Here is a 71,936-nt window from a genome sequence, read left to right as displayed (position 1 = left end):
TCAAATACTTTATAGATGGTTGGCTACTAGATCTCAACAACCGTCACGAGGATTGTATGTTGTTAGAAAAGCATCAGTGGCAGGGGATGCGGTTAAATCATCTGTTGCAAGATGTTTACTGGAAGACTCTTGGCTGAGCTGTAAAATCAAGCCCCTGACAACTTTCATGAGCCGGTCGGTGGTGGTTGTTCTCTTCCCCCCGCCCCCCTGTGATTGAGGGTGTGAATTCCAAAGTCTTTACAAAATTAAAATTCCACTTCCGGTAATTGCATTCTGCCTCCCTAAATCTTGCCCTGCAGGTTTAGTTGGATGTGGTATTCTTCATGTTTTGTCATGACCTGCTTTGAAGTGTTGCTGTGCACTGTTAAAGGGTTGTGTTTCACCCTGGAGGTGGCTGCATTTCAACAGTGGGTAAAGCAAATGATTTCTGTGTTTGTAAATCATGTTGGGATCGTTTGGGGGAAGGATTTTTTTTTTTTTTTTAGACAAGAAATGTTAAATACAACTGATAGCTGAGCTATTGAAAAGGTTCTTTCCAGTGACGCAACAGATGAGTCATATTGATACCTAACGCATTTCTGAATCTTATGCAGGTATTCTCCTCTAATATCCTATGGCAGTGAGTTCCACCTGTTAATTACACATCTGAAATGTGTTGCATTTAAACTTCACCAAGATCTGCCCTATTGTTTTAATGTTAGGGGATGGCATAGAGAGAGATGTCACATGACTCTTTTCCATACAGATCAATAGTTTATGTACCTCTCTCAGGTGGAGAAGTCGGCAGCCTCTTCCATTCTGTGCTCCAGGAATAGTGCATGAGGTGCTGATGTGGTGACCAGATGTCCTGATTTTATAGGGACAGTCCCAATATTTGGGGCTTTTTCTTATATAGGCTCCTATTACCCCCCACCCTCTGTCCCAGTTTTTCACACTTGCTGTCTGGTCAGCCTCGGTGCTGATCAATCTCTCTTGAAATCTTCGGGTTGGATTCAGCAAACTTGAATGTGACTGCTTCACTTTCCCATCTGAACCACTCACTCAGGGCAGGTCTATGCTACAAATTTACATCGGTGCTGGTGCAGCTGCAGCCATCTGGTGAAGATGTTCTAAGCTGATAGGAGAGAGCTCTCCTGTAGGCTTAATAACTCCACCTCCATGAGAGGATCTCCTGCTGACATAGCGCTGTCTACACGGAGGGTGAAGGTCGGTATAACTATGTCGCTCAGGGATATGGATTTTTCATGTAGTTATACCAAAGTAAGTATGTAGTGTAGAGCAAGCCATAGCCTTACTTTAAAATACTACCTGCCAAGTGGAGTCTTCAGCTAAATTCAGTGGGCCATAAAATGCTTCAGATGTGCATATGTCGCTTTCATTTATTTCAGTGGGAGTTGGATGCTTGCATGCACAGCTAGAGTATATCCCAACAGATGTTAACGTTTGGGTTGTTTTTAATACGATGAAATGAGAAATTATAACTCTGTGGTTACTGTCTTGGTAATAACAAAAATATTGTAAGTTCCAACTGTGCTAACAAGCACCCTGAAATCTTAACAAACTTCCAGCACCAGAAGTCTAAGTAATACTTCTTACGACATGTCCTCTGCTATTACAGTTCAATTATGGAGTAACACTATCAGAACTCCTAGGGACAACTGGATATGAGTGGATAGGACAGGAGCTCAGAAACAGTTGCCATATGTCTGCGCTATTAAAATGACAGAAAATGCAGAACTCGGGGGGCTTGTCACATAATTCTTGGCAGGAAATCATTTGTGACATGATCATTTGCAGAGTCACATTTGGGCTGAAATATCTGAAAAGAAACTGCAGGTCTCTATGGATATATGCAAATCACACTGGTTTCTATGTAAGACGAAATTCATATAAAAGCTAATGCCAGAATAAATGTGCCAGATTTCAAGGCAAGGATGGTGGCCTGTTATGATGTTTGGAAAGCAAGAACAACACTGTGGGCACTATCCAAGAAAAACAAATGTATTATTATTACTAGGCGAAAGCCCGTGCTGTCACACTGGTGTCATTCGAAAAGTTGTGTGTATTAAAAAAAGCAAAAAACGTCCGAGAACTTAAAAAGTGGATTGTAACAGACCACAGATCCAGGGATTCTTGAACCTGGTGATATTCTAAACAAAAGGAGCGCTCAACCATGCTTGTAGCTGTTTCCATCATTTCACATTGACTCAACAGACATTCTAGGTGTCAGAGAGTCCTGGAAACGTATTATATAGATTGCCGTCCTTGTAGGGGGGACGGGGCTAAGTGATGGAGTGGGTGAGTGCATTAGCCTATTGCCTCTTGGGAGCTTTCAATTTAGACTAAACCCACGTCTCCAGTTTAGATAGTAAGTTCTTCTAGGCAAGGACCATGGACTCAGTCCTCAAGTGATCTGAGCTTACACTCTGCGCAGCTGAGGAATAGGACATGCTTCTGCTCCCTCCAATCCTGCTTAGATTCCCAGTTTAAATCCACTTTTCCATGTCCCCCCTCCCAGGCTGTTGGGGAGGCAAAATAGCTCCTGGTGTAACTTACAGCAGCCAAAGGACCGTTTTTAAATTATACCAGCTCTAGTGGTCCCATAGGACCATGACCCCTATATCCAGGGCTGTCCTTAGGGGGGTGCAGGGCCTGGGACATAGGCGCCGAGTTTCTAATCTGCCGGGGGGTGCTTCCCCCCAGCTCTGCCCAGGCCCTGCCCCACTCCACTCTTTCCCCCAAGGGCCCACCCCACCCTGCCTCTTCCCACCCCCATCCCACCTCTTCCCTGCTCAGTTCCATCCCCTCCCCCGAGCGCGCTGCGCCCTCTCGCTCCTCTCCCCTCCCCCCCCAGCACCTCTTGGCGCTGCAAAACATTTGATCCACAGCAGGCGGTGGGCGCTGAGCAGGACAGGGAGGCGCTGATCAGCAAGGCCCGCTGGTGGGCAGGAGGTGCTGGGGGGAGGGGGAGATTCTGGTAGGGGGGGCTCTTCCTTGCCGCCTGCCTGCCACTTGCCTCTTCACCCTGCTCACCCTCCCCTCCCTGCCTGCCTCCTCATGATTTTATCGAAGCGGGGGCCTGGGGCAGTCACCCCGATTCGCTGTACCCGAGGGACGGCTCTGCCTATACCCTCCCACCCCTGACCTGCCACCAACACATGCCCTATGTAAATCAGAAGACTTCCCTGTATCAGAGGAAGTCTTTGGCTGCCCCTTTATGGCTCAGGGCTGAGAATTTGACATTATGCCATCACTCTTCTGTAAAGAACCACACTTGCCTATGTTACTATATACAAAAGTTTATTAGTAATAACAAATCCCAGCTTATGTCAGAAATTAACTTGCTGGTTGTAGTCAGATCCCCGTATGCATATTACAAAACTACCACAGAGCCCAGTATGATTAGCAGTCTCCCTGTTCTTAGGTGGCTTAGGGCTTGTTGCAGGTTAGGAATGAAGTATGTTGACAGGACTACATGGTAGAAGCTGGCCCTGCTCCTGTTTCTACCCAGAGCTATTGGTTCCTCCCCACTATATGGACAGCTGGCATAGCAGGGCCTGATAGCTGAGTCACAGTTTAATCACACAACACTCTGGGCATCTGCAATCTCCTCTCATCCATCAGCTTCTCTGATCCAGACCTCTCCATTGTTCTCTCTTTCTGACCATATCAGACATCATTCCTCTATTCACCCTCTCCATCTGAAATCTCTCCCTACCAACCCAAGCAGTTTTCACTGTCTTCACCTAAAATACCAAGCTTGGCCAAATATTTCTCAGGTAGAGGCCAAAGTTTGACTTATTTCATCTGTAGAGTCTCTGACACTATTGCTGCCCTCATTTTAGAGGAAGGTTGAGAGATTGTTTTCAGTCCCATGAGCCAGTTGGAAATGGAGACATGTTCTAAAAATACAAACGTGCATTTTTAGGTCAGTTACAATTTGAACCTATCCCTTGTGATGGTACCTCTTTAAAACATCAAAGAGAACTTTGCCTGTAGCAACTTGTTTTGATTTTCAGGGTTTAGCATTTAACGGTGAGCTAAAAGTCTTGTCCAGGTTTTCATCATCTTGATTAGTGCAACATCCTTTTCTCTGACCTGGACAAATGCTTGCTGTCCTTACTGACATCCATTCAGAGTGCTGCTGCAAAGCATAGGTGCCGACTCCCTGGGTGCTCCGGGGCTGGAGCACCCACGAGGAAAAATTAGCGGGTGCTCTGCACCCACTGACAGCCAAGCTCCCCCCTCCTCACCTTCTTCTCTTCCCCCCCCCGTGTGACACGTCCCTGCTCCTCCCCCTCTCTTCCAGCACTTCCTGCCCCCCTGCCGCCTAACAGCTGTTTGGCAGCGCTTAGGACTTTCTGAGAGGGAGCGGGGATGCGGTGCGCTCAGGGGAGGAGGCGGAGAAGAGGTAGGGCAGGGGCAGGGACTTGGGGGAAGGGGGTGGAATGTAAAGGTCGACTCCCACCTCGGATCAATCCGTGATGCCAGCCTCCATCGCCCACATGTTAAATTTTCAAACGAGCACCTCTGTGCTTTCTCTCATGCTGCCCCTTACTTGAGAAGAGCTCCCCATAAACATCTGCAAAACTAACTCACCTTCAAATCCCTCCTTAAAATTTCTCTTTTTAAAAAACAACTTAGCAATAGTTAAGCTGCTGGTGTGCAGAGACCACTGCCCATCATGCTGACCAATATTGTGTCATTGTTTCCATGTACTCACCCATCATTCTGTCAGTGTCCATCTGTTGTCTCTTGTCTTACAATCTAAGTGTAAGTTCTTTGGGTCAGGGACCAACTTTTCATTCTGTGGTTTTACAGCACCTAGCACAGTGGGGTCTAGGTCCATGATTGGGGCTCCTAGGCATTATGAAAATACAAATTAATAATAAATTCACAGAAATAATCACATCTGCATTCAGAGGAGGGACAGATGCCTCAGATTCCATATTAATACACTTCAAGACAAGGTGAGTGAGGTAATATCCTTTATTGGACCAGCTTCTGTTGGTGAGAGACAAACTTTTGAGCTTACGCAGAGCTGCTTCTTGTTTTGATCAGCTACTGTACTGTGGATGAACATATTATATTCACATCCCAAGGTACTCTGAAAGGTTCAGAATGACTGTCATTTAATCTCACCACAGAGATCAGAGGAGGTAAACACCACACTCATTCACTTTAATAAAGTGTTCCGAGCCTGAAAAACAAAATTATAACCTGCTCAAGCATTGGGTTTGCGTTTCTACAATTAAGAAGAGGCAGTAAACAAATCAAAAGGATTGTACTGTTTGTGAATAAGGCTCTGTCCTGAGAGCATAAAGGGAAATGGTTTGGATTTGTTCCTGAAGTAGTTTGCCCATCTTCACTGGCATTGTGTGCTGTCGCTGAGTCTATGCTCCTGTGGGGAGAAGCCAACTAGGACAGTCATGTTCCTCTATGATTGACCAATATCCTCTTTGCCATGGCCTGGGGGACATTGTTCCTTCCCTCTCTATTTATATATTCACTGATAAGACTGCAAGGAAGCATACCTGTAACTTAACCCTCCCTATTCATGGTGCTGTTGCCCTTAGCTATTTTGAATATCCATTTCTTCATTAATTCCTGCTGCGCTCTCTGATTATTAGCTAAAAGGGCAATTATTTTTCTTCAGTACTTGATTTTGTGGGGTCATTACTTTAGCACTCAGGAACCTGATGGTATAATAGAATGTGGACTGGTGCTGGTAGGGTGACCAGATGTCCCGATTTTATAGGGACAGTCCCGATTTTGGGGTCTTTTTCTTATTAGGCTCCTATTACTCCCCACCCCCTGTCCCGATTTTTCACATATGTTGTCTGGTCACCCTACGTGCTGGGCAGACGTCTTGTGTTTCAGCATAAGAGGCCCTGGGACTTTTAACGAAGATAAAAACATTCTTCTTTTTGATGGAAACATTTGGGGTATGAAATAGCAGGGCAGCCGGGAGCTACTGTTACACTTGATAAATGTAAATGCTAATGCAAAGTGAACAGGGAGAAACACAACACTGCCGCCTAGCAACTCCACCCTACATCAAAAGGGTTCAAAGAAAAAAGCCCCTTGACTCTTTGTTTTCTTTCCTCATGTAATTAACCTTCAATGTTTGTGCTTGGTTGAGCATAGTGGCTAACAGGAAGCTAGATTTACAAGGAGCAGTCCACAAACAAGAGTTTCCAACCTACAAAACCATTAATCCTGATGCAAGCTTTAATTCCTCTTACACCAGCTCCTGCTCTTCTCCACTCACTCCTTGCTCCATAGCCCTGAACAGCATCCGCTCATGTTAGTGGGCCCTGGTGGACGAGGATTCCCTAGGATTGACCCCAGCGGCTTCATTGTTAGATGGCATGTCATAGCTCTGGTTCATTCATTTCTGCTGCTGGCATCATTTAGGCCCCAGTCCTACAAACACTCATGCACATGCTTATCTTTACTACTGTGAATGTCTTACTGCCAGAGAGGGTTTCTTGCAGTCCCCACCCCCCTCTTGCTACCTTTTTCTCTCTTAGCCTCACTCAACTATTCCATATAAGATTTTTCAAAAACACTCACCCTTAGCCTTAGGGTTGCCAGGCATCTGGTTTTCGACTGGAACACCTGGTTGAAAAGGGACCCTGGAGGCTCCGGTCGGCACTGCCAACCGGGCCGTTAAAAGTCCGGTTGGCGGCGCAGTGGGGGCCCAGGACTAAGGCAGGCTCCCTGCATGCCATAGCTCCGCATGGATCCCAGAAGTGGCCGCCAGATCCTTGCAGCCCCTAGGCACATGGGTGTCCAGGGAGGCTCCGCACTCTGCCCCTGCGCCTGTGTCGGCTCTGCAGCTCCCATTGGCCAGGAACTGTGGCCAATGGGAGTTGCAGGGGCAGCACCTGCGGGCAGGAGGGCAGCACACGGAGCCTCCCTGGCCACCCATGCGCCTAAGGGCTGTAAGGACCTGATGGCCACTTCCTGGGAGCCGCGATAAGCACGTCCGGGACCCCGCACCCCAACCCCCTGCCCCAGCCTGGAGTCCCCTCCCACACCCAAACTTCCTCCTGGAGCCTGCACCCCAACCCCCTGCCCCAGCCCTGAGCCCCCTCCTGCACCCCAAACCTCTCATCCCCGGCCCCACCTCAGAGCTCGCACCCTGAGCTCGCTCCTGCACTCCAAACCCCTCAGCCCCTGACCGGACCCCCCCTCCTGCATCCCCACTCCCAGCCCAGAGCCCAGTCCCCTGCCCCAGCCTGGAGCCCTCTCCCGCACTCCAACCCCTTCACCCCGGCCCCACCCCAGAGCCCACACCCCCAGTCGGATCCCTCACCCCACTCATGCACCCCAACCCCCCTGCCCCAGCCTGGTGAAAGTGAGTGAGGGTGGGGGAGAGCGAGGGAGGGTGGATGGAGTGAGCGGGGGCAGGGCTGCAGGGAAGGGGTGTTCAATTTTGTGCCATTAGAAAGTTGGCAACCCTACTTGGCCTATTCTGCCATTGAAGTCCATTTCTAAAAGCGCACAGAACTGTCCCGACTCTGCTCCCATTGGAGTTAACAGGAGTTTTACCCTTGTTTGCAATGGAAGTAGAGTCAGACCAATACTGAATGTTTTGAAAATCCTATCCTTTAAGAACTTTAAGGTTCTTTGCAAAATTATCCATTAAAATATTATAAATATAATCGTACTCGTACACAAAAATTCAGTTATGGGTCTGCATGAACATCATTAACGGATAGTTTTTTAAGTATTAAATTATAAAATAAACTAACTCTTAAAAATTGAACCTTGGCTCATCAAACCTGTCTACGATACTTGCCACAACAGATGATGAGATCACGTAGCCAAGGCCAGCTCTGCGTTTGGAATGCTATGTCACTGCCTATGGAACGATAGACATTTAGTTAGTGCTTATTTTGACAGCCTATCGGGCAGGCTTCTATATATTTGTGAGACACGGACCATGTATCACTGCCACATTAGGACAGTTGATCAGTTCCATATGCGCTCTGTGGTTTGTTTGCAGGGTCATATGGTGGGACAAGATTCCCAGTGTCAAAATCCTTCATTGTTGTTGGCTTTCTGACATTCAAAGCATGCTCATAAAAGCTCAGCTGCATTGGTCTGGGCATCATATTTGTGTGTTCAACTTAAAAATACCCAATGCCATATTTTATGATCAGGCACCTGTTCTCATGGTGACCAGTACAAATGATACAAAGACCACAAGTCAGACTTGAAGGCATGTCAGCTTGACACCAGCAACTGGGAAGCAACAGCTCTTGACAGAGCAAGGTGGCAGCAGATGTGTCATGTAGCTCTTAACCGCTTTGAAACACGGCACATTAACACCTTATGTGAAAAATGTAACCGTGCAAAGTAAGGATACAACAACCTGCAATGCTCGTGGACCATCTTATCTGTCCCACATGTAATCGTGTTTGCAGTTCTTGCTTTGGTCTGACCTCACATACATGTTCACCTGTAGTGTTTGCTGTATCCTCATATGTTAACATCAACAAAAGAGTGCGTCTATCATCGTTTATGACATTTATAACCAACATATCACTGTAGTAGCTATGGCCCCAATCCATCAAAGCACTTAAGCGTGTGAGTAGTCCCACTGACTAAAACTCCTTTTCCCGCTTTGAATTGGGTCTCTGCAGAGGAGAATTGATATAAATATAGGTAGGGGGATTGGCTGTCCCTTTAGTGGGACTCCTCATATACTGAAAATTAAGCACATGCTTAAGTGCTTTGCTGGATCAGTTCCTGTGTGTATGAATGCAGATCTAGTAGTTCTCTTGCTATGGAGGTATGCTTGGATGTAGTCATACTTATGTGCTATTTAGTAATTAAATACAAAACAATAAAGGGGTGATAATCATAGATTTTTTTTGAGATTTTGATTGGTGAATTTGTACAGAGGATGTGTCAATTGCTCTGAATGGCCCTAATGCTGCAGTGTTTCATCCAGCAATGCTCATTTTGCCTTGGCAAGGTTGCAGAACTGGGTTTGTGGTTTAGAAATGAACGAATTAGTTTGCAGGAGAAAATGTTACTGAATATTTTCAAAAAAACCTCAATCATCTGCCATCAAGCAACACATAATATAGAAGTGTCAATGATACATATGGGGAAAGGGTGAATACCACATGGCAGAGAGAAACTAGGGACAATTTGTTTTCCAAACAGCAGAGATTAAGAGATGGATGTAAGGTTAATCATGGGAAGCAAAGCTGATATGAGTTCACAGGGTAATTCTGTAGCCAAACCAATTCACTTCTGGAATTGTCTATATAGAGCTCTCTCTCTTGCAGGTCAACAGAGGTTATATTGCCAGTTTAGATTGCTTTGGAGACACCACACCTGGAACACTAGTTTTAGTTTTAATAATACAAATATGAAAAGACAGAAATAGCTTAAGAAATAGTCACTAAAGTGATGTAAGCAAACTCTGAGTATATACTTTACGAGGAGAGACTTAATTATTATAGCCTAGAAAAACTACAAGTACAAGGTTAGGATGTGATACTGGTCCCTGGGTCCAGTTCTCCTCACACTAGCCTTAAGTGGTGTAACTTCATTGATTACTCACATCTGACTTACACCAGTGTAACTGTGAGAAGATAATCCAGCCCTGTCATTACTTTAGAACAATTGCTCTCAACCAGGGGGACGCGAGCAGGTTTCAAGGGGGCTGCCAAGCAAGGCCGGCATTAGACTTGCTGGGGCCAAGGGCAGAAAGCCAAAGCCCCATCACATGGGGCTGACGCCCAGGGCCCTGAGCCCCACCACCCAGGTCTGAAGTTGAAGCCTTCACGGGAACCCCTGTCTAAGCTCCCTCTAAGCTGCACGGCCGCGCAGCCACGGGGGCCTGGACTGGAGAGGAGAGAGGTAGGGGGGTTGCGGGGCTGCGGTGGGGAGAGGGGCCTCTCCCCTGGCCCCAGCCCCGGGGCTGCTGTGGTAGGGAGAGGGCTGGGGAGAGTCCTCTCTCTCTCCCTGCCACAGCTCCGGGACAGCCTGCACCCCAAACCGCTCATTCCCAGCCCCACCTAGGGTTCCAGGCATCCGGTTTTCTACCGGAATGGCCAGTTGAAAAGGGACCCTGGTGGCTCCGGTCAGCACCAGGCTGTTAAAAGTCTGGTCGGCGGTGCAGAAGGGGCCCAGGGCTAAGGCAGGGTCCCTGCCTGTCCTAGCTCCACACGGCTCCCGGAAGCGGCCGCCAGGTCCCTGCAGCCCCAAGGCACATGGGCGGCCAGGGAGGCTGCATGCACTGGCTCCGCTGCTCTCATTGGCCAAGAAATGCGACCAATAGGAGCGGTGGGGGCAGCGTCTGCAGGCACGAGGACAGCACACAGAGCCTCCCTGGCCGCCCATGCACCTAGGGGCCACAGGGATCTGGGGGCCGCTTCCTGCGAGCTGCGGTAAGCGCTGTTGGGACCCCACACCCCCTCCCACACTCCAGCCCCCTGCTCCAGCCCAGAGTCCCCCTCCTGCATCCAAACTCCCTCCTAGAGCCACCCCACACACACACACCACAGCCTCCTGCCCCGGCCCCACCCCAGAGCCCATACCGCCATCCGGAGCCCTCACTCCCCGCACCCCAACCCTCCTGCCCCAGCCCTGAGCCCCCTCCTGCACTCCAAACTCCTCATCCCAGAGCCCACACCCCCAGCCGGAGCCTGCACCCTCTCCCACACTCTGAACCAATGGGCCCCAGCCTGGAGCCCCCTCCTGCACCCCAAACCTCTCATCCTCAGCCCCACCCCAGAGCCCGCACCCCTAGCTGGCGCCCTCACCCCCTGCACCCCTGCCCCAGGCCAGAGCCCTCTCATGCACCCTGAACCCCTCATTTCTGGCCCCACCAGGAGCCCACAACTCCAGCCCAGAGCCTATTACCCGCCCCTGCACCCCAACCCCCTGCCCCAGCCTGGAGCCCTCATCCCCCCTTGCACACCCCAACCCCCTGGCCCAGCCTGGTGAAAGTGAGTGAGGGTGGGGGAGAGCGAGCAATGAAGGGAGGGGAGAATGGAGCGAGCGGGGGGCACGGCCTTGAAGAAGGGGTGGGGCAGGGGTGTTCAATTGTGTGCGATTAGGAAGTTGGCAACCCTGCACCCCCAGCCACAGCCCTCACTCCCTTGCACCTCAACCCTCTGCCCCAGCCCTGAGCCCCCTCCCGCACTCCGAACCCCTCAGCTCCACCCCCGCCACACACAACCTCCATATTGGTGCACATAGCAAAATTCATTCCACACATGGATGTAAAAAACTAGAGGGAACACTGCCCCCTGTGGCAAGGGGCCTGGGCAATTGCCCTGCTTGCTACCCCCTAACGCTGGGGTTATATGCAGATAAACAGTTGTGGCACAGGTGGGTCGTGGAGTTTTTATAGCATGTTGGAGAGGCCTCAGAAAGAAAAAGGTTGAGATCCCCTGCCCTAGAGTACTTAGAAGAGTTGGCCTTTATCCAGAAAGTGCTGCTCTCCTTTAAATATAGCCGTATAATACAGGTGCGTACACTGAGCCAGATGTGTTGTGAGTCTGAATTAATTAATGTTGGTACAATCTTTGTTTGCAAATCCTCAGATGGAAGTTAAATAATTAAATATTATTATTATAAAAATTGCCACACCTGCTGCCACAGTTATCTCCTGAAATATAGGAAGATTAAACTTTACTTCAATATTAGGTGAAGGTTCCATGTGACAGCCCTGGAGCCTGACATCCTCCTCTTCTTCACAGGCAAGGGTCACCTTCCTCAAACAGAAAAAGGGCAGTTCAATGTCCATGCAGATTATTCAGCTTCTGCTGGATCTGCTAACGAGGGCCAGTTGGGGGTGAACATAATTGTGCCTTTCACTAAGTGGGCAACAGAATGGAGCTGTGGCCATCAAATCATTTCCCATCCTCCAGACAAATGTGTTGTTTTCAATTATATTTGTAAATTTGGGCTAAAATATAAAAGAGGGTCCATCAAGTCTGGAACACAGTGAGGGTAATTGTGTGTGTGCATACAGGCTTCCTTTGCACAGGGAATGTGGACTGAACACACCCTACTCCTTTGGAGAGCTGGTCACACAAGCTGGCAAATACTTTCAGCTAGTGATTTGGGCAGCTTCTTCATTTCTGGCCACTCCACTCCCAGCACACCAGCCACAGTGAAGAATCTGGCTGTTAATGTGCAGTTAAATGCATTTAGAAATTAGACCAAGGAATCTTGCATTATAGTGCAGCCATGCACTCTAGGGTTTCTGCTCCATGCACACCTGTTCTGTACCAATTTCATTATTATTTTGCACCTGAAGAGACGTTCCCATCATCTAAGGCCTGGTCTACACTACGAGTTTAGGTCGACTTTAGCAGCATTAAATCGAATTAAGCCTGGACACGTTCACACGACGAAGCCCTTTCTTTCGACTTAAAGGGCCCTTTAAACCGGTTTCTTTACTCCACCTCCGACAAGGGGATTAGCGATAAAATCGGCCTTAGCGGGTCGGAATTGGGGTAGTGTGGACGGAATTCGACGTTATTGGCCTCCGGGAGCTATCCCACAGTGCTTCATTGTGACCGCTCTGGACAGCACTCTCAACTCAGATGCACTGACCAGGTAGACAGGAAAAGCCCCGCGAACGTTTGAATTTCATTTCCTGTTTGCTCAGCGTGGAGAGCACAGGTGACCACGCAGAGCTCATCAGCACAGGTAACCGTGATGGAGTCCCAGGATCGCAAAAGAGCTCCAGCATGGACCGAACGGGAGGTACGGGATCTGCTCGCCATATGGGGAGATGAATCAGTGCTAGCTGAACTCCATAGCAGTAAACGAAATGGCAAAATATTAGAAAAGGTCTCCAAGGCCATGAAGGACAGAGGCCATAACAGGGACGCACAGCAGTGACGCGTGAAAATTAAGGAGCTAAGGCAAGCCTACCACAAAGCCAGAGAAGCAAACGGAAGGTCCGGGGCTGAGCCGCAAACATGCCGCTTCTACGCGGAGCTGCATGCCATGCTGGGGGTGCAGCCACCACTACCCCAACCGTGTGCTATGACTCCCTCACTGGAGAAACACACAGGGAAGCGGGTTCGGGGTACGAGGAAGATGAGGATGAAGATAATGTAGATAGCTCACAGCAGCAAGGAAGCGGAGAAACCGGTTTCCCCAACAGCCAGGATATGTTTATCACCCTGTACTTGGAACCAGTAACCCCCGAACTCACCCAAGGCGTGCTCCCAGACCCTGAGGGCACACAGGGGACCTCTGGTGAGTGTACCTTTGTAAATATTACACATGGTTTAAAAGCAAGCGTGTTTAATGATTAATGATTAATTTGCCCTGGCAATCGTGGCCAGTACAGCTACTGGAAAAGTCTGTTAATGTGTATGGGGATGGAGCGGAAATCCTCCAGGGACATCTCCAGAAAGCTCTCCTTCATGTACTCCCAAAGCCTTTGCAAAAGGTTTGTGGGGAGGGCTGCCTTATCCCCTCCGCCATGGTAGGACACTTTACCACGCCAGGCCAGTAGCACGTAGTCTGGAAACATTGCATAACAAAGCATGGCAGCGTATGGTCCCGGTGTTTGCTGGCATGCAGACAACATCCATTCCTTATCGCTCTTTGTTATCCTCAGGAGAGTGATATCATTCACGGTCACCTGGTTGAAATGGGGCGATTTTATTAAGGGGACATTCAGAGGTGCCCCTTCCTGCTCTGCTGAACAGAAATGTTCCCCGCTGTTAGCCACGCGGGGGGGGGGGGGGGAGGGGTGAAGTGATCATCCCCGATAATTGGGTGTGGGGGGGGAGGGGGGTTAGTTGGGTTTGTGCTGCATGTTAACCCCGGAAACCGCAGCCCCTCCTTTTACATTGCAAACCCATTTTAAATGGCCAACCCAACGGGTGCTTGGTATGGGAAATGAGGGCGCTACTGTTTGAAACCATTCCCACATGTTAAGAAGGTTAAAAAAGCCAAAAGACTGTGGCTTACCATGGCTGCCTGCAAGCCGAAATCTGTTGCCTGGCACTGCGTGAGTGATCTCTCACACCAAACCGGCAGGACCTCAATATAAGAGGAAAAATGCGACCTTGTAACGAAAGCACATGTGCTGTGTAATGTGAACAGCAAAATTTAACGTGAAAGAGTGTACCCATTGTTCTCTAAAATGTGTCTTTTTTAACCACCTCTCCCTTCTCCTCCACCAGCTGCAAATGTTTCTCCTTCACAGAGGCTAGTGAAGATTAGAAGGAGAAAATGGCGGACGCGGGATGATATGTTCACGGAGCTCCAGATGTCCTCCCACGCTGACAGAGCACAGTAGAATGCGTGGAGGCAGTCAATGTCAGACTACAGAAAAGCACAGTATGAACGAGAGGAGAGGTGGCGGGCTGAATCGCGGGATGAACAGAGCAAGTAGCGGGCTGAAGAGGATAGGTGGCGTCAGCTTGCAGACAGAAGGCAAGAGTCGATGCTCCGGCTGCTGGAGCATCAAACTGATATGCTCCAGCGTATGGTTGAGCTGCAGGAAAGGCAGCAGGAGCAGAGACCGCCGCTACAGCCCCTGTGTAACCAACAGCCCTCCTCCCCAAGTTCCATAGCCTCCTCACCCAGACGCCCAAGAACACGGTGGGGGGGCCTCCGGCCACCCAGCCACTCCACCCCAGATGATTGCCCGAGCATCAGAAGGCTGGCCTTCAATAAGAGTTAAAGTTTTAAACTGCAGTGTGTCCTTTTCCTTCCCTCCTCCCCCACCCATCCCGGGCTACCTTGGCAATTATCCCCCTAGTTGTGTGATGAATTAATAAAGAATGCATGAATGTGAAGTAACAATGACTTTATTGCCTCTGCAAGCGGTGCTCGAAAGGGGGAGGGGAGGGTGGGGTGGTTGGTTTACAGGGAAGTAGAGTGAACCGGGGGGGGGAGGGGGAGGGTTCATCAGGGAGAAACAAACAGAAGTTTCACACCGTGGCCTGGCCAGTCACAAAACTCGTTTTCAAAGCTTCTCTGATGCGCACCGTGCCCTGCTGTGCTCTTCTAACCGCCCTGGTGTCTGGCTGCGCGTAATCAGTGGCCAGGTGATTTGCCTCAACCTCCCACCCCGCCATAAATGTCTCCCCCTTACTCTCACAGTTATTGTGGAGCGCACAGCAAGCGTCAATAACAATAGGGATATTCTTTTCGCTGAGGTCCGAGCGAGTCAGTAAGCTGCACCAGCGCGCTTTTAAACGTCCAAATGCACATTCCACCACCATTTGGCACTTGCTCAGCCTGTAGTTGAACAGGTCCTGACTACTGTCCAGGCTGCCTGTGTGCGGCTTCATGAGCCATGGCATTAAGGGGTAGGCTCGGTCCCCAAGGATCACGATAGGCATTTCAACATCCCCAACGGTTATTTTCTGGTCCGGGAAGAAAGTCCCTTCCTCCAGCTTTCGAAACAGACCAGAGTGCCTGAAGACGCGAGCATCATGTACCTTTCTCGGCCATCCCACGTTGATGTTGGTGAAACGTCCCTTGTGATCCACCAGGGCTTGCAGCAGCATTGAAAAGTACCCCTTGCGGTTTATGTACTCGGTGGCTTGGTGCTCCGGTGACAAGATAGGGATATGGGTTCCGTCTATCGCCCCACCACAGTTTGGGAATCCCATTGCAGCAAAGCCATCCACTATGGCCTGCACGTTTCCAAGAGTCACTACCCTTGATATCACCAGGTCTTTCATTGCCCTGGCAACTTGGAGCACAGCAGCCCCCACAGTAGATTTGCCCACTCCAAATTGATTCCCGACTGACTGGTAGCTGTCTGGCGTTGCAAGCTTCCACAGGGCTATCGCCACTCGCTTCTCAACTGTGAGGGCTGCTCTCATCCTGGTATTCTGGCGCTTCAGGGCAGGGGAAAGCAAGTCACAAAGTTCCATGAAAGTGCCCTTACGCATGCGAAAGTTTCGCAGCCACTGGGAATCGTCCCACACCTGCAGCACGATGCGGTCCCACCAGTCTGTGCTTGTTTCCTGGGCCCAGAATCGGCGTTCCACGGCATGAACCTGCCCCAGTAACACCATGATTTCCACATTGCTGGGGCCTGTGCCTTGTGAGAGGTCTATGTCCATGTCAATTTCCTCATCACTCTCGTCGCCGCGCTGCAATCGCCTCCTCGGCTGGTCCTGGTTTTGCTTTGGCAAGTCCTGGCTCTGCATATACTCCAGGACAATGCGCGTGGTGTTCATAGTGCTCATAATTGCCGTGGTGATCTGAGCGGTCTCCATGATCCCAGTGCTAGCTATGGCATCTGGTCTGAAAAAAGGCGCGAAACTAGTATGTGACGGACCAGGGGAGGGAGGGAGGGAGGGGCGAGTGACGACATGGCGTACGGGTACAGGGAATTAAAATCAACAAAGGTGGCTGTGCATCAGGGAGAAACACAAACAACTGTCACACAGAATGGCCCCCCCCCAAAGATTGAACTCAAAACCCTGGGTTTAGCAGGCTGTTGATTTCACGGAGGGAGGGGGAAGCAAATGAATACAGAACAAATCTATTTTTTACATCTTAAGCTGGCAGACGACGGTGCAGCATGACTGATAGCCCTCGGCATCTTCTGGGTGCTTGGCAGAAAATACTGGGCGCTTGGCAGAAAATAGCATACTACGACTGATAGCCATCATCATCAAGACAGTTCGATAGGACTGAGCATGTCTGCCCAGGTGCCCATGATTGACAGCCACTGCAGTACGATGACGACGGATACCAGTCGTAATATACCATCTTCTACCAAAAGGCAAGGGGCTGCTGCTGTGTGCAATGCAGCCCCACGTCTGCCAGCCCCACGTCTGCCAGCACCCAGATCGCCGATGAAGGCTACCAGTCATACAGCACCATCTACTGCCAAAAGGCAATTAGCTGCTGCTGTGTAGCAATGCAGTACCACATCTGCCGGCACCCAGAGGACATATGGTGACGGTGAGCTGAGCTGAGCGGGCTCCATGCTTGGCGTGGTATGTTGTCTGCACAGGTAACCCAGGTAAAAAGGTGCGAATCGATTGTCTGCCGTTGCTCTGACGGAGGGGGAGGTGCCTGACGACATGTACCCAGAACCCCCCGCGACACTGTTTTGCATCATTCAGGCATTGGGATCTCAACCCAGAATTCCAATGGGCGGCGGAGACTGCGGGAACTGTGGGATAGCTACCCATAGTGCAATGCTCCGGAAGTCGACGCTAGCCTCGGTACTGTGGACGCGGTCCGCCGACTTAATGCACTTAGAGCATTTTATGTGGGGACACACACAATCGGCTGTATACAACCGATTTCTATAAAACCGGCTTCTATAAATTCGACCTAATTTCATAGTGTAGACATACCCAAAGACTCTTGCTATCTGTCTCTGGTAAATATCCCCAGAACTCTCAGCAAAAACAGACTTTAGGATAATAGCTGGTGTCCTGGTCCAACATTCTTCTCCCTCAATAATGTTGTTTCTAAAGCCCAAGGTTCTGTGTGAGCCATTGTTGATAACAAAATGGCTCTGCCATTTGTCTATCCAAGCAATGCGTTTCAGGACTGTAACTCATTGCTTTATGAAGGGCACTGGCATCCCTACAATATGCAAGGTCCTATAGGAAACCCACTTCTCTTCTATACCAGTAGAGCGTGACAAAGGATTTACTTTGAGAAGGCAGGTTATATTAAAAAATAACCTCAGGACATTTTTGACATAAATAGTTTTGCAAGCTTCATAAAAAGCAATTATAGGAATCTGGATAGCATCTGCTGTGACTGGACTCACACTAGGTTTTGGGGGACCTCATGTGAAATAGCATGTGTGGGCCCCCAACCAATTCCCACCTCATATCCATATACCCCACTCTCCTCCTGCCTTTGACACATCCCTAGGCCATGACAGAACCGGATATACCTATTTGTGCAGCTCCTCAGCCACTGATGACCCTCCTTCACAGACTGGCAAATCAGGGAGTGGGGGTACGGCCCAACTTTCTGAGGCAGTAGATAGATGGGAAGGCCAGTTAAGAAACATAATTTCTATTGGTTTTACAGTTATATGGGGTCGTGGATGGGATTAGGGATAGAGCTTTGGCTGCGTGTCTGTGTGTGTGTGTGTATCTTGAGAACATTGGAAAAGCAGCACCCTATGTGCTCACGTAGGGATAAGTCTGCAGAAGCTTCTGAGGTTGGCAGATCTTATTGTATGATAAAAGCCCAGAAACTGAGGGAGAATGTCTGTCTGTTATAATCAACATGTATGTTGGCTTTATACTTCATAGTTTGTTACATGTGCCAATACAACATAATTGTGTGCCTCAGTACATACCAACTAAATTTTTCTGTGCCACCGGGCTGGTTACATTAGGCCTGTGTAATGATGACTTAGCTGGCCCAAGAATATAAACAATGTATTTCAACATGTCACACTCCCAAATGAAGAATTTAAATCAAAACAAAACATGGAGGTCTGTCCATCTTGGTGCAATTCCCTTGTTTGTAGTTGAAATTGTCTACAAGCACCATTCAGATAACTTGTGAATTGAGCCCTTGGCAGTTACTTTCTGCACTGAGTTTGAAGTCAGGTTGATCTATGCTCACAGCAGGAAGTATGTTCACCTGATCGATTAATGTGCTTCTGCTTTATAGACTATGGACTAGATTCTGCCCTCAGTTACACCATTAAAATCCAGAGCAATTCTCCTGAATTCACTGAAGTTACCCCAGATTTATATTGGTGTGTGAGAACAGCATATGGTCCATTTATTGTTGAACAATAATTGCTCCATTTCTTTGAGCTACTCAGAATGAGAGGGGCTGCAATCAAACGGATAAGCTGCATCACTAAGAGTATTTATCATGTAAAGAAAAATAATGCTGATAATCAGTTACATATCTGCCTTAAAAGAAAATTTCCCTATTTTGTATTTTTGGAGTATATTTTAACTTATGACTGTGTGAGCTTTTTACCACCTTCAGACCGGATAAACAAAAATGTTAATGGGATGCACCAGGACCTTAAAATTACATAAATGTAGAATGCTTTAGACCAGTACAATTAGAATAACTGGCCCCTGTGGTTGGGCACAGCTTCAGGTGGCTTGTCTATCTCACTTCAGCAGTACAAGAAACTGACTAGAATGGAATGGAAAAATCCTTTCAGGCCAGAAGTCTTAATTAATCATTCAGCTGACATAAAAGCAAATAAGTTTGAACATGCGGCTTTAATGAATCCTCCTGGTGTGCTCTGAAATATCCATAAACAATTGTGTAAATCGTTTGTTCTATACATTTCACTTATAAATGTATCATAATGAGCTATAAACTTTGACCCAAATTCTAACCTCCCTTACACCTTTGTAATCCATTTACTTCATTGGGGTCGCATGGGTGTCAGAGCATAATTTGGCCCTTTAAATCTAGAAAAAATCATTACCAAATCATCAGAAAACTAATTAACCTGCCTAACTCCCTTAGGCTCTTTTGAAAATTTTAGACCACAGCTCTAGATTTCAGTGAAAAAGTGGCGTATGAGAGAGAAAGAAAGAGAACCAGAAATCTCTGAGTTTTAATCCTGTCTCTGGAATTGATTTGCTCCTGTAGCCTTGAGTCAGTTAACCTCTGTGCCTCAATTTCCACTCCGTCTATAAATCAAGGTAATTACATTTATTTCCCTGCCTCCCAACCTACTGCTAAATCCACTTGCCTACAGCTGCTCCGCTGGTTGACAGGTGTTTGTTTCTGGGATATGGGAGGAAACAATACGGAGTATGTCATGAATTTTATATTCTATTTTGTTTCTTTTGCCCAGACACAGCAGACCTGGAGAAAGTGTATGAGTGTGTTTTTACTCTTGACATATATTTTCCGCAATCTGTTTTACAAACACCATCTAAAATGCACCTAGAGCTCTGAAAAGATGATGGAAAATAAAGGAAATTAAATGGGGATTTGATGATCAAGGAAAAGAGTTTGTCAGCAACATCCACCTGAACAGCTTTTATTTCAGCACTGAGAAGTAGATCAAATGATTGATAAATGGTGGGTGGCTGCAGGTGTTGCAAAGCAAATGATGCTAAGGTGTGAAAAGTCAATGTCCATCTGTGGTAAGCACATTGTGGCTGCCCCTTGAAGCCCGAAACCAAATCAAACACCCAGCTGAGGAGGCTGGAGAGAGAAGCAAGTTTATGAGAGGGTTGTTTGTTTTGACACTGAGAGCAATTAAGACAGTTCTGGGCAGTAGCTTCAAGAGATGCCAGTTTGTGACCTAAAAGCTGCATGAGTGTGCCCAAATGATGGGCTGGATGACTGAGTGCTGTGCAATTATTCACATCCCTTTCAGTCCTTCATAGAGTTCGGTTTATCATCATTCATGGCATCAAATGCATGGCACACCTCTGCTTTCTTGGAATGTGCGTATGTTGACAATTTATCAGGCAGGACATTTGACATTATGGGAAGATGTGAATTCTGAGGGGTTCATCACCTGATTCTGATGACTCTAAACCGTTTCTATTGGATGAAGAAGGCCAGTTATGATTATTCACTTCATAAGTAACTGGGCCAAGCCTCGTTTTCTTCTGAGACCAATATTCCAAGATTCACTGAATCTTTGAAAGACCCAGATGTGCTGTTGTCAAGGCAACTCACTTTTAAAACAAATACGCTGTAATTTATACATGGCTCACAACTTAGTAAAACCAGGCAATAAAGTTTGAGATCATAAATCATCTGAAGACAAATGTGATCAGGTCACATAAGCCAGCAGGGTTCATGGCAGATACATTCTGTCTGACAAATTTTGGTGGGGGTGCAGGGATTGAGGCAATAACATAGCAGTGCGGGTGACTCAGTGCTAACATATAGGCATTTCAGAAAAGCATTCAAATACTGCAATGCAGAGTACTCTAACACACAGGCGCTAACAAGAATGTCTCATAAGGCACTATCCTTTAATAAACAAGGAGCTGGCTAGGAGATGAAGGACCAATTGCAATGGTAAAATGGGTCAGGGAGGAGGAAGGTGATGAATGTGGTACCAAACCCTGCAGTGCTGAGTAAAGAGAGGCAAATTAGGGAAGGCTTTTGGCTTGATCAGGTTTGGTTTGGCCAAACCAAAACCAAGAGAGGTTTAGATCTGGGTTCCTTTTCATCTGAACATGCACAGTTCAGGGATTTCAGATAACGATTTGGTACCATCTAGATTAATGGGAAGAGCATCCGCATCACTTAAATCATAAGGTTACGAGAACTGGGTTAGAAATAGTCTGAGGGAAGAGAGCTTAAACATGCGCAATGAGGCCCTAGAAGTGAGGCAAGACAAGGACATCATGTTTAAGGCTAAGATTTAGTCATGGGCATTTTTAGTAAAAGTCATGGACAGGTCACAGGCAATAAAAAAAAAATTCACAGCCCTGTGGCCGGTCCATGACTTGTACTATATACAGGCAAATCTCATCTTATGCTGGGGTTACGTTCCGCTGTCAGCGCATAAAGCGAAAATCGCGTATAGTCAAAAGTACATTGAGTGTAATGGCGGGCAGAATCGCCCGCACTACAGGTACGGTATTTAAATTGTTGTTTTGTTTTTGTTTTGTTTTTGCCGACCGCGCAAAGCTGAATTTGCGCATGTTAAATGCGCGTAAGATGAGACTCGCCTGTACCTCTGACTAAATTTTTGGTGTTCTGGGGGACTCCGGGGGCGTAGCTGCTGCTCTGGAGAGGGGCGTCTGGGGCACCTGCTTGTGCTGGCGGGGGACAGCCCGGGACCGCCACTGCTGGTGGGGGGTGGTGGCTTGGGACTGCCTTTGTTCTGGGGAGGGGCTGATGCGGTTGGACCCAGGGCTGCCTGAGCAGCTCGGGCGGCCCTAGGATCTGTCGCACCTGCTGGCTGCAGAAGTCACAGAGGCCCCAGAAAGTCACGGAATCTGTGACAGACTCGCAGCCTTAATCATGTTTAATGACTTGCATGAAGAACAAGAACAGGGATGAGATGCTCTTTGTAAAGTTCCTCGGATGAGAACAGGCCCCAAGTGGGCTGTGTTTGCTGATCTCTCAACATCATGGGGTTTCAATGATAAAAATGGGGTTCTTCAGGCGAGGACAAACAGCTCTCTCCCCATTCCAAGGAAAATTATTCTCAGCCCTCAGAGGATAAAGGTGGATGAGTTGCATTCCAAGCATGTTCATTTCATGAGCTTGCGGCACTGGCATGGCCTAACACCTGCTAGAACTGGCACTCTGCATCTGACTCTCACTGAAAGATGGCTTTTCAAAGGACACCCTGAAGGGAAGGAACAGATTTTTTTTGAGGGGGTGTCTCTATGTTTGCATTTTAAAGGTTGATCAGAAGTGATTCTGCAGAAATCGATACCAAGATCTGACAATGTCTCCAAACACTTGCTGCTCAAGATCAGCTGAGTCAGAGAGAACAACCTCTGTGAAATCAGCCTGTGCAGTGCATTCATCAGCACGGAGTGATTCAGGCAAGTGAGGAAGGATCAATATGCAGACCTAACAGGAAGGATTGCTTTGATTTTACTTTGCAGAATACTTAATTTTTCCTTTTCCTAGAATAGTCACAGAGTTCTTTTAATGTGCCTGTGCCCCCAGCTCCCTGGGAGGCAGGGTGCCCCAAAGTGGCCAGTGCATGTGACCCCTCAAGATGCCTCATTAACATCTCTTCATACTTAGGCATCAGCAATTTTATCTAAACTGGCTCACCCAGGCATTTCTGGCTATCACCTTGTCTCACTCAAGGTGCCTTTCCCCATTGGCTTGCTCCAGTCCCCATCAAAGCCTTGTATCCTACCTCTATGGATTGAGTTCTGCTACGACCACTTGTTACATATTCAGAGTGATTTATTCAGGTCTTGAGGAGGGGGAAGACGTTATTCTTGTCACATGATGGCCATCATTATTGACTATCGTTGCATCGATGCTGTGACAGATGATGAGCCCTCCAGGGCATGCTGACTAATGAAGCATTGCAATCAATTTTACCGGAGCTCTTTCATATGGCACAGCACAGGGGAAATCAGCCACCTCATCTCTGGCACCAGCAGCAGATTTCCCAGAAGGCTCCTTACTAAACAATGACAAAATTTAGACTTTTTTTCCCCGTGTTCTTTAAAATTCCAATGATTCTGGTTTGGTTTGAGAGAAAAATAAACTTTTGTTACCTACAAAGCAGGCATTTTCTAGTGTACTGAAATGGGATATCATTAAAAGAATAAACAGCATGCAAATGAGTGCCGCAGATGGTATGGTTTACATAGCAATTCCTGCAGTAGGGACTTCATCTTGGCAGGGAGATCCTGCTCTCTCTCCCAGCATTGCTTCATGGAAACTAGAGTTGGAAAATACCTCTAGGCCAAGGATGGCTTCACCTCTAGGTTGTAAAGTCCAACTCCAGCAATATTATTCCTTCCGTTACATTCTGCAGTGCTTTGTCCACTTTAGTTGTAACTGACTTGGGACATAGTGTTTCCACTACTTCCTACGAGAGCTTTCCACAGTCTAATAGACCACTGGGAAGTTTTTCTTGTGTAAAATTTCCTTTGCTGAATTTCAGGCCATTCATTTCTCCTAATTATACCCCCTTGGAGCTAAACAATTCCTTCTCCTTCAACTATCTAGACTGAGATGGTTCAGCTAACCCTAGTTGTTTACCCAAATTCTACATATTAAGCCAGTTTGATCTTTTTCCATAAGCCAGTCCCTCTGGCTCCTTCATCATTTGTACAGCTCTTCTCTGAATTCCTTTCATTTTGTCTTTCTAGTTGGTGTGTTGGACCTATTCTGGCTTGCACTTCAACACAAGAAAATGAGGAGGATTAGAAGGGGGAAGGAGGAGGAAGGACATTTAAAATTAAAGTGTATAACGAGAGAGAGAGAGAGAGATTGAACTGCATATTTGTGACTCGCTGGGGGAGGGGGGCACACTGAGATTGCTCAATCAGGGCAAACTGCGGAGAATGGGGCAGACAAGCCCCAAAACTGGTGATTATTCTAATGATTAGATTCACCAAGCCAGCAACAAAACAGCTTTTACAATAGCTTACTGGTTACTCAGAAGCCAAAATCACTGCTTCTTTAAAGCAATCCAGCCCTTCCTTAAAGCAATCCAGCCCACCCAGACAGCCACATCAAATATGGTGAGGGAAAGGAATGGTTCCAGACACTTTTTTAGCTCCCTAAAGACCAGCATATTTCTGACCTAACAGAGGAGCAAAAAGAAGCCATCAGATAATCGCTCCAGCCAGGGAGCCCAGACAGTAGGTGGTGGGTAGCCTGCATTCTCTCCCACTCATTCCGGCTGTGCAAGAGTTGTTAAAGTGTTGTTTACAGACTACCGAAAAATGTGCTCTCAGTGCTGCAGAGAGCAAATGAAGACACGGCGTGGTCCATCTTCCAAAGAGTTTGCAACCCCATTTTAGATTAAATGTAGCTTGTGAAGATAAGTCAGTAGAAGGTAGGGTGGAGGTTGGATGGGGGTTATAGTGCTAAAGTTGCAGTGTTACTTAGGTCTGCCATGGGCACATGTCGATGGCTCAGAAATCCATCAGCTCTTTTTGGAAAAATAGGATAATTCACTTCTTAGTGGAGCCTGACATGTGAGGTTGTAGGAGGGATTGGAATGAGGAGAAGGTGGCAACTTGGTGAGCTGTGATCAGGAAGCCCTTCTACCCCTAGCAAGGCAGTATGGAAAGAGGCACCAGGATAGAATTGTTTCCAGGGAGATTTTGATACATATGGATAATGCCCTATCACCTGTTACTGGCGATGACAGTTAATAGGAAGAATATGCTTCTCTTTACAGTACAACCTGCATGTATCTGACGGTCAGAAGAAAGATATTGAAGCCAGCGACTGAGTTGGGCTATGTAGATTTCTCTCTGCGTTGCTGGGAGGAGGGCTGCAAGAGAAAAACTAGGAGAGTCCATGATTTTACTGAGGAAAGTACTTTGGCCTTCTCTGTTGCACCTTTTATCTGAGGACTTCAGTTTATTAGTAGTATAACTACATTTCCAGCATTGCAACCGTTGACTGCGGGTTTCATCTGGGATATAGTAGGCTACTCTGAGGTTTAACTGCCCCTTTTAAAGCTTTGAGTCATTATTTGTTTCGTTACTAGCTGGAGAGTAATGTACTAGGAGCAAAGAGAAGTTTCTGGTTGAACAGCAGAGCTCAAAGTGAAAGTGCTCACTGTTAAAATAATCTAGTTAGGGCTAAATCCTGTACCTTCCTGTTAGGGTTGCCAGGCGTCCGTTTTTCAGCCAGAACGCACGGTTGAAAAGGGGTCCTGGTGGCTCCGGTTGGCACTGCCAACTGGGCCATTAAAAGTCCGGTCAGCGGCGCAGCAGGGGCCCAGGGCTAAGGCAGGCTCCCTGTATGCCCTAGCTCTGTGCGGCTCCCGGAAGCAGCCCTAGGCTCATACGCAGCCAGGGAAGCTCTGCATGCTGCCCCTGCCCCGAGTACCAGCTCCGCTGCTTTCTTTGGCCGGGAACCATGACCAATGGGAGCTGTGGAGGTGGCGCCTCCCTGGCTGTCCATGCACTTAGGGGCTGCACTGCAGGGACCTGTTGGTCGCTTCCTGGGAACCACGGTAAGCGCCGCTGGGACCCCACACCCCAACACCCTGCCCGGAGCCTGCAACCCCCCTTCCCCAGCCCTAGCCCCATCCTGCACCCCAAACCCTTCAGCCCCACACCAGAGCCCAAACCCCCAGCCGGAGCCCGCACCCCCTCTTGGAAAGAGAGGAAGGATGGTATAGTGGTTAAGGCAGTCGAACCTAGGAGATCTAGGTTCAATTTCTGGTTTTACCAGTTTCCCCTTGTGATATGGGGCAAGTCATGTGATCGCTGTGCCTCCGTTCCCCCTTTATAACATGTCTGTTGACTGTTTAGACTGTGAGCACTTCAGGGCCAGGACTACTCTTACTATTTCTACAGCTCGCTATCGGGTTGATCTCGGCTCTGTAACACAAATAATAGTCGTCATGACGGCATGGCAGGGTTGAATTTAGGAACCTCTTGCAGGGAGTTGGAACTGCCTTCATGCCTCAAAGCGCTGCATGGGAGTGGATTCCTCCAACCCCACCTCCAGGAGGGTTAGGGGCAGCACAGCGAGAGGAAGCGGGAGGCCCTGTGACTGTTCTGACCAGATATTATGCACGTGTGAATGCACTTTTCCAGGGACGGTGCAACCCATTAGGTGACCTAGGAGGTCGCCTAGGGTGCTAGCATTTGGGGGGCGGCATTTCGGGTCCTTCGGCGGTGACCGCGGCGGCTGGATCTTCGGCCGCCCCGGTCGTCATTGGCATTTAGGTGGAGGGAGCTGGGGCAGGGGGGCGCGGGGATGGGCCGCCTGCAACAAGTAAGGGGGCGGGGCGGCACGCAGGGGAACTGCTCCCCGCCCCAGCTCACCTCTGCTCCGCCTCCTCCCCGAGCACGCCGCCCCGCTCTGCTTCTCTCCCTCTCAGGCTTGCGGCGCCAAACAGCTGATTGGCGCCGCAAGCCTGGGAGGCGGGAGAAGTGGAGTGGCGACGGCGTGCTTGGGGAGGAGGCGGAGCAGAGGTGAGCTAGGGCAGGGAGCTGGTGCACGGCTCCCCGGGCCAGGGGGGAGCTGCCGCGGGGGGGGAGGGAGGGGATGCCTCAGGGTGGGGGGGGGGGAAGCTGCCGCGGGGGGGGCGCCTTAGGGTGGAGGGGGGGGCGGAGAGCTGCCACAGGGCTCGGGGAGGAGGGGGCGTAAGGTGGAAGTTTCACCTAGGGCATGAAACATCCTTGCACCCGTCCTGCACTTTTCTGTGCATACTGTTGAACATTTGGGCCAAACTGAAGAGCAAGTGACAATAAAAGAAGCTAAATCTTGGCTCCGTGCAAAGGATAAGCAAACAGAAGGAAATGTTTCCTGCACAGCATGCTCATTCTAGTCTCTTTATTGTGACTAGTCAGCTAAGTATTGAAGACAGAAGGTAGAGAACATGAGGAGTTCAACAGGCCACTAATGAGGTCCTCTAAACATTGCACTGGTTCCAATTAAACATAATCCAATTAGCAATTCAGCTGCTTTGAAAGTCATATTCTCATTATAAACATATTTTATTTACTTTTTAAACAAATCTAGAGACCATAATTTGGATGGGTCACAGTTCTTACTTTTAGCCACATTCTATGCCATTTCTTTGAAAGAAAAGAAAAACAATACAATTTAAATCTGCGTCATTTATTCAATTATCTCCCCGTACTTGGCAAAGGAAGAGTTCCCAAAAATATCCTCCTTGTAAGCAGCAGGGTTTGGTTTCAGCCATGACTCAGTAGTACACGTTACCAGTGGACTTATCGGGTGGTTTATTTCCATTATGACTATTATGAAATGTTTTCGGTATATTGCACCTCTAAGTAGAGAGGAGACTCTCCTCCCTTTTGCACTTTGTGCTCAGTGGCAGCCTGTTATGCACAGGAAACGCACGCTGTGCTCTGTCTTGTGGAGTATTTTTTCTTCTGTTGTTTTGTTGTTTAATATAAATCAGAGGTGAGCCTGACTGAAAGTCTGTGGCTGCTCTTTGTGCACAGGAAAACCGTGTCAGTGCCTGCAGAATTTAAGCTCTCAAAGAAAATTAAATTTGAAATTGTACACAAAGGTTTTAGATTGAAAGTGCTTAGGGGCAGGCACCAGGTTTGAGTTCTGGACAGGGCTGAGCAGACTGATCTCAAGGCCTCATGTTGCAATCGCCAGGGCTGCCCAGAGGATTCAGGCGGCCTGGGGCAAAGCGGGGGAGCTGCGGCGCTTGTACTCACCCGGCAGCGGTCCGGGTCCTCAGCGGCATTTCGGCGGCGGGGGGCCCTTCAGTCGCTCCGCGTCTTTGGCAGCACTGAAGGGCCCCCCGCCGCCGAAATGCCGCCGAAGACCTGGACCGCCGCCGGGCCAGGGCTCGCGGGGCCCCTGTGGGGCCCAGGGCCTGGGGCAAATTGCCCCACTTCCCCCACACACACACTCTGGGCGGCCCTGGCAATCGCTATCTTTCCTCAGCAGGGAAAGGCTGGATGGGGTTCTCTCACAGACCACCGTTGCTGATCTTTTCACTGCTACTGAGAGCAGCACAGGGCATGGCTACGCTGCAGCTGGAAATGAGCCTACCAGCCTGGGTAGACAGACTCACACTAGTGGGGCTTGAGTTAGCGTGCTAAAAAATAGCAAGTATGGACGTTGTGGTTCAGGCCTACCTGACCCCTGACCCCACCCCGGGTCTGGGCTCGAGTGGCTAGCCTGAGTCTCCATTGGAGAGGCAATGTCCACACTGCTCTTTTTAGCACACTAGCTTGAGCCCTGCTAGTGTGAGTCTGTCTACCTGGGCTGGGAGGCCCCCTCCTGGCTGCAGTGGAGACATCATTTCCCTCCATCGTACCCCCAGCTCTGGTGCTGAGCATGCTGAGTCCACCATGCTTGCAGCTGCAGTTCCATTTAACTATTGATTACACACAGTGCTCCCTGTGCTGGTATCAATGCTGATACTCTACCTTCTTCCCTTACTCAGCATCTAGGGCTCCTTGCGTATATTTGATCTTTCTGTCTGTCTTTCTTTCTGCTGCAAATGAAAACAGAATCTGGCCTTCTCTGACTTGGCAAGTAAAGTGGAGGGTGTGAGGTTTTTAGAGGATACATGCTGGGTAATAGATTTGCTTGTCCGAAAAAAGAAAAACAGCAGCCAAATTGTTCTGAGACATTCTGCAATTGTGAGTAACTGAACCTGAACACCATAAACACTAATTTCCAATAGAGGCTGCTCTGTCTATCCGCTGTGCAGTCTTGCTGTTCTTGCATCACCCCAATAGTCTGTGGCTTTGTTAATCAATTATTGTTGAGTTGTTTATGGAGGGTTGATGTATTATTTCTATATATTCCTCCTGCTCTGCCCCCTCCCTGTAGCTTGTAATTGTATAGCAACAACATTGCCCAGATGCGTCTGTGGCCAGTGAGCAACAACCAGGGCCGGCTCTAGCTTTTTTGCCGCCCCAGGCAAAAAAAAAAAAAAGGCGGCCGGACTGCCAAAGCAAAAACCCTCCCTCCCTGCCTCCGCTGCCCGCCGGGCCGCCGCAGAACTCTCCCTCCTTCCAGTGCCCGGGGGCTGCAGGAGGTGCTGGCTCAGCCGCTCCTTTAAAGGCAGCTCGGCCGGGCCGGGCTCAGAACGGCGCGGGAGGCGGAGGCTGGTGCAGGCGGCGGGGAGTGGCGTGTCCCAGGGAGCCCGGTGGCACGATGAGCAGCGGGGATCACTAGTTCCTGCCCCCCCCGGGTCGGGGTCCGTGCACCTTCAGGGCTGGGCTGGCCACCCCAAGATTGGCCGGAATGCCGCCCCTTACAATGTGCCGCCCCAGGCACGTGCTTTCTTGTCTGGTGCCTGGAGCCGGCCCTGGCAACAACACAAACTGGGCAACAGCGCTGCTCTATGCAATTTATTTCTATATTTATGAGCCTCCACTGAGTTCCTTCAAATGTAGTTTCGTTAGTGCTGAGAGGTGAATGAAAAGCTAAAAGGATTTATTCAGACTAAGAATAATTTAACAATAATAATCTAGGACAAAGCAGATCAGGTAGACTAAAGAAAAGGGCTAATTTATGAATTTACTGTCACTGATCCACAGGGCGAGCTATGATAACCTTTATACAGGTTTTCTGGAGTGTATTCATCTTCGTGACAAGGCCTGGGCCTCCAGATAGCTCATGAGAGGTGGAGGGGGGAGCTGTGACTCTGTCCCTGAGACTCGGTCCCTGGCATCAGCACCCGTTTCTCTCTGGGGCTCCTTTAGTAGGTCCAAATGAGCTGGACCCAGCTTGAGAGTTACTTTGCTGGTTGCAGGGTTTCCAAGAGATGTTTGCAGCAACACTGGATGGGCTTTTCTATTTAATAGTCACCTGGAATCAGAGGTTGCTCAAGATGTTCTGCCTAAGGCAGCAGACTGTCATCAGGCCAGCCCCCTTCTGCTACATGGCACGCACCCTGCGCGCATTAACAGTTCCTTAACATAGGCTCTGGGTTTGTAAAATTTTTGGTGTGGCTCGGGTTTGGGGGGAAGCCCAGTGGGGTGCAAGGAAGAACCCCCTATACTGATAGGTCGGGGGGGGAAGTGAAGCCCCCCAGGTAGGAGAAAAAATTGAAAGTAGGGGTGCAAGGGGAAGTCTGGTCCACACGGACTGAATAGAAGTGTGGTGCTAACCTAGCTATCGCCCTGGCCTGGGTGGGTAAATGACCCCACCCCACCCCGACCAAGTTCTGGTATAAAATGTATATGGGACCTAAGTGACTCCTTTAAAACAGCACCCACATTTCAAAGGGGTGCCCCATGCAGACAAGCTTGACCCTCTGCAGCTTCCTGACCAAGCTAAGTTCAGCTTCCCTATCAGAGTGGCAAATATAACAGTATACCCCTCTATAAACAGTCTTCCCTGGAAGGACCCTACTTGGGTCCCTTACCCCGAGCAGCCCTGCCCAGCCCTGCATTAGGGATCTATACCTAAGAGCACCATGTGTTGGGACTCATGGCATGGAGCTCCATCTCCTGTGAGTCCCCCATCTAGCCCTGGCCACCCATCCTGAGCAAACCCCTCTGAGTGTCAATCTGAAGGCATTGTAAGGTGTGGGGGAAGCTGCAGCAGGCAAGGGGGGGGGGGTTCCTGATAGGCTGCGGGAAGGATGGGGACCAAGCAATATATGTGGGGAACAATGGGGGAGATAATACAGGGGGGCTGAGACTGAACATGGGGGGCCATATAGGGTGGGTTTGGGATGCATTGGGGGACAAATGGGGTGGTGGGGGACGAGGAAATGGGGGGCAGATGGGTGGGGTAATTAGGAAAACAGAGGGCAGATGAGGTAGGGGGATACACAGGGGGCATATCCGGCAGGATGCTAGAGAAGGGGGACAGGAGATGGTGGGGCAGGAGAACTGGGGAAGGGGACAGATCCCAGGTGGTCTGGGGTAGATAAGATGGTGAGAGATAGATGGAGGGTAGGAGCCAGGGTGGGAGATGGGCTAGGACATGGGAGGGAGATTTGGGGCAGGAAGGCTAGGGCAGAGGAGTTAGGACACAGAGGAAATGGGGAGCAGGGACAGATGGAGTAGAGTAGGACACAGGGGTAGAGGGGGTAGGAGGTCTAGAGCAATGGGCCAACGGGGTCAGGAGGTGCTACTTACCTGGTCACTGCCCATTCCCAGAGGCCTTTGTCCTCGGGCTCATCCAGGGAGAAGTCACCAGGGGCTGGGCTGTGGGCTTACCCAGGCTGCCCTCATCAGGTGAGGCCCTCCAGTGGCATGGTCTGCGCCAAGGCCTCTGCGTGTGTTGGGCACCCTCCTGATGCGCAGGACCAGTCTGTTAACAGGGCCAGTGTTGGGGTAGCAAGCAGGGGGCCTCACGAAGCTAAGTTACAGAGGGCAGGGCTCGGGCCCGAGTGGCAGGGTTGGGGCTCACTCCTTAGTTTCTGCCCTGGCTCACAGTGAGTCTAACTCTAGCCCTGTCTGTTAATGTGCTTTGATCTAGTCCTGTTTCAAAGGAGACTAAATCAAAGCAGGTTAAGGAATGACTAATGTGCAGCAGGGTGCAGACAGTCTGCAGTGCAGCAGGTATCACACCCCAGGCTGCTGTGTACCTGCTGCCCTAGGCAGCTGCCCAGCTTAACTATGCCTAGAGTGGCCTTTGCCAGGAATACAGTATTTAGGGACAGTAGGTTAAAATGATAAAGCAAAGCCTAAATGCACATCTCTCACCTAACTTGTCAGCTTCTTGCCCAGTGAGGTGAGCCTCTCTGCGTCCTGGCCTGGTGGGAAGGCAGCAAACCGCCCTGGCCTTGCTGAACTAACCTGGATTCAACTACCCCTCTGCTGGGACAGCAGGATTCTTATCCCACTCCCCTAACACCTTAGTGACTTAGTCCTTTGTTTCAAGTTCTACTCTCTTTGTCTGCATGTGTCCTGCCCCCTGCCCACCCACTCCCCCCACCATGTTCAGGTAGAGGAGGGGTTATGGTCAGACTTGTAGTTGCCCATCTGGTCTCCTGGGCCAGCAGTAATTTAAAAATTAATAGCCTAGTTGCTGGTTTCCATTTTATCTCCAAGATATCTTCATTCACATGCTGATAGTCTTGATAGTCTGTTCGTGTGTGTGTGTGTGTGTGTGTGTGTGTGTGTGTGTGTGTGTGTGTGTGTGAGAGAGAGAGAGAGAGACCTACACCCAGTCTATCCCACTTATTCCCCTGTCTCTGAAAATAAATTAATCCCTTAATATGGGGTGGTTAGCAAAACAAAAGTGAGTGGGGAAACTGAGTCACACATACATTCCCTACTTTTCTAAAAGAGGATATGTCTCCGGCTGAATTATTAGATTTGGAGGTCTGCGCTTCAACTCCCAGTAGACTGTGATCCCTCCCATCCTCTTGGTTTTGCTATCCATTGTGCTAAAGGTCCTTTCCCCATGCAAATTACAAATACCAATGTACTTCTGGAGTTACTGTCAGCAGCTATTCTGATGTGCCTGAGCCACTCCAACCACTGCACACAGTACCAAAGAGCTAATTACTCATCAAACATGCAACACAAATTCCCTTCATTGGCAGAAGAGGCCATTACCTTGATATTTTTATTCTATGCTTTAGGTTATTTGGCACTAGTGTTTGTGTTTTTTAAAAAAGGCAAAGTATAATGCACATCACTGTTAAATAGCACAAAAACAAAACAGGTGTTTTGGCTGACTATATGTCAAAGCCATTAAGAACAATATAAAAGAACTCAGTTATTAGGAGCATAGACCATGGTTAATAAGAGGGAAAGTAGATGTCAGCCTACTTGGAGAAATGTGTTGTTTGATTATGGACATTAGGAAGTAATTTGACAGAGCACTAATAAAGTAAAAAGACAGAGCTTTTCATTTCAGACCCGCAGCAAATGTTAGGTGGTGCTGCTTAGACAGAACAGTTTAGTTTTCTTTACAGATTATGGCCCTGTTCCAGGAAAGCACTTGCAGAACTTTACACAAATCAGTGGGACTACTCACAATTACACCTGTGCTTTGCTGATTCAGGGCAACATCGAAACTGCAAGCACAACGCAGTATCCTAAGTAAGAGGAACCTCTGCTACTAGTTTCTTTTTATGTTTGTGCCTAAGATGGTGGTATATGCCAAAAGAAATGTAATGAGCCAAGGCAAATTCTCTTCTCATTGGCACTGAAGTCAATAGAGTTACTCGGGGTTTATACTGATGTAAACGAAAGGAGAATGTGGCAAATATCTCTACTTACTTTTTTGCAAGTTTCTCATTGCAGTAAGTCAACTACTAGGATTCCTCTGAGGTATGAACACCGTTATCTAGGCATCAGAGTACTGCTCTGAGTGCCAACACACCCTCCACACTCAATGCCATCGTAGAAAGCTAGAGAGATGAATGCTGCACTCATATAGCCATTTCTATTTTTCAAGTGCTGGACGAACATTAAGGATTAGGTTGAGTCTGAGCCACGTAGGTGTGCAGAGAGGTGAGGGAAGGCAACTAAGGAGTTTTCCCTCCCCATATCCCCCTGTGCAGGAGCTGGGTACCATTGTAGTCCCTGTCCCCTTAAACAAATTGCCCCCACAAATACCTTTAGAAAAATGTATCCCTTAACACTCGTGTGTAGCGGGGACACAAAGGTACCTACCTGCCTAAATCCTTAATGTTTGTAGAGTGCTTTAAAATCGTCAGATATAAGACCATCACCGAAGCATTAGAGAAAAGCAGGATTCCACATGAGCTGAACGTGATTGTGTTATAATTATTGCTCTGAATAAAACAGAACTGATGTGCTTAAATAATTCGTTATAACATAAATAACCTGGCATTAGGTCCATTTAGCTGTTTCTGCCTCTGACAGCCACTCATTAGAAAGGATTCCCCTCCCCTCCCCATCCCCCACCCTTTAAACATGTGTTGTCAACGAGATCTTCTCTGGATGCAGTTTCCCTGCCAGATCTGTGTGTGTGATAACAAGAGACACTTGGGGTCTGAGTGCTCAGAGTATTGGGAATGGAAGAGAGGTTAGTAGATTCATAGATTCTAGGACTGGAAGGGACCTCGAGAGGTCATCGAGTCCAGTCCCCTGCCCTCATGGCAGGACCAAATACTGTCTAGACCATCCCTGGTAGACATTTATCTAACCTACTCTTAAATATCTCCAGAGATGGAGATTCCACAACCTCCCTAGGCAGTTTATTCCAGTGTTTAACCACCCTGACAGTTAGGAACTTTTTCCTAATGTCCAACCTAAACCTCCCTTGCTGCAGTTTAAGCCCATTGCTTCTTGTTCTATCCTTAGAGGCTAAGGTGAACAAGTTTTCTCCCTCCTCCTTATGACACCCTTTTAGATACCTGAAAACTGTTATCATGTCCCCTCTCAGTCTTCTCTATTCCAAACTAAACAAACCCAATTCTTTCAGCCTTCCTTCATAGGACATGTTCTCAAGATCTTTAATCATTCTTGTTGCTCTTCTCTGGACCCTCTCCAATTTCTCCACATCTTTCTTGAAATGCGGTGCCCAGAACTGGACACAATACTCCAGTTGAGGCCTAACCAGCGCAGAGTAGAGCGGAAGAATGACTTCTCGTGTCTTGCTCACAACACACCTATTAATACATCCCAGAATCATGTTTGCTTTTTTTGCAACAGCATCACACTGTTGACTCATATTTAGCTTGTGGTCAACTATAACCCCTAGATCCCTTTCTGCCGTACTCCTTCCTAGACAGTCTCTTCCCATTCTGTATGTGTGGAACTGATTGTTCCTTCCTAAGTGGAGCACTTTGCATTTGTCTTTGTTAAACTTCATCCTGTTTACCTCAGATCATTTCTCCAATTTGTCCAGATGATTTTGAATTATGACCCTGTCCTCCAAAGCAGTTGCAGTCCCTCCCAGTTTGGTATCATCCGCAAACTTAATAAGCGTACTTTCTATGGCAATATCTAAGTCGTTAATGAAGATATTGAACAGAGCCGGTCCCAAAACAGACCCCTGCGGAACCCCACTTGTTATGCCTTTCCAGCAGGATTGGGAACCATTAATAACAACTCTCTGAGTACGGTTATCCAGCCAGTTATGCACCCACCTTATAGTAGCCCCATCTAAATTGTATTTGCCTAGTTTATCGATAAGAATATCATGCGAGACCGTATCAAATGCCTTACTAAAGTCTAGGTATACCACATCCACAGCTTCTCCCTTATCCACAAGGCTCGTTATCCTATCAAAGAAAGCTATCAGATTGGTTTGACATGATTTGTTCTTTACAAATCCATGCTGGCTATTCCCTATCACCTTACCACCTTCCAGGTGTTTGCAGATGATTTCCTTAATTACTTGCTCCATTATCTTCCCTGGCACAGAAGTTAAACTAACTGGTCTGTAGTTTCCTGGGTTGTTTTTATTTCCCTTTTTATAGATGGGCACTATATTTGCCCTTTTCCAGCCTTCTGGAATCTCTCCCGTCTCCCATGATTTTCCAGAGATAATAGCTAGAGGCTCAGATACCTCCTCTATTAGCTCCTTGAGTATTCTAGGATGCATTTCATCAGGCCCTGGTGACTTGCAGGCATCTAACTTTTCTAAGTGATTTTTAACTTGTTCTTTTTTTATTTTATCTGCTAAACCTACCCCCTTCCCATTAGCATTCACTAGGTTAGGCATTCCTTCATACTTCTCGGTGAAGACCGAAACAAAGAAGTCATTAAGCATCTCTGCCATTTCCAAGTTTCCTGTTACTGTTTCTCCCTCTTCATTGAGCAATGGGCCTACCCTGTCTTTGGTCTTCCTCTTGCTTCTAATGTATTGATAAAAAGTCTTCTTGATTCCCGTAGCTAATTTGAGCTCATTCTGTGCCTTTGCCTTTCTAATCTTGCCCCTGCATTCCTGTGTTGTTTGCCTATATTCATCCTTTGTAATCTGTCCTAGTTTCCATTTTTTATATGACTCCTTTTTATTTTTTAGATCATGCAAGATCTCGTGGTTAAGCCAAGGTGGTCTTTTGCCACATTTTCTATCTTTCCTAACCAGCGGAATAGCTTGCTTTTGGGCCCTTAATAGTGTCCCTTTGAAAAACTGCCAACTCTCCTCAGTCGTTTTTCCCCTCAGTCTTGATTCCCATGGGACCTTACCTATCAGCTCTCTGAGCTTACCAAAATCCGCCTTCCTGAAATCCATTGTCTCTATTTTGCTGTACTCCCTTCTACCCTTCCTTAGAATTTCAAACTCTGTGATTTCATGATCACTTTCACCCAAGCTGCCTTCTACTTTCAAATTCTCAATGAGTTCCTCCCTATTTGTTAAAATCAAGTCTAGAACAGCTTCTCCCCTAGTAGCTTTTTCAACCTTCTGAAATAAAAAGTTGTCTGCAATGCAGTCCAAGAATTTGTTGGATAGTCTGTGCCCCGCTGTGTTATTTTCCCAACATATATTTGGATAGTTGAAGTCCCCCATCACTACCAAATCTTGGGCTTTGGATGATTTTGTTAGTTGTTTAAAAAAAGCCTCATCCACCTCTTCCACTTGGTTTGGTGGCCTGTAGTAGACTCCTAGCATGACATCACCCTTGTTTTTTACCCCTTTTAGCCTAACCCAGAGACTCTCAACACTTCCATCTCCTATGTCCATCTCTACCTCAGTCCAAGTGTGTACATTTTTAATATATAAGGCAACACCTCCTCCCTTTTTCCCCTGTCTATCCTTCCTGAGCAAGCTGTACCCATCCACACCAACATTCCAATCATGTGTATTATCCCACCAAGTTTCAGTGATGCCAACAATGTCATAGTTGTATTTATTTATTAGCACTTCCAATTCTTCCTGCTTATTACCCATACTTCTCGCATTTGTATATAGGCATCCAAGATACTGGTTCGATCTTGCCTCCCAGTTTTGTCCTGACCCTCCTTTCTCTCTGCCATTATAGCCCACACTCCCTCTTGTTTCCAACCCATCTCCCAGGTCTCCATGTTCCCTACTTACCTGTGGGCTTTGCTCACCTGTCCCTGTCGAACCTAGTTTAAAGCCCTCCTCACTAGGTTAGCCAGTCTGTGTCCAAATAGGGTCTTTCCCCTCCTCGAAAGGTGAACGCCATCTCTGCCTAGCTTAAACACAACCAGGTAGTATGCAATCGAAGTTCTTGCCATTGAGAGCTGTTCAGTGGCCTGTGTGAAATGGCTTTGGTGGTCTTAGTTTAGTCCTTGGCAAAATGGGAGGCACACCATTATTCTCTGAGCCTGCTGGGCTGTCTAAACAGAGAGGCTGAAAGTGCCATGAGACTCCTCTCACCCCAAAGGCAGCCCCTGTGGGTCAGAATGTGGGGGAACTTTGCCATGCCAGTGCCCTGGTTGTATTTCTCCTGTGTCTGAACAGAGGAATTGAATCTCCCCTGCTTCAACCTAGTACTTTATTACCCACCCCTCAACCCACAGAAACCACAGAGTTGTGATAACAGCAGAATTTCCAGTACAGGATAAGTCTCCATGCGCATGGGAAGGGATTCACTGACCTAGAGAGCCCTTTCCATCTCTAATACCTTTGACTCCGTGTAGTTTGAGTGAGATGTACAGGAGGTAAGGTAAACCCAGCCCACTTTACTTGCAACTGCCACTTTCTTTGCTTCAGGAGTTCCCTTAATCTCAAGGCTCAGGCAGTCTCATTAACCGTAGGGAGCATGAAGGATAAACTTGCATTGATGTTCTCAACAAACTCTGCTACTGGCACTTTAGCATGTGAAAGCCTGTTTCTCCCTTCATGGTGTTTAGGCTTCACTTGTGCTTCAATACAACTTCAGGGCACAGGATGAGATCCCTGATCCGTGTCTTTGTTTGACAACCCCAATTGAGCTAAAACGTAAACCCCACTTCAAGCATGCTCCTGCAGCTTCTCCTCAGAGCTGAGAGCATATTGGCCTTTCCCACGCCTGGCTCACAGCGATAACTCTGAAACAGTCAAAAATGCTAGGGTAGCTTAAATAAAACAATGTGTATTTTGATATGAAGAGTGGAAAGAGAGAGCATCAATGGACACGAAAATAAATCACAAAGCTTCGTAGCATATCAGCTCCCCACTCTACTAGGAACTGTACAAACACTTAAATATTGCACCTTAATTTACACTTACAGATTAACAGAGTTTTAATGTAGGGAACTGTCAAGGCATTTTGCAGCATGTATAAAAGCTCCACCCCCAACCACTTATAGCAAACCCTTAAAGCCTGATACTCAGATGTGTTCCCTGTAGCATGCATATGCACTGTGATGTGTCAGCAGTGCCAAAGGCTGAAGCACAGCTACTGTTATGTTCTTGATGGATCTCCTTAGACACTGGGACACAGTGCATTGTATGTGTTCTTCCAGCTTCTCATAAAAAGCAGAGAAATCAGATGTAAATATCTGTGCTTTCTCCTGTGTATTCTCATCTTTCTTTATTCACAAACACCAACAATTATCTTTTTCCTCAGATTACTTGGGTTCAGTGTAAGATCATGGTCATTTGGGGAGACAATGTCCAGCCCAACTCTGGCAGCTGGGCAAAGATGGAACTCAGCCTGAGAGCTCTTGTCTCCTCATTCTCTCCTTCATTAGAAAGAGAAGACCCGACCAAGTGAGGCTGCTTCAGTGGAGAGAGAATTTGCTGTGAGAAAACAGTCTCCATAATTGCTTCTCTCCCTTTGGGAAAAGGAAGGCACTTGGAGATCCTTTTCACTCCCACGGCTTCTCTTCAGCTAGCTGAAAGGACCCTGAGGAACACTCGTGGGAGGAATTTTTGTTGACAAAGTGCTGAGGGCTCCTTGCTTGGCTTTATGAACTGGCTTGTGCTCTGTGCTTGTGGGTAAAAGGCCTTACACAGCTCCTAAATTACTTGATTGTTTTTAGACATGAGTTTGAATCCGTCATCCAGTATGGACCTCCTGTTGCGTCTTAACCTCCTTTGCCTCTCGAGGTGGATGATCATACCCAGCAGGAAGCTGGCAACGAGGAACAGCACAATCCCTGCAACAGCCAGAATGATGACTGTGACCTCCACTTGCTCCTGAGACATCTTAGCTCCAAACACAACGACCTTATGGGACTCATCCTCAGGAGAGGGCTCTGAGAGCAAATGAAAGGAGAAGGTGACTGTTGGGGGGCGGGAATGAGATGATTTAAGGCATCTGAGAAACATGGAGACAGGGGAGTAGAGGGGAAGGAGAGATTCAATATATGGGAGGGGCCTATCAATTGTTGCTCAATCCCACAGGTCCCTCATCCTTCAGGCTGTGAAGGAATTTGCAGAGTGAGCAACAATTTCCCCTTCTGTAAATCCTTCCATCCAAGGATCTCAATGTATTTCACAAACATTCACGCATTAAAACTCACACATCCCTATTAGCAAGTATCATTATCCCCCTTTTTACAAATAAGGAAACTGAGGCACTGAGGCAAAGTGATTTGCCCAAGGTGTTTCAGCAAGTCAGTAGCAGAGATGGGAATAAAACCCAGGTGTTCTGTCCCTTGGTCACTATGCAATAAGCATTAGAAAACACTTCACAGCTATTGCTGCTGCCAGCTCGCTAATCCCACCTCTAGTGCTGATATCACTGGAGTACACGAGACTCATCCTGCATCATTTTTGCTGCTGTTCCAAGGCACTGGCCCTGGCAGCTAAATGACCATGGTGAGCCATTAAAAATCTTACGCTTTCCAATATTTTTTTGGGGGTGAGGGGTCAGTAACTGACTCAGAGTGGGGTTCCAGCTCCTCTAGCTGCACTAGGGGATCGGGGGATATAACAGCATGGGGGGTGCAGTGAAACAGGGGCAAACTCAAACAGGGGAGGGGCACAAGCGCATGGAGGGGGCATGGGTGCACAACGGGAGGGGCTTATCAGGGTGAGGGGGGGCTGCAGGGGGAGGGGAACAACGAGATTGGGAGTGGGGCAGAGGAACCAAGGCCTAGCTTCAGGGCTGGGGCGGGACAAACAAAGCTGCAGAGGGAAATGGGCGGGGCAGACAAACAAACCAAAGCTAGCGAGGGGGCTGGGGCAAAGGGGAGGGGCAAAAGGCTGCAAGGGGCAAATGGGGCAGGCAGCAAGGGGCAAAGCTGAGGGCTTGCTGCAGGGGGGAGGGGGGCCAAAGGATGTGAAAAGCTTTTGAGAAGCAAGACTTGCTTGGCTAATTGCATGAAGAACTGTACACCAGGGCGTTTGATTAACATGTAGCTGCTTGAGACTGGTATAAAATTAACTGCTTACTCCTATAACTCCTGACAGGTTTTCTATTTCTCCTCCTCTTAGTACTCATTTTGAGCAAGGAAAATATTCTTTGTAAATTGATCGCTCTGAAATGATGGCGGGGACAGGAGGGAGAAATTGGAAATATAGGGCCAGATCCTCAGCTGGTCTAAATTGCCTCTGAAGACAATGGAACTCCTCTGTTCATTCATTCCAGCTACAGATCTGGCCCATATATTTTGGGTGTAGTAATTCTGATGCAGTATGAAAAGGGACGAGGGAGAGCAGCCCAGAGTCAATTTTCAATGAACTCCCTGTGGCAGGCAATTTTAAAAGAAGCTCATACATGAGATGATTCTGAACCTTTAAATACTTCTTTCTGCTATTAGTTCTATTGAATCACTTCAGAAAACATTGGTTCAAGCAATTAATTTCCCTGAGATAATGTTAGAAATTGTGATGGTGGATGTTTAGGCTCCTTTTTGGAAGAAAGGAAAATACATACTGTACATTTAACGGGGAAACAAAGCTAATGTTTGACACTGACAGCGTCCCTCAGTTAGAGGGCTCTTGTGGTCATTTATAAGAGTGAGACTTTTACAAACAAAAGCTGTTGGGTTTGGTTGGCGGAGCAAGGGAAGTTATCCTCACCCCAACTTCCTATTTTTACTCTATACTAGTTCGAAGCTTGAAATCCCTGTGCAGATGAATAAGTACATGATAAATGCAATATAGTGGGAGATCCTTCTGTTCTCTGTTCAGTGGGTTAGCCTCAGAGGCAAATTTATCTGAGGTGCAACCTCATTGAAGACAGCACTATGCTAGGCATGAATTTGACCTTTGTTTAGCCTAACCAAAGGAAGGTTGAGGGGAGATGATTGTTCTCCATAAAAACATCAAAGGAATAAACACCAGGAAGGGAGAGGAGTTATTTAAGTTAAGCACCAGTGTGGATTCAAGAATAAATGGATATAAACTGGCCATCAACAAGTTTAGGCTGAAATTAGATGACGATTTCTAACTATCAGAAGAGTGAATTCTGGAACAGCCTTCCAAGGGGAGCAGTGGGGGTAAAAAACCTAACTGGCTTCAAGACTGAGCTTGATAAGTTTATGGAGGGGATGGTATGATGGGACTGCCTAGAATGGTGTGTAAACCGATTTGCAACTGCTAGCAGCAAATATCCCCCAAGGCTGGTGATGGGACACTAGATGGGGCGGGATCTGAGTTACTACAGATAATTCTTTCCCAGGTGTCTTGCTAGTGGGTCTTGCCCACATGCTCAGGTCTAACTGATCACCACATTTGGGGTTGGGAAGGAATTTTCCCCCAAGTCAGATTGGGAGAGACCCTGGGAGTTTTTCGCCTTCTTCTGCAGCATGGGGCACAGGTCAATTGCAGGATGTAAACCGTGTAAACAGTGGATTCTCTGTAACTTGAAGTCTTCCATAACTCAGCCACAGGTTATAGGTCTATTACAGGAGTGGGTGGGCAAGATTTTGTGACCTGTGATGTGCAGGAAATCAGACTAGATGATCATGATGGTCCCTTCTGGCCTTAAAGTATATGAGACCCGAGGGCTTGAAATGCCCTTTCCAACTCTGTGATTGATCTGTGATTCTGTAAAGCAAGCGGGTTCATTGGTGGGGGAGGAGCACACACGGTGAGATTCTGAAAAAGCCACTTTTACTAGTCCTGATGTACAGAAAATGCAAAGCAAAAATGAAAACAGGTGCTAAAGCACCTCTGATATTTTTTAAATCATCTCACTCTGCTCCTTTGTCATTTCAAGCACTGGGCAGCACAGCCAAGATAATTCACGCCTTCCTAGTGCAAGAGCATCTTACACAATGCGAGAGCTGCAAAACAGTAACTTCCAGCTGGAAGTTATTATATGCCTGTGGTGCAGAGGCCTGTGAAACCACAGGAAAGAGTACGCAAGAAGAGGAGCTGACCCTTTCTGAAGTGAAAGGCAATTCACACTAATAACTGCATAGAGCAGATATATTTGGAGCTATTATAAACCAATACCTCCCCAAACACAAGTGAGAAACTCAGACACTCCAGCAAGATGATTCAGGTGAGTCAAAAATCTCCATTTAGAATATACTCGAAACACCGCATAATCAAAGAGCATTGGGCTTCTGCCCTCCTTGTTTCTTTATGATAGTAAAGACTACCTGAAGGGATGTTTAAGTGTTTTTCTGTTTGGGTTTTACTTGTGAAATATCGAGTCTCTTATCCCCTGGGTTGTTGGAAAAGCGGGTTTAAGAGCATGTGTGTTGTGAGTTTTCACACCTTGACTGAGGGTGCTGAATTTTCAACAAGGGCTATTTTTCTCCAAGCTGTTCATTTGTCATTTGAGTTAATTAGGTGTTACTGAAAACAAACAAAAGAAACCCAAGGAGGTTTAGACAATCGGACTGAACTCTTCTTCCCCCTTGCTTACTCGGTCTCTTCGCTCTTGTGAGTGTACAATTTCACTAGCACTCAAGTTGCTACACAGTCTACCAGGTAGATAAAGTAAGAAGTTCTAACGTATAACAGAACAGGAAAAACACCCTTTTAAAACACAAAGAAATCTTTCAAGCCTTCTTTTTAAGTGGTCATAAAGAAGCAAAAAGGGTACAAGCCCTTTTTTTTGCAGGTCACTTTTACCTGCTGGATTGTCTTAACTAAGCACAGACATGCTGAGGATAGAGAGGTTATGGAGGAGGGGCAATTCTACTGATGAAACACACAAGCAGGCAGAGCCCACCCACCACCATTCACGTTGCTTATAGTCATACCCCACACTAGGGTGACCAGATGTCCCGATTTTATAGGGACAGTCCCAATTTTTGGGTCTTTTTCTTATATAGGCTCCTATTACCCCTCACCCCCGTCCTGATTTTTCACATTTGCTGTCTGGTCACCCTACCTCACACTAACACAACTCCCCCCATATTTATACTTGGGGAACACAGAGACTGGGATGTGGATACACCCCAGCCCAGAGGCACATGGAAATGGGATGAGATATGGTTTCTTGTGCCTCCCCCCACCCCACCCCACCCTGCCCCACACACAGATCCAACCACAACCTGATCCAAATCTTCTGTCTGTAGGGTAAGTTCAACCAGCACCATCCCCTACACACAATGCAAGAGGCTTTTTCAGCAATGTAATGCAAATCATACCTCCTTTTGTCTTTAAGATCATGGGCACTGTCTCTGAAAGAGAATGACAAATTAGTGATCAATTGTTATGCTGCATAGGAAAAAAGCAATCAGTGTAGACTTTATGGGAAGGCTATTGTTATCTATCCTGGGTACAATTTTCAAAAGCACCTAGTGACTAAGTTTCAGTGATTTTCAATGACAGTTTCCGAAGTCAATTAGGTGCTTTTGAAGAAGTTAGCCTCTCTATATACTCTGTTGTAAATGCCTGTAGAAGGCCATGCACGCTAATAGGTGATGCCATTTCCAACCCCTACAGCACAAGGCTAGTAGAAGGGAGTGGAAACCAGCTTCAGCACCAGTTGGACAGTTAGAGCAAGAACCTAGATAGCAAGAACAAATATTAATTATAAGAACATAAGAATGGCCATACGGAGTCAGACCAATGGTCCATCTAGCCCAGTATCCCTGTCTTCCAACAGTGGTCAATGCCAGATGCTTCAGAATGAATAAACAGAACAGGGCAACTATCGAGTGATCCATCCCCTGTTGTCCAGTCCCAACATCTGGCAGTCAGAGACTTAGGGACACTCAAAGCAAGGGCTTATATCCCTGGCCATCTTGCCTAAGAGCATTGATGGATCTATTCTTCATAAACTTATCTAATTCTTTTCTGAACCCAGTTATACTTTGGGCCTTCACAACATCCCCTAGCAACGAGTTCCACAGGCTGACTGTGCGGTGTGTGAAGAAATACTTCCTTTTGTTTGTTTTAAACCTGCTGTCTGTTACCTTCATTGGGTGACCTCTGATTCTTGTGTTATGTGAAGGGATTATTATAACACTTAACAATGGCTTCCATTTTTACAGATGTAATTGTATGTCCACAGTTCAGGGCGGCATAAAATTGTTCCTCCAAAAGAAAAGAGGCCAAGCAGAATGTCCTTGCAAAATCTGCCTCTAAAGATCTGTTTCCTAATCCTTTTTTGTATTATGTCTCTGTGGTGAATGTCACGTACTACATCAGACTGTTTCCTGGGTTCCAGCTCAGACACTGACTTTATTAAAACATGTATTTTTCAGCACTTGCTAGATTTTCTTTCTTTCTTTCTTTTTCTTCTTCTGACCTTCCTTCCATTCCGGAGAGCACCTTTGCACTCCCAAGTCTCAGTTAATTTCAGGCACCAGGGCTAGCCAGTTAGGGCTCCTGCGACTCCAATGAGGTACACGATCCTTCGATAACTTGTGGAAGGGAAGGGCATGACAAGATGCCCTTAAACTGTTCATCACAAAATAGCTTCGAATGTTTTGTGATAGATCAGAACACTTTCAGTGCGCATCTGTAATGTAGCTAGCACTTTTACTAATAACAATAGCTGGAGGATCACTGGACAGTGCTTCCAGGATAGACAACAACATAAACCTAATAATAATATCTAGGGCTGTGTAAACTCTGGGTCTGAAGTGTTTATTAGCCCCAAATACTGTTTATATGGTGTTAACAAGGAGCAGCTTAAGTTAATAACACTTTAGTTAGTTAGTGAATTACTGTGTGTGTAGAGCACTTTGACGCACTATAAGTACTAAGTATTATCATTAGCTGGAAGTACACTTAAGTTAATTAGGAAGATGACTGCATAGAGATGGCTGCTGCTCTCTCCATACCTTGTCTGGGTAAGACTCTGTAGAGTGCCTCCATGCCACCATGAATATGATCTGACACATGGCAATGAAGCAACCACGTCCCAGGGTTCCCAACCACCATCTCCACCATTTCGAAGGTCCCAGGGAACAGATCCACAACATCTGCCCGGTAGCTCTTGCCGTTCTGTCAAAAGGGGAAGGGGGATGTTAGCATGCAATGGTTCATGTATCTTTAGAGAAATCTGGTCTAGAGTAACAAGGACCTGGGGGGCAGGATCCTTCTGCCTGGAAACCTTGTTGATGCTACAGTAGTTCATAAGAGTTGTAACAAAAAGTTACCAAAAGCAACTCCAGGGTCCTAAGTGGAAAAGGAGTGTAACCTGCTAAAGCCTAAGCTTGAGATTGGTTAGCTAGAGAGATCAACGCAATACTGGGATCCCCTGGGTCTGCTTTGGGCATGTAAAATCATCTCCTCTTGCTGGTTACATGACAATGCCGCAAACACATCCAACTGCCTGAAGTTAGTTAAGGGGTCAAATGAATGTAATGGTATCCCAGCCCCAATCTTCCCTTGCTGCTGGGCTCCGCAATCAGCAGGAGATTCTCACCCTGTACGTGAAGGTCTCGGCATGAAAATGGACTGTATGCACATCGATCTCCTGGCCCATTCCCAGCAGGTACCAGTTCACCCAGTCTCCTTGGTGCATGGTCAGTCCAGGCAAGTTTGCGTAGAGCTTCCCATTGATGGCTGTGGGGTAGACAACACATTGAGAAAAGCAGAATGATGTAGATTATAAGGACCTCACAACGTGTCAGTGCAAAAACAGTTTCCCTCAAGGCAGGTTAAACCTTTCAAAGCTCAACTAGGGTCAAGTAAATCAGACATTTGTCTCTTCTGTTGTGAGATTCCCACACAGCATGATTTCCTGATGTTTTGTCAGTCACCTCCCAACTCAGCTACTGCACCTGCTTTTCAGCTGGGTTGACTGAGTCATAAAAAGGTCAAGTGACTTGTCCCAAGCGGACACTATGTCAGTGACGTAGCTTGGCTAAATCTCAGAACTCTCCTCCTTCCTGCTCTTTTGCTTTTACTACTGAAGAATATTCCATCTCCAAGAGCTGAAGGCAGCAGGAGCAGCTGGGTGCTTTTGAAGATCAGGACATGTAAATATGGTCTTTGTAGCCTAACTGCAGTTACACATGTTTAAAGTCCACTGCCCATGCACTTATGTAGCAGTGGAAACATTACAGGTCCCCGTCAACAGGCAAATTCCAGCATACTACACCTCTACCCCGATATAACGCGACCCGATATAACACAAATTCGGATATAACGTGGTAAAGCAGTGCCCCGGGGGGTGGGGTTGCGCACTCCGGCGGATCAAAGCAAGTTCGATAGAACGCGGTTTCACCTATAACGCGGGAAGATGTTTTGGCTCCCGAGGACAGCGTTCTAGCGGGGTAGAGGTGTATATGTCGTCGTACATTACTCGGAGGTGCTGGTCATTTGTAAATTGCTATTCGGTAGGATTTCATTTCCCAATTAGCACAGCAACAATGAGAGCTGCACCTTGTCTGCAAATGAAATAAGGATCGAAAACAATGAAAGAGCAGCATAATAAAGCAAGGCGGCACATAGGGAAATCTCCACTGAGGGCAATGGGAGAGGGTATGTGCTGGAGAGAGACATGTTGTGAGGCCAGGAACTTCTGGCACCTGTCCTTTACTGTTCCATCGCTGTTGCTTGGATAATAGTAATGACTAGTTGTCACCTACATACATCTGTGATTGGGGCCTTATAAATGCCACAGTAATAACAGCAACACAGGCCCTGACTCTGTGTGGTGTTGAGCAGCACTAAAGCCAAAGGAAGCACTCAGCAGGAATCAGGCCCTTGTGTATTAGACATCTGTCAGCCAATGCACAATGTACCTTACACAATTAGCAATCTAAATAACACCTACACATCCAAAAGGAGATGGCTCCTAGGTGGATTTCTAATTCTGGTAGTGGGGCCAGAAGGAGATGCAGGTCGAGAACTGACTTTCCCTATCTCTGCACCTTTGTCGATTAGGCCCATGCAAATGGCAAAGGCAGCTCTGAATGGGGCCCAGTAAAAGATGTGAAGTGAAGGCCACGCACCATGCATTTTGTTGCTTTCCACAAATTCTTCATCCTGCAGGTTGATTTTGCTCTGATTCCCATGTGCATACGTTTTCACATTTTCCTCCAGGTACCATGACTGATTTTCATCAAAAACCAGGAAGAGGAGTGCAAACTCCCTGTTGATGCCCTTCCTCTTCCCATCAGAGCCCAGCGCCCCTTTACGGCAGACCTTTAGGGGGCCTATCAGGCCACTGTACATATCCTAATAGGAAAGAGAAGAAAGTCTGAGGTGTTCAGAGATGGGGATTTTCCTCCTATCCCTCCTGCACACAGCTCCGCTACCATTCAGCACCCTGGCTTGCTGGTCCCTGTAGTACTCTCCATAAAATACATTGCAAGCCACTGAATAATCAATCGTGTGTGTGAAATACGGTCTATTGGAAATAGTTAACAGAAACGACAAGTGCAGGGCCAGATGTTAGCAGTTAATTACTGCTGTGCATTGGGTGCAACATGGAGCTGTGACTCTCCTACTGACGGTACATGGGGACGTTAAGCCACCCCATAAAAGGTACATGCATCTGCTCCATAGCTGGCCAGCTCTATATGGCAGTGCAGAATGGCCTTACCTCCTCCCTGCCCTGTTATTTGTCCCGGGGAGGGGGAGGGAAAATAGCAAAATGTGAAACTGCAGCTGATCCCTGTGCAGATGATGCCAGGTATTGGGGGAGGGCTCCTTGAACCCCCAAACAGAGCCAAGGATAGGTGCTTTAAGGTATGCAAATCAAGAGACATAATATTAATAAATAATAAATATTAATATATTTTCCATTTAATGCACTGACTGCACAAATACCTGGGTTTGGGGATAAAACACAAATGGTTTCTGTGGCTAAATGAGATACTCTACAGGCAGGATTCTCAGTTAATTAAAAAAAGAACAGGAGTACTTGTGGCACCTTAGAGACTAACAAATTTATTAGAGCATAAGCTTTCGTGGGCTACAGCCCACTTCTTCGGATGCATCTAAGGTGCCACAAGTACTCCTGTTCTTTTTGCGGATACAGACTAACACGGCTGCTACTCTGAAATCAGTTAATTAAAGTATTTTGAAGTTTAGGGGGCTTTGCTTTTTCTTGGTTAAATAAATCCATATACTGTAAAATGCTATAAATGTTCAAAGCTCCCTGAATTATCTAGGTTGACTAATTCTGGATGATTTCTTCCTTTCCAAACTTAGCTCTGAGCTGTCTAGCTAGGCAAAGCCATAACTAAGCGGGGGGCAGATGTGATAACACCATATAAATATTTGAAGGGTGTTAACGCCAAGGAGCAGGAGGAATTATTTTATGAGGGACTATATTAAGAAAGGGAGAATTTAGGCTTAATGTCAAGATCAACAATGAGATCTATTCACCTGTCGAATTGTCTCCCTAAGGGAAATGGTGAAAGCTCCATCACATGGGACAGCGCATTCTAAACTGGACCAAACTCTAAAATATATCCTACAGGGAACAGCCCCAGATTGTTTCCTAGGAGACTGTCTAGATGATCGCTAAGGCTTTTCCATCTCTAACTTGTTTTATTCTAAGATTCCAACCACATTTTACCTTTACAGGATCCACCATAGAGTAGTAAACCCAAGAAACACAGACAAAATCATTTGGTCCTGGACCGGATCTTTCAGGAACATCCCAGCGGTAAGTTACAATGTCACCTGAGAGACAAAAAGGAGTGACAGAAGTAGTAGTTGCTATTTGTACTACAGCAGCAACTAGCAGCTCCAGCCCAGCCCAGGGCCAGGATCCCTATATGCTATACAGACACAGAACAAAAACATGGTGCCTGCCCTAAAGAGCAACATTATGGCAGTCTTGTGGATATTACAGATTCTTTCCCTGGTTGTGAACAATAGACTAGAGACTCTTTCCTCCCCTTACAAACAAAGGAGGTGGCATGATGGAGATGGGGAGTGGAAAAGGATCTGAACCTCAACTTATGGAAAATCACCTCAACCTTTACCTGAATCACCCAGGACTAGCGCTCTCCAGGGAAATTCTGGCTCACTTCCTGAGAGACTTGGGGTGTCCTTTGGAAGCTTTGAAGTATATTCACAGAGGTGCCTGCCACTCTCATTCAGATTCAGCTTTTTGTTATATATTATACAGTTTTAAAAATAGAAGCTGTTTGAGAGTCTGGATGGCTTGGAGGGGCTGCGTAGTCCAGATACAGAGCCTATGAGATGCCAGCTCCAGTCAAGCCATTGGTGGCAGTGACCAAAAGTTGTTCCCTTGAGTGAGGGCTGTAAGGGAAGTGAGTTGGTCTCAGCAGTTCCTAGCAGACCGTTGTCCACATCATAAAAGAACACTATCACAACCCAATGTCACTCATTGGTCCCCTCATTGGCACTCTCATGGCCAAGCGCTAACTAGGCTCTGGACACTACACATCCCTGTGACAGAGTGCTGAGGGATGGAGAGCCAGCACTCCAGTCACTATTAGCACCAATTAGGTTCCCGGCAAAGGCCTGATTAGTCAGGGGTGTGCCTGATTATTAGGCCGCACTGGGGTTAGGAAGCTAATGAGCTAACTAGCCCATTAATAGACAAGTGATTTAAAAAGAGTTTAGGAAGGCAGAAAGAGAGGAAGAGAAAAAGAAGGCAAGGTAAGACTGACAAAGGGCATTTGCAGAGCAGAGTTGCCTTACTTTCCCTCTCCCCACCCCTCCTATTTTGGAGAAGGGATTAGAAGGTTGGATACAGTTCAAAAGAGTGGGGATATGCTATGTACTGGTGGTGGGATTAAAACACTGTAAACTACCTGGTGGTGTTTACAAGCAAGAGGGTCTCAGAGCGGTCTGTGTTTGTGGACAAGGAGGGAATGTAGCATGCTGCCCAGTTACAACTGGGGACTTGTCTGGGATTTGCCTGCATCCATTTCGAATGGATGGTGTAGGGATTTGGCAGTCTGGGTGATGGAGGGAACCCTGCAATGGCAAAGAGAGCTCCTGAAGACCTTCCAGTGATTTCCCCGTCCCCCTGCCCTTGCTTGCCTATTGATGGGCTAATTAGCCCATTAGCTTTCTAGTCCTAGTGGGACCTAATAATCAGGCACACCCCAGATCACTCAGGCCTTCTCCAGAGGATCCTAACTGATGCTAATAGTGGCCAGATTGCTGGCTCAAGCTCCATCTCTCGGCACTCTGTCACAGTCCCTCTCATTTCTAGAGATGAACCCTCCAGGGTTGGGGTGCACTGGTGTTGAGTAACCTGGGGGAGGGAATTTGCACTGCCTCTACCCAGGTTGTGTGCCTTCTGTGACTAAAGAGAGGATGTTACTGTACAGGGCTGCCAAGCCAGCACATTAGATGAACAATAAAAATACATTGCACATGAAAAGCTGGTTTCTATTCAGCTCCAATTATTTATCACATTAAAACAAACACACCAGAATAACTTCTATCCTCCTAGCTGGGTCTTTTTAATGGGTTGAGTCGTCATTGCCGTATAAACAGAAGTTAGCCCAACTAATAGCTGACTACTGACTCACCAGGCTTTGCAGCTTCCACCTGTCCATCATTCCTTTCCAGTACCCCATGCGCATGAATGGAGTAGGCTTGTGTAGCATTGTTCTTAAACACAATGTTGAGGACATCTCCAACTTCTGCCCAGATAAAAGGACCTTGAGACAGGAAGATCATACTGTGAGTGCGGCTCCCATCAATGTCCAAAAGAGAGTATTTCTCTCTATCATTTATTGAAATCACTTTAACGTAGGGGTGGGAGGTAAATTCTTCATCAATGTATCCCTCCCCCCTTCCCCAAAGTGAAGAATCATAGTTAAACCCACATTCAAGATGATCCTGAAAACTCTGATTGTGAACTCTTCAGGGCAGGGAACGTGTCTCGTTATGAGCACAGCGGGACCCAGTTCTGATCTCTGAGTGCCACCATAATGCAAATGATTCATCATCATCATCCAACTACAGTCCCCAACGGTCTGATTTAACCAGACCTGACAGTGTAAAATGGCCTGAAACTGTGACGGCTCATAGCCATAGCCTGTTCTTTTAGATTGGATATGCTGCCTCACGTTGCTTGTGCTGTACTGAAATATCCTGGAGTGAGGCAGTGGAGCTGTTGCCTCCTTAGACTCTCATAAGAATCCACAGCATGCTCCTCTGCTTCACAGTGCCTGGTTCTTTCTTTAATGATGCCACACAGAGGGGTTTCTTTCACACTTGGAGATTTCCATCCATAGCTCTCAAAGTGCTTTACGAAGGTAGGGTTTATCCCTATTGTACAGATGAGGGGGAACAGATGTGAGAACTGACTTGGCCACAGTCACACAGCCAGGCAGGGGCAAACCCAGCTCTCCCAAGTCCCAGTTCCTTGGCTCATTCTTCAGGACTAAGTCTCAGCCCTGTCTGAGTGAAAGATGCACCACTCAAATAATTGCTTACCCAATATCCCTAAATGCTCCTCATCGATGGTCCTGTTCTTGGGTATTCTGAATGTCCCATCAGTGTATTCCCTGTAAATTGCCTTCTTGTACTTGGAGCCCAGGAGTCCGTTCTCATTGCTCAGAAATTGGTTGCCATAGCTGAGAAATGCAGAGTGCTGTGTTATGTTAACACTGCTCTGTTTGCATTAAAGAAACAGCACTTCTCTGTGGGCAGAGGGTTCATTAACTGAACCAGTTTCCTCCCCGAAGAGTCCCCAGTTTCATATGACATCAGCTGAGGGAGTTGAATGGCTCTGGGAGTTGGTAAGAGGATACAGAGCCAGTGAGCCACACACTTCCAAGCCACCCATTGGAATCTGTCTCGGGATGATAGTGATCAAAGTTACCGCACTCCCATATGAGAGGTGGCTGCTCACTGGCTTACGTGAAGAGTGTTAGGGGAAGATCAGTCTATTTGGTGGTGGACAGATGTGTGCATCAAAAAACCACCACCTCAACTGGCACCAGTGAGCGGACACAGAGACGGAATTTCCCTCTCACATACAGATATGCAAGGAGCTGCAGAATACAGGGAGGGAAAACACTGCCAACATTTGGATTAAAGGGGATAATGGCCCCCGAACCCCTGATGAGGGCTGTCTGCAGTACTATGGCATGGTCAGCCAGTATCCATCCAATCAGCAGAGGTTTGACTCTCTCCAGTAAAACAGGCACTTCCTCTGTTTTAATGGGTTTTACAAAGTTTTGCCTGAAGGTGCCACAGGTTTCCCCAAGGTGCCCTCTTTACCTTTCCTGCCCAGAGATGTTGTGGTGTTCCAGCTCCCAGCTGCGATCTGGTGAGTAGTCCCACTCCACCTCTTGTGCCATGATGTAGTGTGTCCGCACCTCCTCGTATTGGGGGTCAGGAGCAGGTGCCCCTTTGCCACACTTTGAAACAGAGTAACGCGCCTTCATCCCAGACTGGTAATGGTTGCTAGTCTGACAGTAGATCTCAAAAGTGCCTAGGGGCAGCACAAACAAAAAGATCAGCTCTAAAGATCTAAGCAAGTCCTTTCCTTACCACGTGAGATGAACCGGGAAATAGCTGTATTATTTCTTATGAATATGGTGCATACCTCTGTGTGTCTGTTTATGATGTGTCTCTTGCTGTGGGGTGAGATCGAGAGTTGTTGTTAGAGGAGCCAAGCAGGAAGGCAAAACAATGGCCTAGGTAAGGAACATCCCAGCAAGCACACACACACCAGCCAAGTTATTGGCTGTAAAGAAGCTACCTGCTTGGTGCCAACAAAGCAGGGCCGGCTCTAGGCACCAGCTAAACAAGCTGGTGCTTGGGGCGGCACATTTTTAGGGGCGGCATGGCCGGCGCCAGAATGCCGCCCCTAAAAATGTGCCCTGGCCGCCCTAGCTCACCTCCGCTGCTGCTGCCGCTCGCGCGCCGCTACTCGCCCTCCCTCCCAGACTTGAGAGCCTGGGAGGGAGGGGGAGAAGCGGCGCCCGCGCCGTGGCCACTCGGAGTCTCCCCCTCCCTCCCAGGCTCTCAAACCTGGGAGGGAGTGGGAGATCCCGAGCGGCCGTTTCGCGCGCCGCTGCTCCCCCTCCCTCCCAGACTTGAGAGCCTGGGAGGGAGGGGGAGAAGCGGCGCCCGCGCCGCGGCCACTCGGAGTCTCCCCCTCCCTCCCAGGCTCTCAAGCCTGGGAGGGAGGGGGAGATCCCGAGCGGCCGCGGCGCGCGAAACGCTGCTCTCCCTCCCAGGCTTGAGAGCCTGGGGGGAGGAGGCAGGGCTGGGGATTTGGGGAAGGGGCGGAGTTGAGGCGGGGCCGGGGGTGGGGGTAATTAAAAAACGGGGGGGGCGGCCAACATTGTTTTTGCCTTGGGCGGCAAAAATCCTAGAGCCGGCCCTGCAACAAAGTTACACAGCTGTTTTGCCAAGCGTGAAAAGAGAAAGAGCAAAAGACACTGGCCAGTTAAAGGATTCATCCTGCAGAAAGGGAGGGGAAGGAAGGATTGACACAGTGAGAGGGATGAAAACAAACCCTCAGATTCAGAAAGGGGGTCTGGGATAAACTGGACCTACCTGAGCTATAGCTGGAGATGCTAAGCTTAGGTATGATAAGATGCATATGTGACCTTTTGTTTTTAAGTCATTTTCCTACATGCAGTGTTCCCTTTGGCAAATCAGTACTTTGTTTTGAAGAAGTTCTTTCTGTGTCACTGCAAATTTATCCTGTCACGGGCTGCCGGAGTGAGAGGACCGACCGGTGTCAAAACCAGTTGGGCCTGTCAGGTTAAGACAGTTGGGAAATGAGTGCTACAGCCCAAAGATCTAGTTTATGAATGGTATGGCTGGGTGATTCCACCCAGAGTGAGGGGCAGGAAGCCAGTGCTGTCCCTGCAGGGGTGCACTCAAGAGGAAGTGAAAGGGGTCTAAAGTGCAGCTCGCCCTGTAACTCTGACACCGCTTGTAGACAAATCAGCACGAGAGAACAAATATTAACATTTGAGAAAGCTGATTGGGCATCAGAGAAGATTGTGCAGGCATCTACCTTCATGATCAGGCTGCATGAGGGCGGTAGCAAACGTGTGAGGGAACAGATTGGTTGCATCTCTCCTCATCCCATTCATCTGAATAGTGTTTCCCTGGAATGCAGCTCCATGCACATCTGTGTCAGTGCCCAGACCCAGAAAGTGCCAAGACACAGTGTCCCCTTTACACACTTCCAGCTTGGGCAAGTTATAGAACATAAATCCATTAATTGCTGCAACAGAAAAGAATTAAAACCACACAGTTACACACTAGCTAGGAGGTGATCTCTGTACACACATACCTACAATGTAGAGCAACCTACGGGAATTGCATATTGCTGTGTATTCCTCAGTACAGTTCACCAGCAATTCATCCCTGGTATTTGCTTGAGTCATGCTTTTGGGCAAGCAGGACCTCATGTCCCATGACCCATTCTCCAAGACATTGTTATGTAGAGAATTGTCAAAAGAGGTGCCTTTGATGCAAATCAGAAATTTAATTCCCAAGTCCACCTGATCTCTCTCTCTCTCTCTCTCTCTCTCTCTCTCTCTCTCTCCCTCCCTCCTCCTCCCCCCCAGGGCATGTCCAAGGTACCTGTATTGGGATCCTTAGGTGCCATGGCAGTAGTTAGCTATTCCAGAGTTTTTAGGACAAGTTAAATATGGACCCACGCCTCATAGTTCTGGACCCAAACCTCATAATTCTGTCCTCACTGCCTACGTAAGAGAGAGCACAGGGCCATACCGTGCATCCTGTTGGACTCCTTGAAGCTTTCATCCTTTGTCACAAAAGCCTCTTCCTTTCTCAAATAGTATTTTATATTTGCAGATAAATACCAGCTGAGGTTCTCATCAAATACACTGAACAGGAGGTAAAATTCCTTGTCGATCCCTTTCTACAATAATAATCACAATAATGGTCATTCATTTTAAAAACCCAGAGATCACCCACACCCGTTAACTGTTAAAGTACAGGCTGCTTTGCATGATGGCAATTTCTAATTTTTTGTTTCTTAAGTTGTCCACTTCCACCTCTTAGGGGGCCAAATGCTGATCTCTTTACTCATGCTGAGTAGCACTTACTTTACAAGTGGTCCCAGAGCAGCACTGGGACCATATGTGCAGAAAGGTGCTCCTCGGCAGGAGTAAAGGGATCCGAATTTTGCCCAGACTGAAAAGTCATTCTCTCCTTCCCCCACAATCCATAGGTTCAGGTGCTGGACACTCCCCACCAGTTTCCAATAGGGTCAAATTCAGAACACTCCCCACTATGCAGGGTCTGGAGCTGGGCCCACCTCACTCCTCCCTAATACAAGATCAGAATCCAGATTTGTTTCCTACCATCAAGCCCTGAAAACTTTGTCGAGTCCAGTTTGAACCGACAGAAGCAATGAGACTTCCACAACTTCTATTGAGGAACCTATTCCACACACTAATATGTTTCCCTGTTAGGAGATCTTTGCTGATATTTAGCCAAAATTTCCATTTGCTCAGTTTCCTCCCCTTATTCTTAGTAATACCCCCTTGGACCACTCGTAATTATTTGACACTAGGATTTATTTACACCCTCAAATACCTGTAAATCGTTTATCATTATGACCTCCCCTCCACCTGCCAAGTTATACATAGTTTAATCTTTCCTCAAAATCAAACTCTCCTGCCCCTTAACCAGGTTTATTGCTCTCTTCTGAACTCTATCTAGTTTAGCCACATCATTCTGATCCAGAAAGCAAGATCTTCAAGGGAGGCTTTTAAAGCAGCTGCTTTGCAGAGTCACCAGCAATTCCCCAATCCACATTATAATGTATTCACAATCATGCAGCTAGTTTTGTCTTCTGCTGCCCCCTGTTTGTCACATGTCGGTCTGTTACTTCCGTGCTTCCTGTTCCCTTGTGTACTCATTGTGCTACCTTGGCAACACCTGTGCAAAAGTGATGAACATTTCTTCATTAAATTCCAAGGGAAAGTGTTAATCAGTCCTAGGATTTCACTTATCTCCACATCACAAAAACCTGCAGAACACCATCCATTGTATGTGCTTTTGTTGTAAAATCACCCTTTCATTTGAGTTCTTCTCAAAATGGGCTGAGTTTAGAGTAGAACCTAGCTCCATTTGAAATTCAAAATGTTCCATCTTTCAAGCAAAAATTGCACAAACCTTTAGCACAAACGGGACTGTTTTCAACTTAGTATGAAAATGATTTTCAATATTTTCAATTTTGTGGTGAATTTTTCACACACCTCTCATTAATAATAGGAAGAAGAGGAAGAAAAAGAATAGGGCATTCTGCCCTACATATATTAGGACAAATGTATCCCTGTGTAATCCCATAACTGTCAGTATAGGGTCAGACCAAGGATTTTGACAAAATCCACCTAAATGCAAAAGGTTTCCCTTTCCCTTAAATTAAACCCCAAGATTAGATTAGTCAAATACCTCAGGAATCCAATGTGTTAGGCTTCTCTCATAAGACACTTTGATGCATGAAGTTGGCATGGTTGAGGCAGCGCACGTATTCTGCCTAGATGCATTTATTCTAATCTGTGGGCCTCCCCCCGCCATGTATTTTTAATTATATTTCAGTTACCAAGGTTTTATTGGGGTCTCCGTTCTCCAGTTATTTCTTCACCACAGGACAAAGAGCCTGAATCATTGCAGTGGGAGAGCTGACTGTACCTGCTTGTTGCTGGTGTTGAGAGTCCCAGGTCTGCAGATCACCAGAGGGCCCACTAAGCCGGAACTGGTATCTTGGATGGGATTTATCGCAGAGGAGTACATCCAGGTCAGGCAAGGAGGGTCATTGGCAGTGGGTCCAACGTGCTGTGGTACAGTCCAGTGGTATGTGAAGTTATGGAGAGGCTCAACTGAAGCCCCATTCCATGACAGACCTTTAAAACACAAGATGCTGATATGTATTCATGTATACAGCCCCTTTGGCAAGCTCTGCAGCACTTCAGTGTCATCTGCTACTGTGATTCATTTCACTCACCACCAAAGGACAGCCACCTCTGGGGTAGAATGGGGCAGCCATTATATATCTCAGAAATATAGTAGGGTCATATTTACATATTACTGGACATACATGTGTGGGCAAATTTATTGTAGGTGTCATGACAGAGGTGGGCCTGATGGCATGAAATAAAGAAATATATCCAATTAAATCCTCAGGAGAATTTTGGTAGGTGGAATATAGCTACCCAAATTACAGTGTGACCAGGGATATATACCTCTGCTCTTGAAAGAAGTGTCATAGGATCTTTAGGGGCCAGAAATGGTCAGCACCATGATTTCATCTCTCCTCCAAGAGATAGTATCTCCAGCACCACCTCCTCTCTGGTGCCATGCTGGGCAGTGATTCAATGATAGGTCAAAGGGAAGAACATCCCCTACTGCATCACCAATCCCACTTCTCATGGTACACTAGCTGAGCAGGCCATCAGAGAAGTTGTGCAGGCATCTACCTTCATGATCAGGCTGCATGAGGGCGTGGTCAGCTAGTGTGGTTGGAGAGGACCACCACCCAATGGGGTGTGGCTGCAGACTGTGGAACCATACCACAGGGGTTGTCACTGCCTCAGTTTAGAAAGAGGGGGTGGGATGAAGTAACAAACCATCATGGTACAACGTTCCTTCCCACTTCTTTCCATAAAGCACACCATGGGGCTGGATACTGAAGGGCCAAGAGGCTTTGTTAGCAAATGTCACCAAGACAGTGTCTCCCACTTCGGCTTTTATCACTGGACCTGCGCACAGAGAGAGAGAGAGAGAGAGAGGATAATGGAGTGATTTCCAAGATAACTGGACAAAGCAGGCTATCAATGACAATTTTCTACCCAGAGTTCACAGCCACAGATGACTAACAACAATGGGCATAGCAGAAGTGCCAGCTGTCTGGTTTTGGCCATGCTAAGTAGGACTGCTGGCCCTTCAGGCAGACTGGTATTCGGGGCAGAGAGCGGGGAACTATTTAAAGGTAAAATAGCTTGAAGTTTGAGAGAATTCAGTGAAGCAGTTACGCCAGGCCCAAAAGGCTGGGATTAAATGGGAGGGAGAGCTACCCCCTACTCCTTAGCTGGTGCAGTGAGAATTCCCGCTCCTGATTTATGTCCTGTTCCTACTCACAACTCCCTGATCCTACTTTAAATCAGTGACCAAAGCTCCACTGACTTCAGTGGGACCGGATCAGGCCTTTCGTCTCCCTAATGGCCTCTATGAGAACTAACCCCAACCAGCCAGACTAATCAATCTATTAATACGGGCTAATCTAATCTACTCTACCCTCCATGCATGATTCATTCGCTCTCCAAGTCCCACTCCTTTTGTCTCGGCATTATCTGATCACAAAGAGCACTGCCAGCTTCTCCCGGGAAGAAGTTTCTAAGCAGAAAGTGGGGTTTGCATTGTGTCCTGAAGACACAGTCAGAAACGCATAATCAGAAGGTCAGTCAGACCAGCTCTTTGCTGTGATTTGTTTAGTTAGAGATAGGGGTATAATATGTTCCTTGCCCCTTCCTGGTAGCTTCCAAAGGTTGCTGCGGCAGAACAATACTGGGTCCCCCCCAATCACAAGACCACCCCACCGCCCCCCAGTATAGGTCTTCCTTGCTCTAAAGAGCTGCAGTGTAATGTCATGCAGGAAACACGTCCACCACAGAAGTTATTACTGCTAGGAATTATGGGACAGTGCCAGCCAATCAGCATTTTTGGTGCTGATAGATCATTCTAGAAGGTGCTGTAAGAGGGTTTATGTTGCCAGACAATCCCTACCAAGTATCCCAAGATACGTCTCTTCTTCTGACCGTTGTTTTTCTACCCGGAACGTTGAATCAGTATATTCCACATACTTGGCCTTCCAGTAGGTTCCCCCAATCCGCCTGGCGCTATGCTTGAAGAACTGCTCAGAAGAGCTAAACACAGAGAACAAATTTCATGTCCTTTTACAAAAAGGCAAACTCCCCTGCCCCCATCAGAGCAGTGACAGCAGCAGCTCTCAGCTCTGCAGCCCTTCAAATTGAGTCAAAACCTCTGATTTTGAAAACCCAGCAGTGCCAAGTATAATAATGCCGTTTGGTAGCACTTTTCATCCGGGAGTGTGACAAAGCCCTTTACAAACTGATAGACAGACTTCATGTAGGGATCAGCTCACTCTTCCCAGGAACACGGCCAACTCTCTGGTGGAACATGGCCGCTGTTTAATAGTTACACAGCAATTCTGTACAACAGTTTGGGGTCAGGATGTACAGAATAGTATATCCAAATGAAACTGCAGTACTGACTCAGAGGGAATGATGCCCTCTATTGAATCAACACCACTTCAACAACACTTTCCATGGAGGTCTTAGGAAAGCACTATGAGAATTGGGATGTTTTGGGTAGTGTCAATCCTAACTCTAAAAGAAACACACATGAAATGAAAAGAAAATGAAATGAAATGGAAAATTCCAAAATGTGCCCTCCAGGAGAAGCCGCAGAGTCTAGTGGAGAGAGCACAGAGCCTGGGACTCTTGAGGTCCAACCACGGCTCTGCTACTGGCTCACTGTGTGGTGTGTTGGGCACGTCACTTAACCACTGTGCATTTCAAGTTTTCCCATGTGTAAAAAATGGGCATGACATTTACCACCTCCCAGGGATGGGTGTGAGAATTCATTAATTTCTATTTGCAACATGTTCTGAAAATATTAAACACCCTTATATATGCTAAATATTATTTCAGCTGTTCGGAATGAAAGGATGTAAAACTCTCAAGAGAGCTATTCATTTCAATCGCTCTGCATTTGCTGCTAGATTTCACACAGAAGGCTAGATGGAAGCTGAATGTAAATCTGTAGTCCACCTATGCCACCCTGTGTCTGCCACTGGACTTGCTTTTTTAATCGTACCTACATTCTTTTATCAAACTTGCAGGCTTCTTGCTAAATCAAGTACAGTGAGTAAAGATGGAACTTGGAGGCAACTGTGATGTGTCCCTCAACCATACAGCATGCTGGGACACCTGGAAGCTTTGTGAATGTATTTATGTGACTTGCATGTTAAACCATTCCGTTGAAAAAGGCGTTCCAAATTTCCTTGAGAGTGTTTCTGTCAAGCTCATATTCCAGACAATGGCTACAGATTTAGTACAGTGCCTTGCATGCAAAAACCCTCTTACCTGCCTGGCTCCTGCAGACTTTTCCCTGTGCTCTGGTCAAGCCCCGAGGGTCCATAATTCCACTGTACTTCCTTTGCAGCTATATAGTATTTCCGAACTGTCCCGTTCATGGAGGACTCCGGAGTTTTCTGAGAACACTGTCTGACTTCATAGACTGCTTCCATTCCAGCTGCACATGGGAGAAGCAAATGCACACTTAACTCCTGTCTGCCACTCTGAATGGAAGGTGGACAGGGGACCTATTTCTACAGTGCACCACCCATTCCCTTTGCCCAAGTCACTGAGCCCAGTTGTCCCAAATTGTGCATGGCTGGGAGTGAGTGTTTAGGCAATTGCTTCACAGGGGAGAGTTTTCTTTTCCAGCAGGCATGGGTTCCTACCATAAATACAGGGCATTGCATTAGGGTGGTCGGTGAACAAAAATAGCCCTCAGCCACCCCCATGTGTACCATATAGGTACAGCCTGGAGAAACTACAGGTCCCAGCATGCAGTGCTCCACTTTGATGTAAAGCACCTTCTGCAGCACCACCAGCTGCTCCAGTCCTGTGATATTCAGTGCTGAACAAGAGATGTCACATCTGGCATCTGTAATCCCTGTAGGCTGCACCTGCATATTAAAGACCAGGGTGGCTATAACTCACAAGTTTTATGCAATATAGGGGGAGCCATCAGATCAAACCATTGATTACCCAGCAGGGGAAGTCCTTTTACCATGGGACATTGCCCACAAGACTGTTCTGCTTCATCCCGTAGTGTCAAGGGGCCACAGTGGGGAAGTGAATGGGGGCCACAGGGTGCAGGACAGATTCCAGACTGTGCCTTACCTTGCAGGTGATTGTTGACCTGACAGCTCAGAAGCCATCTCCCAGTGCTACTGGGGATCATGTCAGCTGTAACAAAAGTGGCTGGAAAGAGGCTGGCCACGTCGGACCTGTGGCCTCTGATGGTGAGTGTCTGTCCATGGAAGAAGGCTGTGTGAACGTCAGTCTCACTGCCCATCCCAAAGAGGTGCCATGCCACGTGATCCCCAGCACACATTGTCATCTCAGGCAGGTTCCCATACACATAACCATTAATAGCTGTAAAACCAAGTGAATCAGAAGCAGAGATCAGGAAGGGAGTGGAGGTAGGGTTCACAGCTCCATCCTGCAGGTCCCATTACAGAAACACGGGACATTCAGAAAAAAGGTCTCAACAGAACACCTTTCCCTTCTCCTGCCCAATCCCGGTGAGCCTGCTTCCATAAATCATTTTCTAACATGGATCTTATTCTGGACATCAGATTAATGGCCACACGTTCACTGAAGGTAAAAGCCAAAACCCTGACAAAAATTATGATTGTTTTGATGGTGCTGATATGGCTGCCCCTATGATGGGGCATCTTTCAGCACAAGGTCTCACTGGCTTCTCAAACCATCCCTGCACACATCAGATGAGACTGCACTTCACGGTATCAGGGAAGGAGCTCCTCAGGCATAGATTGACTGGGCAAAGCCAGTGTGAAAGGTGGCACCCACCATGCATTCTGTTGCTCACTTGGAACTCCTCATCTTCCTTATCAACAGATTCTGGGTCTGTGCAGAATAATGCAATATTCTCATCCAGATGCCAGCTCAGATTCTCATCAATCACGCTGAACATGAGAAAGAAATCAAGGTCCACGTCATGCCGTCTTTGAGATGTGCCAGTCAGAGCTCCTAGGGCAAGAGAGAGGATGAGTGATTTTCCAGCCCAGACTATCACTGAGGTCTGCCAATGCACCTCACCCTAGACCTGCAGTACTCCCTGCTATTCCATTCCTAAATTCCAATGTGTCTCACTTCTGATTTACAGCACCTCCTGCGCTCCCAGATCTTTCAATAGTGTTGTCACTCTTGCTGAAATCCTGTAGGGTTTGGAGGAGGTTTGGGGGCTTTGTCTTTCTTTCTTTCTTTCTTTTTCTTTTTTAATATGTACAAATGGGGTCTTGAATAAGATCCCTGCACTAATTTCCACTTGTGCATTTGAACTGATCCACAGAGCTGAGAAGTTAATGTACTAACTCTCTAAGCAACAAAGAAATAACAATCAGAATCAATCTAGAAATTGAGAACTATCTCAGATTACATATAAGTTCCACGTGAACTAGAGAGCTGTCTAACAAAGCATCACTGCTTGCCTTATCATAACTGAGATCATTGCAAAGTCTTCAGTATGTGTGAAGCTGTAACTCTGAGCTGTCTTTCCCCTGAGGTTTTACCTTCTTTGCATGTCAGTAATGGCCCAATCAACCCAGAAGCAATGTCCTTCGGTGCATCAGTGTGAGAGTGGTAGACCCAGGTCAAGCAGGTTGGGTCGTCAGCCACCGGGCTGTGAGCTTCAGGGACAGTCCAAGTATATGTGTGATTCCCTCCTGGTGGAACAGCATCATCCTTCTTCTGATCCTGTGAGGACACATCGGGGTACAGGGACCCTGGAATAATTGAGCAATCACAGCATCCATTCAAGTTTGGCAGAGAGTATATAACATATAAACATGTACTGCATTTCTCACACTAGATACAGCACAGATCGCTGCAAGTTACTTTTACCACTTCTGTAGCACCTTTCAAATTAAGATTCACACCACATAAGTAATGTAATCATCATTTTTCCAATGGGCAAATTGAGGCATAGAGAAGTTAAGTGACTTTGCCCAGTATGCTGGTGGCTGAGCCAGAAAGGTGACTTGTGGTCCCATGTTCTAAAAATTGCTTCTTTATATTCTCATTGGAAAACAGAGAACTGTGCTGTTTTCAGTTCAAATCTGCAGTATCTCAGAAATAGTTCCTTTCTAAATTCTCTGGGACTATTTCAAACAGTGACTCTCTGTTCTGATATTCTATCTTTCCTGAGGCACCTACAAGATTCATCACATTAAAGACATCTAAATATGCGTAGCACTATAATATAAACATTTATTAGCTACTAGCTTGCTGTTCCTCAGCTCCTGTATTCAGGCAATGAGAGTGTTACTAAGATTGCGTTCTTTAGGAAGGAATTTGGACATTCTGTTAAGGAGTTCATGTTTGGAAAAAGTGCGTCCATCTCAGATGGTACCGTACTGCTTAGGAACCCGATAACCCGGCATCCGGTGGCATTGCTAAAAGCCTACCTAACTATACCAGTTTTCCAGGTGATATTGCTTTGAGCCAACCCAAACAAGACCCCTTCTCAGCTGGCTTTGCTTTCCTATATACTCCTAAATTCACAGTGGGGAAACTGAATCTGAACTCAGCAGGGGCTCATTTACCTTCTGAGTCCTTCTTGTAGAAGACGCCATGAGGATGGACCGTGTGTGGCCGGTTGGCAAAGTTTTTTAGGTGCACGGTAATGGTGTCACCCACTTCTGCTCGTATGATGGGCCCAAGAAATCCCAGCCAGGCAGGTTTGGGGATCTCTCTTGTATACGTGGAGTCTGAGTATTGCTTATACACAGATTTTTTGTAAGTGCTTCCCACCCTGTCCTTGCCAGACTGGAGGAATGTAGAGGCTTCTCTGTTAAATTCAAAACAGGATAACAGATCGTGAATAATATGCCATCTACTACAGCTGCATAACATGGACACCTATTGTAATTCTCTCAGCTGACTCCTAGAGTCTCTGCCGTGCCAGCGCTCTATCCCTACTCCTAGTCCAGCATCGTGCTTCCTCTTCCAGGACCCTATGGCAGCGCTGGGAATGTAATCTGACTGGACAATAGCACTGGCCTCGCTCCTCTTGTTTGGTTTTTGAGCGTTGTAAAATATGAGAGGAACTGACACAATGTAATAGATCAGCACATCAGACCATCTAGTTTGAGACTCGGTCTCTGGCTACGGTCAGTGCTGAATGCTTCAGGGGAAGACCTGACACAGTCCCCCTAAATGTATTTAACTGTGGATGCTATACAATGGTGGGAAATTTCTTTCTTATCTTGTGATCATTTTATGCACTAAAGAATGAAAGTTGAGAGCCCTAGTGATTGCCATCCTACCTATTGTTCTAATCCTTTAAATCTATTTCAGTGCTTAATTCTAGTGCAGACTGGAGCTATGCTCCGTGAGTTGCAAGGGGAAAAAAAAATCTCCTGAGCTCTCTCACAAAGACTGACACAAGAAAAGAGGGTGAGTTTCTAGTCAAAAGCCGATGTGAAATATTAGTGGAAAGAGTAGTGAGCTCAGGCTGATGTGTCCCCAGCACATATCTAACCTTCAGAGTTTAAACCTCTTACAAGTGTCCAACGGTCAATACACCAGTGGATTGCTTTTTTTTTTATCATTTCCTACTAGATGATAGGTGAATCTTGGCTCAAGTATTAGTGTGTCAGGTCAAGGACAGTGAAGATATTTTTTCCTAGGAGTCATCATTGCTGCAGCAATAAAAATAGTCCTGGCACATGGGCAAATAGACAAACTGTTCTGTATGGGCTCAGTGCTGTACCTCTGAAGTCAACCCCGAGCTTTGTCATTCACTTAATAGAGCAGGGTGGAGCTGTAGGTATGCAGCTCAGAGCTGCACCACATCCACAGAGTCACTCCTGCAGCCAGCTCTTCTATGTAGCAGGGCCAGAGCAGATGTTTTAAAAAGGGATAAGAGTGACTTAAATTTTATGCAATCTTATAAAAATTATATAATGTAGTGTAATAAATGGTAGCTCTTATTTAGCACTTTTCATCTCAAAGTGCTTTATGAAGGAGATCAGTATCATTATCCCTGTTTTAGAGGCCCAGGGAGGGAAAGGGACATGCCCAAGGTCTCTCTCTCTCTCTCTCTCTCACTCACACACACACACACACACTCTCTCTCTCTCTCTCTCTCTCACTCAAAAGGTTGAAGCTGTTTCCATTTCAAAATGAAAAGCCCTGATGCTCTTTCAATAGTTTTTGTGATTTATTCTACCCCCCCCCCCGAAAAATTCAAAATGTGTCTGAAAAATACTGACATTTTGCCAGCCTGATGCACGTGTGATCTAAATAGTTATAGAAAAAAATCTGTTTACTGCAAATCTAGTTTCATTTTCAAACCTAGGCCATATTTTCAACTAAAAAACTTTTCCTTCTAAAATTTTTAACTAGTTTTATTATTTATTTCCCTGTGGAAATGAGTTCCACAGACTAATTCTATGTTTAATCTCAGTGACTGTCTCTTTGTTCTTGTATTATTATGAGAGAAGGTGAATAGAAACAAGATTTACCCTCTCTAAAATATTCATTATTTTATATATATTTTCTATTATGTCCCCACTTATTTGTCTTCTTTATAAACTAAATAGTCCCAACCTATTAAATATCTCCATATATGGAAATCTTTCCAGGCCTCTGATCATTTTTGTTGCCTTTCTCTGAACCATTTCTATTTCTGCTGTATGCTTTTTGAAATAAGTGATCCAATTGTACAAAGAATTCATGGTGACAGTGTAGCACTGAGAAAGCTTGGTCAGGAAATGGATTTTATTTACCATGAAAAATTTCAACAGGAAATGCACAATTTTCATTTTCAGAGAATGTTTTTTCAGAATTTTTCTTAAGTTGTGATTTAAAAGACTTGGTTTAGTTTGGTTTAGTTTTTTGTTTTTGAAAACCAGAAACCAAATATGTTTTTTTTTATTATTACTGAAAGCCAATTTTTTCTGTTTTCAGGCTTTTGGGTTTTCAACAAAACACTGCACATTTTTGATGAAAACATAAGCTTTCTTGCAAAAATGTCCACTTAGTCAAAAAGGTATTTTTTTGTCAAAATACATTTTTGACGAGCTCTAACCGCCTGTGTACATAATGGCATAAAATTCTCAGGCTTCAAGGCACATAAACAGATCACCAGCTAGGGTCAGGAAGAAATAAACCCTATGATACAGCATCGTGCAATGGGGTGCATTCTAAAGGGTTTGCACTTTCCTCAGAAGTATCTGGAATTGGTCAATGTATATTGGACTAGATTGATGATTGGCCTATCCCAACGTGATAATTTCTATGTTCCTATGATAAAAACAGGTTAACCATTAAGCCAATAAAGATCAGATATGTGACAACGTCAACTGCTTGCTTAATAAAACTTCTTGCATAAACCTCCAGAGCCATTTGCTTTTTTAGACTCAAATACTTATAGTTGTTAAACATACGGGTCATCTTTAATGCTTTGGCCTGTGATTATGTTCTTCCCTGTTGGAGCATAATTCCATTCCACCTCACAGATACCCAGGTAATAGACTCTGGTGGCACCTTCAGCAAAGATGGGCAACAGCAGCAAATGAAGGAAAAACAGAGACTGAGGCAGCAGTTGCCAACAAGATTCCATCCCAGCTCGAGGTGAAGGCTCTTCAGGAGCAGGCAACTGCTTTTTTGGAAAAGAAACAAAAAAAAAAGAGTCTGGAGTAATGGGACAACAAGCAGGCTTTGACTCTCATAACTTAGTCCTAGGCAGTGTGGTTTGAAGGTACAGGATGTTCTGAGAACATGGGGAGGAATCAACATGTAAAAACTTCTGGGGTCACCATTTAATTATACCAGAATGAATGGAGAAATTACAAGGATTCTCAGCTCCCATGCTTCAAGCATAAGGTAGTCACCGGCTCCAGGATGAGAAAAAAAATCCTCCATCCACCCCCCCCCACCCCACACACACACCCTGGTCTATTAACGTACAGCAAAGTGTACTGAAGGAGTTATACCTTCCTCAACAGCATCTGACACTGGCCACTGAAGGAGACAGGGCAATGGACTATGGACAATTGGCTTGTCCTACTGGGGTAATTCCTATAAGGTGGAGAGAGGCTTGGCATGCCTAAAAAACCCTATCTCTCATGCTGACCTAGCCAACTTTCTCAAGTGTTTCATTGGATCGTATTCTTCTAAACTGCTTGTTCTGTAGTTTTGGGTCATGTTGCTGTACACTATAAAACAACTACTGTGCTTCGCTGTGGGTGTTTGTACTGCTATGGTGGGTTAAGTGGTCCTTGTAAATCTGTTTCTAATATGCTTTGGGGTCCTTCTGAATAAAAAGCACTATAGGTTATCATTGCCTTTACTAGCCCTCCAACTATCTCTTGTGCTAACATCGAGAGCTAATGGATAGAATCCTGAACCAATTCATCTGTCCCCAGAAATTAATGGTAACTGGCAGAAGTGATTGTTAATCAATCCCAGATAATCATTCACTTTACAAGGCTGAGCTTTTCACTGCTGGAAAACCCCTCTTTGTGATATAGCCAAATGTGTGACCTGTTCCCACACATTCCTCTGCTCCAACTGAGAGCAGTCTCTGAACTCGTGAGAAATTTCTACTCTACAATCCAATAATATGTAAGTCTTATAGTGTTTTTCATCAGTAGCTTTCAAAGCGCTTTGCAAAGGAGATAAGTATCATACCCATTTTATAGATGGGGAAACAAAGGCAAAGAGAAGTGAAATATCTTGCCCAAGGCCTCCCAGCATGCTACTAGCAGAGCTAAGACTAGAACAAAGGTCTCATGCTACTGCTCCATCCACTAAGCCACACTTAAGGTAATTATTAGCTACTTGGAAATGAAAGGACTGTGTTTACATACACTCATGCTGTTCTTTAAAATAGATTTCAAATCAATTTGTTAACTAAACTGTACATGTGCTATTCAACACACACACAAATGTCATGTTGAATAGAGAGAGGCAGCGGTGACCAGCCAAGAGGAGGAATAGATGGTGTAAGAAGCTGGATTAGCTTGAAACCTCTTACCCTATTAACATTGATCGCGGAGAAAGGGTAATCTGTTGACTCATCTAAGAAGTGGCTCATTAGCCACCTGGATATAAATGAGGTGGCAGTGGCTATCTAGGGGAGAGGATTTCTGGGATGTGATTCTGCAGTCCTAAAGGGATACCTAAGAGCAGTCAAATGTGGAGAGAAGGTTTAGGCTAATCTTTATATTTTGTTCACACAACCAGATTTCAGGAAGAGGGTGAGTTTGGACTTTATATCCAGTATGGATAGTGGTTTTAAAGCAGATTGGGAAAGGAGCCACTTATAGGTGGGTCACTTGTTCTAGAAATCCAATATGACAGCATTAGTTGGTTTACTGAATACATTTTACTTGCATGGATGTCCACCTAAAACTAAACTTCCAGTGAATTGTCCAGCCCTAATGCAAAAACCTGAAATGGAATCTTTGAGATTACCTCTCTTTTTGGGATCTTTCTTTCAAAGACCAGGCCAGGAGCAAAGTAGGGGTTTGATTTAGGATACTACACGTTCCTGTGCTCTATTTCTATGACATGGTGAAGCAGCTTATCTCAACTCAGATTCATAGGGCCTGATTCTGTTATCACTCACACCTATTTTACCATGGTGCAACCCCATTGGCTTCTAAGGAGTTATTCCTGATTTTACACTGGTGTAAAAAAAAAAATCAGAATTGGGTCCATGAACTAAAGGAGAGAAAACAGACGTTTCAACTCCCTTATTCTAATCACCTCTGAAATAGATAAATCTGTTTAGACACTAAAACATACATTAAACATCTTAAAGCCAAACATTGTTCTCTGATACTATAAGAAATGCATATAAAGGAAGAAAACTACTATTCTTTACTTCTCTACTTGTGGCATGCGAAACTCCATATTATCAAGTTAAACCAGTCGCTGTCTTGACTGTCACACTTCCACCACTAAGAAACCTCTACCCAAGAAAAAGAAGATATCTGCTGTTTTACTTACTCTGTTGAGCTGGGTTAGAAACAGGCAATGTTGAACAGGTTAGTCATTCCTGAGACTCTTCTTTAAATGCCTAGAGCATTGTAGAAATAATGAACCTGGAAATATCCATATATGCAGAGGGGGCAAAGTCCAGGTTATAAAGAAGGGAGATGCCTAGCCGTTAATTGATAGGTCTGGGCTGTGGGTTGTCTCAGGAATGTACTAGAATCATAGAATCATAGAATATCAGGGTTGGAAGGGACCTCAGGAGGTCATCTAGTCCAACCCCCTGCTCAAAGCAGGGCCAATCCCCAACTAAATCATCCCAGCCAGGGCTTTGTCAAGCCTGACCTTAAAAACCTCCAAGGAAGGAGACTCCACCACCTCCCTAGGTAACACGTTCCAGTGCTTCACCACCCTGCTAGTGAAATAGTGTTTCCTAATATCCAACCTAGACCTCCCCCACTGCAACTTGAGACCATTGCTCCTTGTTCTGTCATCTGCCACCATTGAGAACAGCCGAGTTCCATCCTCTTTGGAACCCCCTTTCAGGTAGTTGTAGGCTGCTATCAAATCCCCCCTGAATAGTCATGATGTGAGCAGCCTGACTGGCTATATTCAGGTCACAAATACTACAGAAATGCCCACGTAGGCATCACCCATAATTAGGGCCCTCCCAAATTCGCAGTCCACTTTAGTAAATTTCATAGTCATAGGATTTTAAAAATTTGAAATTTCATGGTGGTGTAACCATGGGGATCCTGATCCAAAAGGGGGCATGGGGGTCCCAAGGCTATTGTAGGGGGGCTGTGGTATTGCCACTCTTATTTCTACACCGCTGTTGGCGGCAGCACTGCCATCAGAGCTGGGTGGTCAGAGAGCGGTGGCTGCTGGCTGAGCACCCAGCTCAGCAGCGAGCGCTGCTGCCAGCAGCAGCACGGAAGTGAGGGTGGCATGGTATGGTACTGCCACCCTTACTTCTGTGCTGCTGCTGGAGATAGGTCTGACCTGGCCCTGGGAGCGGCTCATGCAGGACTTCCTCTTCCTCTGCCCCTCTGCAGCCCAGGTGGGACTAGCAGCATGGTAGGAGCCCCTGGCTGGGGTGCTCCCCCGAGTTCGGGGGGGGTGGGGTGGGTGTAAAAGAGGCCTTGAACTGGCTGTATGTATGGGGTGGGGATGGTGTGACCAGTAGGTGGTTGCCTACACTGCCCACCCATAAGGCTGGCTCTGCCTTCCCACCCCCCAAATGATGCCTTCAGAGCTGGGTTCCAGGACAGTAGCCACCACTCTCTGGCTGCCCAGCTCTGAAGGGAGCTCAGAAGTAAGGGTGGCAATACTACAACCCACTTACAACAGCCAGATTTCACAGGGGAGACCATATATCACGGTCTGTGACACTTTTTTCATGGCTGGGAATTTGGTAGGGCCCTACCCATCATTTAAAAATAATACCTGCACATCCATGTTTGTTTTGCTTTCAGCTTTTAAAAGCTACCGCAACCTCTCCATATAGCACCATATCTGAGGATTAATTATGAAACAGGAAACCAGGTATGTTTTTTTTTTATGGCAGGGAGGAAACAAATTGTATTAATATAGTTAATTACATGATAGGAGAAAGGCAGTGCAGATAACAGATACCACACAGTAGACACTCCCTGTTCTTTCTTTTTCTTTCTCTTCCTCATGCTTTCATTCAGACGCCAACTGGGTACTGGGGCCTCTTCCACTTTGCCCCTTGTTCATCTTTCCTGCTTCGCCATACTTGTTAAAATGCCTCAGTGGGTCCCAGTGTGCTAAATTAATTTGCTGCAAGCAACAGAAACAATTATATTATTAATGCACATAAGCCTGGGCAGCTGGGACTAAGTAACCTGGTACTTCAGCTGCAAAAACACAGGCTTCTACCACTTGAGCTGTCAGAACTCCTTTACCTAATGCTAGTAATAGGTCCTAGCGTCTTGTTTTTAAATTAATTCCCTAGCACAGCCTTGGCTGCAGAACATGAGGAAAACCGTATAGCTTAATAGAGAAACTACAGATGTAGAGAATTCAAATGCTGATAAGGCTAGAAGTTTTTATAACACTTGTCTACCGTTGCAACTGCAGATTAGCTGACTCCTGTCCTAATCATGTCAATAAAAACAGACCAATTAGAAAAGAGCTGGTAGGGTTGTTTTACTGGTGAAGCTCAACAAGTTCTCTTGCTTCATCTCTGCATTGCAGCTAGACTCAGCCCACAAAGAGCGTACCCGTGAGATGTGCAGTATTGCTAACTGTAAGTGCTGAAAAGTCAGAAGTCAGTCCTCCAAAAATAATAAGATTGTAAAAAATAATGGAGAATTTAAAAAAAAAAAAAGAAAAAATTCTGTGCCTTGTGGGTACACTCTGGTTCTCCACAATGAGAACTAGAATCTTTGGCCTTGATCCACAAAGATATAAAGGTGCCTAAATCCCACCACGGCAACCCACAAAACTCCTGCTGAACCCTGTAAGGCATCGAGTGAGTTTAGGCATTAAGTTTTCAAAGTTCCCTAGGCAGCTATGTTTCTGTGTCTGGGCATACACACTGCTGCCTCACTCAAGCCAACAAGCAAGTCACGAACCAGGGAAGATAGGCATTTGGCTACCTAAGCTGCAGGTGGGGCATGATGTGGTAGCTGTGCTCAGAGGTAGAGTTGCCAACCCTCCAAGATTGACCTGGAGTCTCCAGGAATGAGAGATTAATCTTTAATTCTTGAAGATTGTCATGTGATGAAATCTCCAGGAATACATCCAACCAAAATTGGCAACCATAGAGGCTATCTAGTAGATCGAGTCCCATTCAAAATCTAGCTGGAGGAAAAAGTTGTGCCCACCTTATAACGTTTAGTCCACTGGTTAGAGTACTTACCTGGGAAGTGGGAGACCCAGGATCATACCCCTCACAGCAATAGGCAGGGGGGATTTGATCAGGAGTCTGTCTCCCACCTCTCAGGGGAGGTCCGTGACTAG

General features: G+C 46.7%; 1 protein-coding gene across 1 annotated transcript; it reads right to left on the bottom strand.

The window, feature by feature from the left end:
* Nucleotides 1-38,871: 38,871 nt before the first annotated feature.
* Nucleotides 38,872-70,615, bottom strand: HEPH (hephaestin). The gene is made up of 21 exons (XM_065410537.1): nt 70,550-70,615; nt 66,395-66,606; nt 63,548-63,792; nt 62,516-62,728; nt 61,794-61,973; nt 61,101-61,355; nt 60,276-60,444; nt 58,894-59,033; nt 57,738-57,869; nt 56,803-57,014; nt 54,871-55,021; nt 54,146-54,358; nt 52,390-52,603; nt 51,601-51,740; nt 50,688-50,819; nt 48,749-48,855; nt 47,175-47,400; nt 45,641-45,780; nt 45,054-45,216; nt 43,410-43,442; nt 38,872-39,110 (listed from the first exon to the last, which is right to left on the bottom strand). Exons 2-21 carry the CDS (start codon nt 66,568-66,570, stop codon nt 38,872-38,874), a joined length of 3,480 nt encoding a protein of 1,159 aa, XP_065266609.1. The 5' UTR covers nt 66,571-66,606; nt 70,550-70,615.
* Nucleotides 70,616-71,936: the final 1,321 nt, after the last annotated feature.

This window comes from Emys orbicularis, chromosome 9, assembly GCF_028017835.1.
Source record: "Emys orbicularis isolate rEmyOrb1 chromosome 9, rEmyOrb1.hap1, whole genome shotgun sequence".
NCBI classification, from domain to species: Eukaryota; Metazoa; Chordata; order Testudines; family Emydidae; genus Emys; species Emys orbicularis.
The sequence above is the reverse complement of the archived record's forward strand: the minus strand, read 5'-3'. Positions and strand labels throughout refer to the sequence as shown.

Coding starts and splice junctions, on each gene's coding strand:
- HEPH (XM_065410537.1), bottom strand. CDS start 66,570: ATGGAATCTTGTTGGCAACTGCTGCCTCAGTCTCTGTTTTTCCTTCAT. Junction 45,217..45,640: donor CCGAGACCTTCACGTACAGG/GTGAGAATCTCC, acceptor CCCTTTTGACAG/AACGGCAAGAGCTACCGGGC. Junction 43,443..45,053: donor CAGAGTCTTACCCAGACAAG/GTATGGAGAGAG, acceptor ATTCTCTTTCAG/AGACAGTGCCCATGATCTTA.